Source organism: Pollachius pollachius (assembly GCF_949987615.1).
Source record: "Pollachius pollachius genome assembly, chromosome: 16".
In the NCBI taxonomy this organism is placed as follows: Eukaryota; Metazoa; Chordata; class Actinopteri; order Gadiformes; family Gadidae; genus Pollachius; species Pollachius pollachius.
This window is the reverse complement of record NC_136949.1, coordinates 18,992,076-19,064,164: the sequence shown is the minus strand read 5'-3', so window position 1 is coordinate 19,064,164 and position 72,089 is coordinate 18,992,076. Positions and strand designations below refer to the sequence as shown.

The 72,089-nt window shown below is 39.7% G+C and overlaps 3 protein-coding genes across 3 annotated transcripts in view; 2 read left to right on the top strand and 1 right to left on the bottom strand.

The window, feature by feature from the left end:
* LOC307088097 (uncharacterized protein) overlaps positions 1–1,627 on the top strand; it is a 1,871-nt gene extending 244 nt beyond the window's left edge. Inside the window, exon 2 of the mRNA XM_079753892.1 lies at positions 51–1,627. Coding sequence (XP_079610018.1) covers positions 51–1,514 — 1,464 coding nt within the window. The 3' untranslated portion in view covers positions 1,515–1,627. The remainder of the gene's footprint in view (positions 1–50) is intronic.
* A 13,684-nt stretch (positions 1,628–15,311) lies between these two features.
* ccdc167 (coiled-coil domain containing 167) lies at positions 15,312–17,034 on the bottom strand. Its single transcript, XM_079753807.1, has 4 exons — positions 16,896–17,034; positions 16,452–16,546; positions 16,308–16,360; positions 15,312–16,217 (listed from the first exon to the last, which is right to left on the bottom strand). The coding sequence occupies exons 1-4, from the start codon at positions 17,028–17,030 to the stop codon at positions 16,099–16,101; spliced, it is 402 nt and encodes a 133-aa protein (XP_079609933.1). The 5' UTR covers positions 17,031–17,034; the 3' UTR covers positions 15,312–16,098.
* A 357-nt stretch (positions 17,035–17,391) lies between these two features.
* kif25 (kinesin family member 25) lies at positions 17,392–27,789 on the top strand. The gene is made up of 16 exons (XM_079754142.1): positions 17,392–17,433; positions 17,689–17,919; positions 18,102–18,167; positions 18,596–18,718; positions 18,909–19,050; positions 20,114–20,217; positions 20,687–20,772; positions 20,869–20,908; positions 21,025–21,092; positions 21,180–21,254; positions 21,365–21,532; positions 21,917–22,093; positions 22,475–22,629; positions 22,955–23,206; positions 23,395–23,550; positions 27,238–27,789. Exons 2-16 carry the CDS (start codon positions 17,851–17,853, stop codon positions 27,387–27,389), a joined length of 1,833 nt encoding a protein of 610 aa, XP_079610268.1. The 5' UTR covers positions 17,392–17,433; positions 17,689–17,850; the 3' UTR covers positions 27,390–27,789.
* Positions 27,790–72,089: the final 44,300 nt, after the last annotated feature.

Sequence of the window (72,089 nt, the reverse complement as noted above, 5' to 3'; positions counted from 1 at the left end):
AGCCTACTAATTGCACATGCCATTGATTCTAAACTTTCTATTTGATTCAGGTTGTGACAGAGAAAGGAAAAAAGCAAGTTGGTTCTGTCACATCGGCTGAGAGAGGAGAGTTGGTGACTGTGGTGTGTGCAGTGAATGCTGCTGGGAATGCCACATCTCCCATGTTTGTCTTCCCCAGAGTTAAGTTTAAGGACTGCTTCATGATAGGAGCACCTCCAGGAGCCAAAGGTACCTCCACCAGAACGGGATGGATGAATGAAGACACCTGGCCTGAGTTCTTTGATCACCTGATACAGCACACTAACTGCACCCCTGACCGTCCCATGCTGCTTATCCTGGATAACCTGAAGGCTCACATCTCACTCAAAGCAGTAGAAGTAGCCAAGAGCAACGGTATTGTTCTGCTCACCATCCCTCCCCACACATCCCATCGATTGCAGCCTCTCGACGTGACCGTGTATGGCCCGTTCAAGACCCAATACAGCCAAGCTCTTGATGGGTGGATGAGATCTAACCCTGGCAAAACAGTCTCCATCTACCAGATTGCTGGACTTGTGAATGAGGCCTTCATGTCAGCAGTGACACCACGCAACATCACTTCTGGATTTAGGTCCACTGGGATTTTCCCATATAACCGAGAAATTTTCCCTGATGGAGCGTTTGCACCATCCATGGTGTCCGACCGGCCAAACCCTGAGCTGCAGCCTGCCACTGCAGATGATCCGGATGGTCCACCCACTTCAGATGGTCCACCCGCTGCAGATGGTCCACCCGCTGCAGATGGTCCACCCGCTGCAGATAAATCACTCGATGATGCTAATTCATCCACTGCACATGGTCCACATGGATGTGCCCCGCCAGCTGACTCAGATGTGCCACGTGTTCCCAGCCGACCTGGATATGTGTCTCCTCGTGAAATCGTACCACTTCCCAAATGTTCCCCCAGAACACAAACCAAACGAAAGCGTGTGAAGACAGCCATCATAACTGATACTCCTGAGAAGCAGGCAATTGAAAAGGCTTATAAAGAAAGTCAAAAGAAACTGGCAGGGAAAAAGCAAAATAGCAAAGAAAAGGGAAAACCGAAAAAGAAAGCAACCAAAAAGAAAATCGTAGTTAGCAGCTCTGAGGAGAGTGATGTCCCTGTCCCACTTGATGATGTGTCTGACGAAGAGAGCTCTGAGGATGAGAGAAGTGATCCAGGAAACACAGATCTGTCCGTGGGTGACTTTGTAATAGTAAACTTTGCAACCAAACACAGGAGCGTCCGTTACATTGGCATGGTTGAGAAAGTTGAGGATGACGAAATACTTGCACAATTTCTCAGAAGAATCAAGGGAAACACGAAAGAGTGCGAGAGACCCATGTTTGCTATAAAGGAAAATGATGTGGCACATGTTCATAAAAGTGACGTGGTGAAGAAGCTGCCTCAACCTAAAAGGCCTGGAGGAACCACACGGAGAGAGCAACTCTTCATCTTTCCCTGTAACCTTCAGGGCTGGAATGTAGAGTAGCCTACTTCGAGTTAACACATAAAGCACATCCAAAGAGTAGGCTGATGTTCTTATCCATGTGGATCTAGTCCTGTGTTCTGAGTCCCAGGCTGTTCTAGCTGTTTCGTTTTTGTGTTCTGACTCCCAGACTGTGTTCTAATCTATCTGGTTCTATCTGTCATTTGAATGTTAATTAAAACATTTTGAATTATACTATGTTGTATTTGATTTTGTTCAGAGTTACTTTAAAGTGTTCAGAAAAAAAAGGGCTTAATTGACAATCCCCATGATTCTGTAACTAGTCTGAAATTAGTTGTGGAATGTGTGGTTGTCAAGCAAGCTGTCAGGATTCTAACTACACAACACTACACAACTTACAACATGTTTTGTTATGGTAGTTTCAGAGTGGATAAAGTAAGTGGATCAGTTTACCCCTTGCTGATTCACTTTACCCCATTGATTTCGCTGGTCTGTCTCAGTTTACCCCTGAGATGGGGTAAAGTGAGACACAAGACCACTTTTTAAAAAACAATCATATTTTCACTGCCCTTCGTCCTGAATTCATTCTGATAATTTCCATGGCTAGGAAACATCCTGAATTAATGGTAAATGTGTACATTTTACTGATATGTCATTTTAGCTGGCTTAGAGGGGAGCAAATGTAAAAAATGTCTCACTTTACCCCACTCTCCCCTACCCTGTACGAGAGCTGCTAGTTAGCACATATTCGTCGGTAACAGAACTGTTGATACGTGAACCTCCATTATAGCTTTAGGCATGTTATACCTTTGGTGTAGTTCCCCGCTTGTAAACATGTTTGTAAAAAGATTGCTTTGTATTTTTTTTTTCTTAGTTACAAGCGTTGGCAAACAGCATTGTTATGAGGCTTGAGGCTTGATGACCCAAAACGGCTCGGCCTGCCTGCCCCGGTACAGCCACCACCCACATCCGAACTTGTGCGGGTACAAGTGTCACGAGAAAATCCAGAGAACCCTCAAGATGTTACACAATAGCCGTAAGGCAAAAAACAAACCATGAAGAACTGTCACTTGCATTTCTATCAATATCCAAAATAAATATTTTTCTAACCAAAGTGTGTATTATTGAACAAATGAAAGAAAGGTGGTGCAAACATCTGTTATTTAAAAAAATGGGGACATTTTAAAACCATATACAATGATATTTATTTACAATGATTATTTGCAAGCATTTACACGTAAACATAAATAGGTCACTAATCTTCCAGATGTAACCGGTTAGTTTCTGGCGTTTCAGGGCTTCCTCCTCAGATGGAGCAAAGACGAGTTGGTCATCCAGATAACAGAGGAGACTTGAGAAGTTCAAGTCACCGAAGACACTAATCATCCTCCCCATAAAGGATGCGGGACTGTTGCATAGGCCATGGGGAAGGCTGTTGTATTCGTACAGCCCCAAGGACGTCGTAAAGGCCGTGTACCGCCTGTCAGACTCATGGAGGGGGATGTTGTAAAACCCCGAAGTGAGATCCATGGTGCTGAAAAAGGCGTTTCCACCAAGGGCGGCAAGGCAGTCGGCTTGGTCGGGCAGCGGGTGGGCATCCTTGAGGGTCTTGGCATTAAGCCAGCGAAAGTCAGTGCAGATCCTCATGTCTCCTGACTTCTTCCAGACCAGCGGCGAAGCATATTCACTGACTGACTTACTGATGATACCTTTCAACTCCATCTCAGACAGCACCTCTCTCAGTTTATGATAGTGAGCTGGAGAGACACGCCGATAGGGTAGCCGGCAGGGGTGATCATCAGTAAGGTGAATCCGATGTACAAACTCCTCCGCCTCCCCACAGTCCAGTTTGTCCTTGGAGAAGACATCCTGATAGGTGATCACAAGGTCAGCCAGACATTGTTTCCATTCATCGGACACTTCACAGCCTTCAAGGTTGACATCTGCCAATCCACAGTCCTTAAGCCGCTGAAAGGGGGCAGAGGAGGCATCTGAGTTGGTGACAGGGTCAGCTGCCTGACCAGCCTGTGGCCTACACACACCCTGGGAGATAGGAAGGTCCTCCACAGCGACACAAGGAAAGATATCCGCCACTCTTGCATAGCGGCGCAGTGTCACAGGTCTCTTAGTTGGGTTGAGGATCTTCATTGGGACCCAGCGATCTCCCCACATGGGTGCCACAACCCGTCCGATGATGATGCCTCTAGGTGCAGAACGGGAAGAGGTGGGCTCCACGACGACAGTGCTCCCAGGTGACACAGGAGGACTTCTTGGCAACTTCCCCCACACCAGATACTCCTGCTGTGGTGCAAGGACAACAGCCTGACGTAGTCTAACGGTGCCAACCTTGTCAGGCAGTTCAGGACCAGACCAACGGCTGATGCAACTGAGCAACTGAAGAAACTGCTCATACTCGGGGTCTGAGGTGTCAGAGCAGATGAGCTCCCAATACTTCTCATCAGACTTCATCCTCTCTATCATGGGCCTGATAACTTTGCTTCCAATGATAAGCTCGTCCCTCTGCCCTGGAACAAGGAAAGTTGGCACGATTAATTTGGATCCATAAATCTCAATGCTGAGGTCGTAGATACATCTGGGTTGTGTCATAAGGCCACCACAGCCAACAAGGACCACCTTCTCGGGCACCCGACGACTCGGGAGAACACCAGCGATTTTAAGCTTGGACTCTGCCTCCACACTGAGTTTGCATGACATGCTCCCTGAATCAAGCATCCCTCTCAATGTAGACTGGCCCCCGATGGACATAGGAGCATTAAACAGGTCACTAGCTCCTTCCACTCTCTGTGACCCCACAACAATCACTTTTTCTGTCATCAGGAAGACTACTACAGCAGTTCACATAGGTTGATTGCAAATCCTGTTCTTTACTAAGGGCCTCACTAGCACTGCCCATGTTACCCCTCTTACTACATGGGCGGGCTAGTTTAAATCAGCATTGGAGGGAGAAGGGGGGAGGCATGGCTGGGGAACGAGAGGCCCGTGGGCACTCATGTCTTATATGACCAGGACTGAAGCAGTTGAGGCACAATCTGTAAAGTCTACAGTAAGCATGGGTTGAATGGTCCCTGGAACCATAAACTCTGCACGTAAAGGGCTCAGAACCCTGCTGTTGACGGGGCCGGCCAGCCTGACAGTGGACTGGCTGACGGTTGACTGGCTGGCGGTTCCCTGGACTTTGACTGGTTGCAAGGGAAGCGTTGCACAAGGACAGAACTTTGTCAAACATAGCCATGACCTGTTGAACACCAGGGTCTGTAGCTGGTGAGTCAGCGGCAGCAGGAGCTGGATCAGAGACTGCAGCAGGAGGTACGGACAAGGAAGCAGGCTCATGTGGGCCCACAAACACGTTACCCGACCGAGGGTGACTGCAGTCCAGGGTAGAAGTTTGAGACACACCAGAATCAAAATGCTGAAAGGAATCAGTCACAGGGCTCTGACTGTAAGCTGACAGACCCACTGCGTGTCGGGACTGGGCGGCTGTCTTCCTCACAGTTCTCACGCGACTATCCAGACGCTCCTGAAACTCAGCTGCGGTCCACCGCTCAGGGGCCTTCAGTTGGAATGACATGGCAAGACTGGGGTCGGGACAGTGATTAATGAACATCATGACCACTTCAGCACTGGGGTCCTCTACAGACCTGCCTCGCCTCCGGAGGCACTCGTCAGCAGCATCGATGGACTTGTTCAGGCGAATCCAATAGTCCATAGCACCCTAATCAGCATGGGGAATTGTGCTATAGAAGTCTTTTATGGGCAACTTGGAGAATGACAGCTCACTAAAGTTACCCTTCAATATGTCGAACACAGACGTGGGTAGGTCAGTCGCCCTCAGTTCAGGGCAGCTGCGGAGCGACACCTTCACCACGTCTTCCCTAGCTTTGCCTGTTAGTCTTGACATTATCAGGTCAAACATTTCAGCATGAGTATGACATCTAACCCTATTCAGGTAACATCTCATCACGTCCTCCCATTCATGAACAGAGAATTCATCAGCATGATCACCCCTGAAGAAAGGCGGGGCCTTGGCGTCAGACTGCACAACGACCTTCAACTGTGATAAATCAGCATGACTGTATGACTGACTTGTAGGAGACTGAGGCTGAACGATACTGGGCCCGCGCATAGTGCTAAGGCTGGCTGAGATGTTATCACCAATCTGTTTAGCCAAATCTGTAATCATATCCCCAAAAGCCTCAACAGAGATGACTTGTGTAGGCTTCTGGTCTGACTGGAAAATTGGCGTGGAAGTAGCGGTGGGGGCCAACGGTGGGTCAACAACTGACTGATCAACTGTGTAGTTGAGAACACTGGGGGACACAGACCTACCCCTGCCATAACACAGTGAAGATACCTGCTGGCCCCTCCCCACCCCAAAGGTGACATCCAGCCCACGGCCAGCCATAGTATGCACCTCTAAAGTATCTTCCCCCGGACATTACAAAGGAAGAGTAATACTGGCAGAAACAGGAGAAAAAAGTAATAATAATAATAATAATAAAATAAAAATAACACCAACTGAAAACACACTATAAACAGCTATGTACAATTTAACAATATGAGCCTAGCATGGCATAGTACAAAAACCCCATAAGGCAACTAAAATTATATGTGCATAACCACCTATATGGGATGACAGGGAAATGTTGCAACACTGATGTAAAACAAATAGACCCACAAATACTTGACAAATAAAAATGATTAATTAACCCGTCTTCATTAGGATCATTCTGTCTCCTAAATCCATATACAGCACAGTTTATACCTAATTTTTCCCTTCAAGACCAAAGCGTCTCTTTAACCCTCTGATTGCCCAACGCACACAACTCTCCTGGAGGGACTAGCGACAGCATACCATCTCGATCTATGAATCCATTTCCATGTGATTCCGTACACAAGTGACGTACTTGAGCAGATACATGTACTATTGCTGCGCAAATTGTTCATGCTATCGTTATGTATTATGTTGGCCAACACTCTTACACTGATCGTTCTGTTCAACAACCAAAGATAAAACAATTCTTAACATTTCCCCGTCAACTATAAAAAATGATGGGTTTATTGTAACACATACACCCTTTCAAAATGTATAACCTTGTCTACTTTATATGAACATCTACCTCGGACATGGCTCCAGGCATTCGCCAGCTTCTTTGAAAACAAATGCACATGGCTAGGGTAGAAGTGGATGGGGAAGGGTTGTCAACGAGTTGTTACGATAGTGTTGTAAAATATCTCCTCCGAAGCTGTAGGGGAAGCTCAATGCGAGCGCAAACCAAGAAAACAGCAAAGAAGTGGCCAAAGTTGCATAGTTCCCCTTTAAAAGGCTGCATCCATAGACATTATAGATGGAGCATCAAACGCTAGCGCCTACTGGCGCTGACGAGACATGGGGCCGCCATCTTGGAGGTTTGATCTGTTCCACTCAGTGTAATCCGTTTGGCAGGAGCAACGAACTTTCAGCACATTTAATTGATCATACCTCACTGAATACCACTGATTTTTACGCGTTTTTTTGTCAGACGTGTAGACGAGCTATGATAAAGGACACATGGTTTGGCATGTTTTGTTATTCATAGTTGGCTTAACCAGGGACGTCGTTAGGCCCATTTTGGGGGGGCTAAGCCCCCCCAAGATGTTGTAAAGCACCCACTGCAAAAAAAAACACTTTTTTTTTTGTCAAGGAAATCGTAACATGCCTGCAGTTAGATAATAAGCCAGACTATGAGTTGAAATAAATACTAATACAATTAGAAGTTGTCTCTTGGATTAAAATTGTTTCTGAGAGCGCTGGCGGGAGGGGCTAGGGGTGAGGGGTCATTTAACGTTGCATTTTCTGAAGGGTCAGCGTCGGGCAGAGTAAGAGAAGTAAGAGGAGACAAAAAGAAGACAAAAGAGGATTTGCAGATCACAGAGTGAAATTGTAAGTAGGTTATAATGTGGAATTGCCTTAAGAGGTCTACTTAAGGGAAAGAAAAGGCTATATCTACTGTCATTTTAGAGTAGCCGCCCTAGCCGCCCCAAGTTCAACAACGTAGCTGCTAGCCTATGACAGTTATCAGTCCCTGCAGATTGCTGTTATAATCAGCAATATTGTGAGAGTGACATGTTACAACGAATGGCTTGGTGTCCCTAATGGTATTTCATTCAACTCATTGACCAGATGGATATACAAAGGTATTTGACGAGTGTGAGGGAGAAGAAGCAGAGCATGGTGAGTGGCAGAGGAGCTGATGCTGACGGAGCCTGCAAAGTCAGTCAAGATCAGGTCGAGTTTTTTTTACGTTCTTCCAACAAGTGGTCTTCTTGTGTTCATGAACTAACGACCAGCCAAAACTACTGTTTATTATCTCATCGCGTGTGTGCAAGGGTGTTTGTGTGCCTGTGTGTGTGTGCGTGCGCTCGCGTGTGTGTTTGCATCTCCCCCTTCCTCCTGTGTCCGGGAGGAAATAATGAGGGTTTTTAGAAAGGTCAAAGATTGATAAAGGGTGGGATTACAATAGGGGATTAATAAGGATGTTTAATAAATTGAGTAAGATATGATGATAAATACCTGTGAGTGAGATGTGTTGTAGTTTTGTGAAAGTGAATGCGTGAGAGTGAGAGATTTATTATTAGTGGGTTTGTTATTTGTATAGTGGACACCTCCTGCTGCCCAGTTCCTAGTCCTGTAAAGAGTTCATGCTAAGCATACCATTTTACACAGGAATTCCCCTCTAACTACTGGCTGCAGCCTTATAAATTAAATATAAATAATTTAGATGAATATCATGGATGTTGCCTTTAATATAGGCTAGGCTACATTTAATACAGCATAGGCCTACACACAAACTTATAATGGAGTCATAGGCTACATGTTGTCACAGGCTACATGTTGTATGCATCTGCACATTGCCCCTAGTTTAGTGCATTTATTTGAGTGATAGTATTAACCCCCTCCCCCAACCTGAGGTGACCCATCTTGGAAGTTATTAAAGTTATTTACTTCAAGGTTTCAATAAGTAAATGTATGTTTTTGAATTTCTCAAAGGATGAGGCAGAAGAAGAGGAGGAAATGATTGAGGAGGAAAAGGGTCATCAGGCAAGCAGTTTGAGTCAGAGAGAGCAAGCGAATCCAGAGTCAGAGGAGGTGGAGGGAGACCAAGAAGGAGAGACAGAAGGAGAGCAAACAAGCAGAGAGCAGGAAAACAACCAAGCAGCTGAAGCACCTCCTCTGTGTAGTGTGCATGATTTAGGTCTGAAGACACAGGGCCCAAGCAAGTAAAGCTGAAAAGCTACCCACATGAAAGCTTTGGTACACAGAAGAGGGCATTTCACAGCAGCTGGTTTGTGAAGCATACATGGTTGGAGTACTCTGTCAACCTGAATGCAGCTTTCTGCTTTCCATGTAGATTGTTTGAGAAAAACATCAAACATGATGCTTTGGGCAGTAGTGGTTGCCATAACTGGAAGAACGCGTTTTCCATCTTCAGTAAGCATGCGATGGCACAGTCACATAAAGAAAGTATTATTGCATGGCAAAACTACAAGTTAACCAGCCAAGTAGGAGATGTCACTCAGATGATGCTGACTGGTAATGCCCGGGAGATATCAGATTGGAGAGACTATCAAAAGCGAATTGTGGCAGTCACCTCTATGTTAGGTAGTCAGGGACTCCCCTTTCGTGGCAATGATGAAAGTGAGGAGAGCATTAACAAGGGCAACTTTCTTGCCTGTATGGGCCTGTTGAAGGACTTTGATCCATTTCTCCAGAAACATAACCTTCCTTCCAATGCCACCTATACTTCACCAACATCTCAAAATGAGATTGTAGAGTGCTGTTCTCAGGAAGTGACCAGTGTGATAATAGCTGAGATTAAGAATTCCAAAATCTATGCAATTATGGCAGATGAAGGAAGGGATGTGCGGGAAGAGCAACTGTCTGTTTGTGTTAGGTATGTGTGTGAGGGGGCAGTGAAGGAACGTTTTTTATCACTTTCAGAGACATGAAGTTTGACGCCAAGTCCATCACAAACAAGCTGCAGGAGCAGCTCGAGAAAAATGGTCTTGCTGACCTCAAGTGTGTAGCACAAACAAATGATGGTGCTGCAGTCATGAGTGGGCCCACGGGAGGTGTAGAAGCGCATTTTAGGAGACTCCACCCTGAAGCCATCTATGTCCACTGCTACACTCATGAACTCAATTTAGTGCTGTGCCACACTTGTAGGACTATTTCAGAGGCTGTGGAGTTTTTTGACTTTTTGGAGAGTGTGTATTGTTTATTTTCCCACCTCCCTGGTGAACCACCACATGTTTAAAGACACTCAACCCAAGCTTGGATTGACAGCAGTTGAGCTTGTACAGCTATCACAGACTCGTTGGGCATGCCGGCTGCGTTCGATCAATGCAGTTGTTGCAACATTACCTGCTATTCTTGAGTGTCTGTCTGCCATTAAATCTCCCATAGCTATTGGCATTAAAGCAAAGCTCTCAACAGTCTATGCCCTCCTGATGTTTCAGTCACTTCTGTCTATAACTGAATCATTCCACAAGGCCCTTCAGAAGGAGACTTTAGACCTGGCAGAAGCTTTAATTGGTTAAGATGCTCTCTGTGACACTCTGAAGGATAAACGCACAGATGCATTTGCCATAGAAGTGTATGAAAGAACTAAGGCTCTCTGCCTAACACATAGTGTCACAGAACCACAAGTCAACAAAAGGCATAAGCAGAAAAGAATGGAGGATTTTGTGTTTGAGACAACCTTGGGTTCACACACTGAGTTGGGCAGCACACAGACCTTCAAAACAGGGTCGCTATTCCCTTGTGTGGACAGGATGGTTAGTGAGCTTACACTACGATTTTCTAGTGTAGATGCAGATCTCCTAAAAGGCATTCCGGCATGCAGCCCTAAGTCTGAAAACTTCTTGAATGTATCCCACTTGGATGAGCTTGCCAGGCACTACAGCATAGATCTGAAAACAGAGGAGGTAGCCAAAAACTATCTTGCTCGCAAAAATAGAAGCTGGATGTCCAGCCCAAGATATGTTAGCTGTGCACAACCTCCTACACCCAGACATGTTTCCCTCTCTGAGGGAAATAATCCAAGTTGCCCTAACAGTGCCTGTAAATAGCTGCTCTTGTGAAAGGTCCTTTAGTGTACTGCGTCGGCTGAACTCCTGGCTGCGTCAAACAATGGATCAGAGTAGGCTTCACAACCTTGCAGTCCTGTCAATTGAAAATGACATAGCAGTTAAGCTGAGCCGTGACAGAGTAATTGACCGTTTTGCCACCCTTAAAAACAGGAGGCATACTTTGACGCTTCCACCCACAAAGTAGACATTAAACTGTGAGCCATTGAAATACATACCATAGCATTTTTCTAGTCACAAATCTCTCCGGTCCTTCTCTATGAAAAGCCGGCCCCTACTAAACCCATTAATAAACCACCACAGTCACACTTGTAAATACAGGAAATAAAGTAAACGCCGGCAGTAGTTGATCCAGTTGAATGGATAGTTTTGTATATTGCTGCCTTCATGTCTTTTTCTTTTATTGTTTCTACTTTTTTCACATAGCATCTTATTTGGCAGAATAAATATTTGAGAAACATTCAGACTTCAATTGTTTTGTGTTGTCAAATTTCATTAGTGACTAAACTAATTCAGGGATGCACAACACCATTATGTTACCCTCTGTTCAATGTATAGACTGTTTTCAGACACAATAGAGAAATATCAGTGGCAGGCAGAAATAGGCCTAAACTTTATTTGGAAAGAGTGAGTTTATGAAACTAGCCTATATATCTTTTCATTTGCATTGATGGATATATTTTCTAACCTATTTTCCTTGAACTCACCCCAATATGTAGACTTAAATCATACCAACTCTTACATTTGTTTAGCTTATTTATATTTTTTTAAAAAAGAGGACATCCTGAAGACTCAGGAGAGGGAAGTAGGAGTTCTTAAGGCAAGTAAAGAAAAGAGAGTGAGCCAGAAAACAGGCACTGATAGATGCTCTGAAGTACTCTCTACTGTAATATGAATTAAAGAACCACTTTAAAGATTTGATGAAAATTTTTTGCATGCACTTCGGGCACTGCTAGGGGCTAAGCCCCCCCAGCCTCTAGATCCTAGTGACGTCCCTGGGCTTAACAGTAATATAATATTCTTATATGCTATACGTGACCAGACGTCCGAGATCAAAACTGGGAACATAATCCCAGAGAAGGGGAAAAAAAACATTCAGCTATTTTTAAATTGAAGAAACAACATATGATTAGGCTATATATACATAAACAATGTATGAATACATTAGATATCTATATATCTTACCTTATTGACTGTATCTCTGACTGCATCTCTGACTGTTTATTCTGTCTTGACACTTTATTTTGATATTTTGTATTTATTTTATTAACAACATTCTTTCCTTAAATTATTATAATGTTTACAGTGATTGTTTTATATGTGTTTTTTATGTATGTCACTTTGGAATAAAGCGTCTGCCAAATACTTAAACAACATCTATAAACACCTGAAAGTTTTTATATCAGCTAAAACCACCAATCTGTTTCACTGGATTCAGATAAAACCAAATTCTGTCTTACCAAATGTAGCAGGTCAGCGAGGGCGCGAAGACCAAGTTCGTCATCCCTCACTGGGAGCTTGTTTATTTCAATCAAAAGTAAAACAGAACAGAGGCTTGAAACTATAAATCAACACAGTCCGGGAGAGTCCTCGCGTTCAGTGCTCCGCGATCTGTGATCTCTGCTGGGGATCGCTGGGGATCGCGTTGGATCTCTCCCTCTCCCTCTCTGCTCCCGGTCTCCTGCTACAAACAAAGCAGGCACATAAATACACACTCCCTGATTGGCCTGATTGCGAGCGGGTGCCCACAATCAGGCCCAATCCCCCCAGCCGATCCGGTGCGCTCCCAACCTGCCCATACTCCCCCTGCAGGCCAGACGCCGCACGTCCCCCCACACACCCCCACCGCCCGACACAGGCCGGGGCACATCCGGCCGCCAACTCACTCCCCCCCCCCCCGGAACGGGAGAGGAAGTCCGCCACGGCCATCTGCGCCCCAGGCCTGTGCACGACCCGGAAGTTGAAGGGCTGCAACGTGAGGTACCACCGGGTAATCCTCGCGTTGACATCCTTCATGTGGTGGAGCCACTGGAGGGGGGTGTGGTCGGAATAGAGGGTGAACGTGCGACCCAGCAGGTAGTAACAAAGGGTGCCGACCGCCCATCGGATGGCGAGACACTCCTTCTCCACTGTGCTGTACCTACCCTCCCGGTCTGATAGTTTTCGGCTCAGGTACAGCACCGGCCGGTCGACCCCCTCCACCTGCTGGTGTCAGGACCGCGCCCAACCCCCTATCCGATGCGTCTGTCTGCAGGGAAAAAGGGAGATCGAAGTTAGGAGCACACAGCACCGACTTCCCACAGAGGGCTGTTTTAATAGCCTCAAACGACACCTGGCATGGCTCCGACCACTGGACTTTATCTGGGGCCCTCTTACGGGTGAGGTCGGTCTACCTCGTAATCCACATCCCCGACTCGCCGTGTGACCACAAAGGGCCCTTGCCACTCCGCGAGTAATTTGGTGCTAGAGGTGGGCAACAGTACATGGACCTTATCCCCCGGTGTGAGATCGCGTAACCTAGTCCCTCTCGTACAGGCATCTCTGATGCTCCTGGGCTCGGTGCAAGTGCTCACGTGACAATACCCCTAGTGAGTGAAGCTTTGCACGCAAGTCCATGACGTACTGGATTTCGTTTTTGCTCACTGGACCCCTCCTCCCAGTTTTCTTTAATGAGGTTAATTCAACTAATAACCTAATCATGATAAGGAAAAAGTATTTAAGCCTTTTGTAGTGCCCTGGCACTCGTAGGGCCTGCCCGTAGACCAGCTCCACCGATGAGGACTGCATGTCCTCCTTAGGGGCGTACCTGAGGCCGAGCATTACCCATGGCACCCTATCCACCCAGTCGCCGTCCTTCAAGCTGGCCCGTAGGGCCGCCTTCATGGAACGGTGGAAACGTTTGCACAAGCCGTTTGACTGGGGGTGATAGGCGGTAGTGCAGTGCAGCTTGACCCCCAACCCCTTAGCCACCGCGTTCCAAAGTTCCGAGGTGAACTGCGAGCCCCGGTCCGAGGAGAGGTCTGAAGGAGTCCCAAAGTGCGCGACCCACGTGCCGATGAACGTGCGCGCCACGTCAGAAGCCGACGTCGAGGAGAGGGGAACAGCCTCAGGCCAGCGGGTCGTCCTGTCGACCATGGTGAAGGGGTAGGTAAACCCGTGAGAGGAGGGAAGCGGTCCAACCAGGTCAACGTTGACGTGGTCGAACCTCCTCTCGGGAACAGTAAACTCTCCAAAGGGGGCCTTAATATGGCGGTGCACCTTGGACCGTTGACAGTCAACGCATGAGCTGACCCAAGCACTAACGTCCTTTCTAAGCCCCTGCCACACAAACCTCTGGGAAACAAATTTCACCGACGGCTTCCTGCCGGGGTGGGAAAGGCCATGCAACGCCTCAAAAATGGGCCGTCGCCAGGTCACCGGGACCAGTGGTCGAGGCTGGCCTGTGGAGACGTCGCGCCATGGCCTCACGTCTGAGCTGCCCACCGCAACCTCCTCCAGGCGCAAACCCATATCCGAATTCCTCAGGGTCTGGACCCCATGGTCGGAGGCCTGGCTCATACGGACGTAATCCAGTAATCCAGGCCCAGTTGGACGGCTCAGATGACTGTTGAGAGGCAGTTGGCAACCACGTTGGACTTGCCAGCAATGTGTCGGATGTCCGTGGTGTACTCGGAGGTGTACAAAAGCTGGCGCTGCTGGCGGGCAGACCACGATTCCGCCACCTTGGACATGCAGAATGTTAGTGGCTTGTGGTCCACGAAAGCCGCAAACTCTCGGCCTTCCAGGAGGAACCAGAAGTGGCGGATCGCCAGAGTCCAAGGAGTTCCCTGTCGAACGTGCTGTATTTGCGCTCCCTGGGGGTCAAGCAGAAATCGCCTCCACTTTCGAAGGAAGAGGGGCGGCCCCATCTTTGTTGATGAGATGCCCCAGGAAGTGGATGGAGGACAACCCGAACAGGCACTTCGCCGGGTTGATGATCAGTCCGTGCTGGTCGAGCCTCATGAAGAGGTCGCGTAGGTGACCCTGGTGCTCCTTTTTGGAGGAGTTGGTGACCAGTATGTCGTCCAAATATACGAAAACGAAGGACATCTCCCTGAGCGCCGAGTCCATTAACCGCTGGAAGGTCTGAGTGGCGTTTTTGAGTCCGAACGGCATACGCAGGAACTCGAATAACCCGAAAGGTGTCACTATCACCGTCTTGGCGATGTCCGAGGGATGCACTGGCACCTGGTGGTAACTGCACACCAGGTCCACCTTTGAGAAGACCCGCTTGCCCGCCAGGTGTGCTGAGAAGTCCTGGATGTGCGGGATTGGGTAGCGGTCGGCGTGGTAGCTTCGTTCAGGCAGCGGTAATCCCCACAAGGTCACCACCCACCGTCTGGCTTGGGAACGATGTGGAGGGGTGAGGCCCAGGGGCTGTCTGAGTGGCGGATGATGCCCAGGCGCTCCATGTTGGCGAACTCCGACCTAGCGACCTTCAGCCTGTCGGGGTTAAGTCGTCGGGCCCTAGCATAGACGGGTGGGCCCTTGGTGTCTATATGATGCTCTGTTTTGCCGTGACCACGGAAAAGGTAGGTCGGGTTATACCGGGGAACTCCCTGAGCAGGCGTTGATATCCTGATCCTGAAGCTTTAGCGAGACCTACGTCGGGGTCACCAGTGTAGTGCCGGGAGACGGGAGTCGGAGGCGGAGTATCCAGCACTGAGTTTTAATTAACACAACTTGAAAACAGTACATTCGAAAGGCAAGCAGGACTGAACTGAGACGGTCGTTCCGTCTGCTAAAAGAGTCTGTGCTAAACACGCCCCCCACCCATAGTTCCGTGGGTGAATTATGTTAACCACCACACTTTGTTGTATTGTGTACACACATCGTAAACAAAACATAAATGAATATCCTTTGAGATATATTCATTTGACAAACTCATGAAAATGGAAATAAAGACGTTGGCATGTTTTCATAGCCTAGTCCTAACCCTGCCCCCAACAAGGAAAGCTTTTGGCAATGTATGTCTTCAACCAATCCAACTACTATCCTTAAAATGCATTTGACATTCAAGCATTTAAGACAGCTTCAATTAAGGAATGTAAAAAATAAGTAAAGTTAGGGAAAAAAGTAAAGTAATTAATGAAATAGGGCAGCTCTGTATGAGCCTAACAGGAATGTGCTTTTATATAAATTGAAAATTCAATGTACACATGTGGTGGTCAGGCTCTTGCAGTTTTCCACTGAGCTTTGAATTACAACAGCTAGAAAATAGAAATCCATTACAATATTTCAGTTCGTAAGCACAAGACAAAACTCGGATATCGAAAATATAATTTAAAAAATTTTCAAGATGTGATAAATATAGAAATTAATGTTATCTCTCAGGCAAGCAGAATATTTCAGATTCAGAGGTGTGTCCTCCCAGTCGAAGAAGGCCATTGCTCCATATCTTACAAAACAAGCTGACTTGAAGTCGATTTCTGTTCTGAGATCAGAGATCCTCAACTCCGTAGAAGAAGGCGTAGTAGAAGAAAGCACTGAGAGCCAGAAGAGCCACGGACAGCATCATGTTCCTGCGGTTCTCCCCTCGTAGAGTAATAAGGTCCTTGTCTGGGGAATAGATTAAACAACATTGAGTCTTTAAACAAAGCATTACAGGATGACCACAACGATCACACTTAAAGTTCTTTGAGATCCTACCTAACCTTTGCACCCTCTCGCGCATGATGGTCATTTCATCTACCAAATCTTGTCTGTGGAAAAATAAATAGAAATGGGCTCAAATTAATCATTGATGTGATGGTCAAAGTGAGTGATGATTTATGGTTGTTGTCCTCGTTATACCTTTCTCTGTCCGACAGCACCTCGCGTCTGGTCCTGAACTCGGCCTTCTCAATGTTGTCCTGGAACCGAGTCCGTCGTTCTTCCACACGATCGATCTATTAGACAAGAGAATTGTAAATGGACTGCATTTATACAGCGCTTTTCTCACCAATGACCACTCAAAGCCCTTTACAATATTGCTTAAAATTCATCCATTCATACACAAATTCACCGAATCATACAAACATTCACACACCGACGGCGTTGTCCTTGCAATGCGACAGCCAGATCGTCGGGAGCAGTTAGGGTGAGCTATCTTGCTCAGGGACACCTAGATACTCATTCAAAAGTGTTCACAAACTAAAGAGACAGTAAAGTTGACCCTACTCGGGTCATGGTAACAAGATCCTGTTCTGCACCATAATAACGGACCGTAAGTGGTGCAGAGTACAGGTAATGTCTTACTTCAGTGGCAACACTCATTTTCTCTCGTTTTTTGTCCTTTGATTTGGTCATTTTGTCACGACACTGTGGATCTGGTATTGAGGTATAATTTCTTAAGGTATATGTTGAGGTCTGACGTCCCGCAGTCCTCGTCATCCCGGTGCTGGTCTACACGGAAGTCTCCTCCTCTCCTTCTTCGTGTGTTCCCCATCGGCATATGGATGAACATGTTGTGCATTGCTGCTTCCAAGCGGAGAAAAACTATATTGCAGTATTAACAAACTACTGGGGCGATTCCCCAATCGTGTTTTGTAAATTGAAATTAGAAATAGCTCATGACAAGCCATTTCAAATGTTTAACCATGGAGAAAAGTGTTGTGCAGTGTGTCTCTGTACGAGAGTAGTGGACGTTCTGATAGTGAACTGATCCAGCGGTTCTCCCCTGAAGACCCCGCCCTGGGTGAGGGGAGGCCCATTGATGATCCCGCCCTGGACGGGGTGAGGCCCACCGGAAACCCCGCAATGGGACTAGGCCCACTAAGAGAGATGCTGGAGTTTGGTGGGTATATTTTTATTTATCTTCCTCAACTACACTTTATTTTCTGGTTTCTGCAGAGGTGCCGTGGATGCCGTGATTCGCGGCAGTTTAATAGCGCTGTGGTTCACATTTCTAAATTCGTCACATTGATAATAAAGATAAACGCAAACACCATTTTAATCAGGCTTGAATAACATTATTATTATTGTATCAATAAAGAGCTACTGTATGATATAATAACATTTCACAAATCCTGTTTCCTCAACCTGACCACAGACACCACGTTGTTGTGCCTGTTGCACAAGAAGGTAAACCTTGATGAGCGTCCTAATCCCATAAGCCTCGCTGACAGAGGACAGTGGTGCAGGATCGACACAGGAGAAAACCGTGGGAGGCCTTCAAAGTTGTTTCTCTTGTATTGTTTTATTGTTCGTCAAAATGTCACTCTTTATTAACCAAGACCAAATCTTTGCACATCAAGTTCATCTTCTAGAGCACAAACTAAGGGTAAGTAGGCCTTATTGGATTTGAACGTGTAAATGAATTACTTATTAACAGTATAGACGTTATCTATTCCATTTTCTTTGTAGTTTTCATTGACCAACATTCCATAGCATTTCAACCCTCTTCCTCTATCAGGTGATAACCTAAAGTGGTGAGAAGCTATAATGTCACCTTGTTTTTGTCAGAGTAAAGAGGAGCGTATTCTGGAGCTGGAGACAGAAAAGGCAATTCTTCATTTGAGGCTTGCAGAGGTAAGATCAAAAAGAATTCTATCCTATTGTATGATATACCTTTTCAATTATATGGCCTATTCTATTCTAGCATAGGAATATTCTAATGTAATGTAATTCTATATGGTTGCATTATATTATAAGCCTGGTCTATTCTATCCAATCCTAAAATTGTAATGTGGGAATTGAGTTTTCTGTGAGAAATATATGATATAGGGAAGTACATAGGCTACTTTCAGTACATCTTTAATTTATATTTTTTTGTTGGGTGCAATCATCCCTGAATTATAAGGTAGTGATGTCTTGTAAGAATCAACAGTCTAAAGAGGGAGGGCACTATGGCAACTGAGTAGCAAGACTTTTATTTTATGCAGATCAAATTTCCCATCGAAACCTTACAATTTTGAAAACCATTATCTCTCTCTCTCTCTCTCTCTCTCTCTCTCTAGTGTCTGGGCAGACTGCGGCGGGGCCATGAGGGGGAGGCCAAGGCCAAAACACTTCTTCATCACCAGAGGGAAGCCCAGAGCATCACCCAGTTGGCTCTGGGGAAGCTCCTTGCTGAAGTCCAGGTACACAATTAACTGGAATAAATGCTACTGTTATTCCACCTGTCCACCTAAAATCAGGTTGGGGCAAGACTCATCCTCTGTCAATGTGGGTGTGCGCGTCCATGCTCCCATTCATAAGGCCTCCGTATAAACCAGATGAACACACAGCCACCGTGAGCCTATAGCTTATCTCTGTGTGTACTCCATGCAGAATTTGAAGCAGGTCTTGAGTGAGATCTTTGCAGTGTATGCAAACGGCGTGGCCGAGCTGGAGGGCCAGAGCAAGCAGATCATGGAGAAGCTGGACGGGGCCAGGGCAACACTGAATGGTTGCCATGGAGATGACCTGCAGAGTGAGTAACCCTAACCTCATAGACTCAGTGGACGGAAGTGCTGATGCACTCAGGAGCTCCTGGTCTTCCATCCTGTTGTGTTCTTTCCTGTTTGTGGCAGTTGTTGTTGTCTAGGTATTGTAACTAAAACAGGTGAGGTGTTCTCCTCACAAGGCAGTGGTTCTTGCACTTCATATGTTGTTCATTATTCTGGGGTTGTGTCAAAGTATATGACTGTTACTTTAGCGGGCCAATCATAAACATTTTACAACACTTATCATGATCAACTGTCAACATTATCCACCATTTCCCCCTATCAACCTTTATCTTGCTCTGTTTGACCTCTCCTGTCTCTCCTTCCCTCTATCACTCCCCCTCAGCCTGTCTGTCTCTCTTTGTCCCTCTAATCTAAAGTTACCTACCATATAGGCCATGCACTGCTGCGGCTTAGGCTGCCGTGGTGATAAGCCCCCCAATTACCCTTAGCCGTACCTTACTGGCTTCCTCAAGGTTGACGTTTCGATTGTGTGGAGTTGCATGCTGCTCCCAAAGTAGCTGGTGGTCAGGGTGTGAGGGGGGCTCTGTGGATTCACAATGCTCAGGCACAACCATCTGGAGTTTCCTCTGGGTTATTCATGCTCGGTTCTGATGCTGAGCATAGCTGTAGCTATGAGATCATTCAGATCAGGATAAGACAATGGGTCAATAGGGGGCAGGATAGGGATGTTGGCTTCCAGCTGGAGGGTTCTGGTTTCAGTCCTGACTGTGTCACCTCCAAGCCAGCTTGGATAAAAGGCTGTGGTCAATAATACTAACGTCACCATTTTGTCTAATTAATCCATATCAGAAATGAAGGACAGTTTCAGTCTCCTACTTGGGTCTATGTGCTAAAAGGTTAAACAGGGAAGGACTAGACGCAGTGCTATGGTTTAACTTTGACTGGCAAATGGGGACATTTGCCTTCTTAATGATGCACAGAGTCTGGCAACGTGCTGGTACTCTTCTCTTACCTTGGATTAGAAGCGTTATGTCTAGAATATGTTGGCCTTTTTTAAGAACACCTTCTGCCCGTTTGTCCTGCCAGGTTTGCAGTCGCACATGGCGGCTCTGGAGCGCGACCTGGTGGAGGAGAAGGAGAGGTGCAGGGCCGAGAAGCAGAGGAGGAGAGAGATCCACAACATCCTGGTGGTGAGAGCTGAGACCACTCTTTGGTTCTCCACGATGTGTTTCAACTGTCTTCTAAACATAGGCTGGGGAGGAGCTGTGTTACGTTTACATAAACATTCAGGGCATTCAGTAAACGCTTTTATCCAAAGCGACTTACAATAAATACATTTATCAGAAGATAGATAAGCAACAATATATTGCTTCCTTACGGTGCAGTAAGGATGTTCATAGAACCAAGTGCCAAGCACTAACAATCGCTAGGTTAACCCATTCCCTGTATACAACAAAGATAGGTAGGATAAGATACTATACAACAAAGTACTGTAACCAAGTACGACATACAGTAAGTGTGTACATTAAGTGCCAGGACGTACAACATACAATAAGTGCATAAGAGGGAGGTGGTGGGGTAAGGGGGTTGGCTATGCACAAGTGAGTCTTGAGTCTTTTCCGTGTGTGTGTGTCTAACTGTGTGTTCTTCAACCTCCAGGAGCTGAGGGGGAACATCAGGGTTCACTGTAGGCTGCGTCCTGTGCTTCCATTGGACCAGGTCCAGTCCTCCTCATCCCGATCGGGGTGAGGTCTCCCCTCAAAGCAAAACAAGCATGTTATTGGCCAACTGATGATAACAAAAGCTTTTCTCATCCTTACTTATTTTTTTATTTCTCTCAGGGTGATCTCGTCAGAGGAGGTCATTCATGCAGTCAGCGAGGTGAGTTTCAAAGCAGATGAACGGATTTTCACAGATTGTTTCATTTTTGCAGTTTCATTGTCCAGTCTCATGTAATATTCTTCAGCTAATCATTTTTTCATTTGACATTTATCAAGGACTCCTTGTTGGTGAACTGCATTCAAAATGGAAATCCAATCATCAACAAGGTGTTTGAATATGAGAGGTAAAGCAGAAAATGGAACTGCCTGTTGTCTTTACATTTCTGTATATATATTCATGTTTCTGGATACATCTTGTTCTCTCTGGACAGAGTGCATGGACCGGAGGACTCCCAGAACGTAGTGTTTGAGGAGGTGAAGCCTCTCCTCACATCCCTGCTGGATGGGTGAGGCGTGTTTCCGTATGTGTGTGTCTGTGTGTGCGTCTGTGTGTGCGCCTGCTGGCGTGCGTGTGTGATAGATTCAGGTCCTTATCTAATCCATAGTCGTCCTGCAGGTATAATGTGTGTATAATGGCGTATGGGCAAACGGGCAGTGGAAAAACCCACACCATGATGGGCTCCCAGGGCCCCCCCGGGTCCCCTCAGCCAGGTGTGCCCCGGTGTGTCTCCTCCCCCGGGGACCAGCAGGGCATCATCCCCCAAGCCGCTGTGGAGCTCTTCAGGTGAGACACTCAGGCCTCATGTATTGAGCTCTCTGTCTCCAGCGTGTTTCCTACAACACATTTCCATCATATGTACGCCTCCTTTTTGCATTGCTATTGGACAGACAATACCATATCTTTGGGGTGATCTTATTATTAAAAAATACATTATATTATGCTAGAGAAGCTGCCCCCGTGACCTGACCCCGGATAAACGGGTTTGAAGATGAGCATGAGCACATTTTATTATTTGAAAATATATATTTAATCTAGTTTTTAATATATATTGTTTTTTTTAGAAGATACATGAGTCCGGTCTTTTAACAGGAGTACATTTGGGTTTAACTTTTTTTATATATACCATGGATTAATGATTTATGTGTGTGTGTGTCTCTGTTGCTTCAGGCTGATCTCAGGGAAGCCGTCTGAGAGCCACGTGGTGGAGGTGTCCGTGGTGGAGGTCTACAACAACGAGGTGTTTGACCTCCTGTCTCGCGACGGGGAGGGCGGGGCCCCGGGTCAGCGCCGGGACGTCATCACCACCGCGTCGGGCACAAGCGAGATCCCCTCCCTCACATATGAGTGGGTAGAGCAGAGGAGGGGTAGTTCAGTGTGGAGAGCAACTGGCTGCGGGCTTCTTCAGTTCCTTTAGTTTACGCTACATGGAACTTTGTGAGTTTGCTGCCATCTACGGGCTGAAACATGCAGGGCTTCAGGTCTGATCTTATGCAACTTTTCTTATATCCTACAGTTAAGATTAGACTATAGTGAAGAAATCGTTTTTTATTGATGGTGAAAGGGTAACCAGATTTTTCTTATTTTTACATTTTATTTCCACAAAAGCTAGTTGTTAATGTTATAAACTAAACTGGGTTTGGCTTGCTAGCAAATGCAGAAATTCTAGAAACCTTTGATGCCAAAAGTCTTTTGCATGTGTGTGCGTGTGCGTGCGTGTGTGTGTAGGTGTGTGAAGAGCGCCCCCGAGGTGATGCAGCTGGTCTGGGCGGTGGTGAAGCTGAGGGCGCGCTGCCCCACCCTGGTGCACGCCCACTCCTCCCGCTCCCACCTGGTGGTCACGCTCACTGTCTCCTCCAACAGCCCCCCCGCCCTGGCCCTGGGTGGGTGGGCGCCCCACAGTCACTGACTGTTCATACTCACCGCCTCAGGATCGGGATGCTTGTATAATCATCCAATGATCGTTCCGCGGTCAAGTTAGAAAGATAACAGATATGGGACAGATATTTATAACAAGTGATTGTCTGTTCGTTGAGACGCTAAGACGTGATGTCTAATAAGCTCCTCCCCCTAAGAGGAGTTCAACGGATCATTATTGTTGATGTTGTTGTGGTTTTCTTGTCTCCCCTCCGCAGCCCACCGTCTGAAGAGACGAGCTAAATGGATCCTTATTGTTGTTGTTGTTGTTGTGTTGTCTCCTCTCTGCAGCCCGCCGTCTGAAGAGCGCCAAGCGGGAGCTGCAGCGCTGCCCAAGGACCGACTATTGGAGCCCGCGCTGTCGCCGGGCCAACCCCGCCCCCCGCCAAGCCTCTGCCGACCACTCTGCTGCCACCGCCTCCCCTTCATCCTCCTTCCCCTCCCCTGGCCACTCCCAATGCCCCTCCCCCCGGCCGGGTGGGGCCCAGGGTCCCTTCAGGACCCGCCTCCAGCTGGTGGACCTAGCCGGCAGCGAGTGTGTCGGTGAGGGGATGTCTGTGACGTCGCCCCCTGCTGCTTTCTTTTTTCACAAAATACTTTTCAGAGAGATGTCGCAAACCAAACAGATTTTGGTTGTTGACTACTGTTCTAATTGGTCCACAGAAGTTATCAGTGACATCACCTTTATAATCTTTTTTTGTGTGTGTGTCTGTGTGTTTGTATGTGGTCAGGCATGTCGGGGGTGACGGGCGCGGCGCTGTGGGAGACCTCCTGTATAAACCGCAGCCTGTGCGCTCTGTCGGACGTCCTGGGCGCGCTGGCGGAGCAGAGACCTCACGTCCCGTACCGCAACAGCAAGCTCACACACCTGCTGCAGGACGCTATCGGTGTGTTACTGGCCGTTATGTGGTTGTGCTAGTGATGCCCAGGGGTTAAAATTGGTTTTCATCGGACGGACATAGGACCCTATTTTAACGGTCTGGAACGCAAATCGCAAGTAGCTTTGTGGGCGGATCTCTGGCACTGTTGTTATTATACTGGCGTATAAATTAATCTTGCGCCCGACACAAAATTAAAATGGGTTGGTCTGAAACCTGTAGGTGTGTTTTGGACGTAACATGCAATAAACCAATGAGAGTGCCATCTCCCATCCCCTTTAAGAGCCATGAGCGCATTTGAACTTGACGAGGTGATATTTTGACAGCCGTTTGCAGTCTCCGCTGAGGCAGATGCAGCACCACATGAATTTCAAACTTCAAATGGCTCAGTCTATCGGGAAATCATAGGCCTAATTCACACATGGATTAGTGTTTCTTCTACAACTTCAGAAACAATGAGTCGTCATGTACATTTTGGCTAAGAGAACTTAATACATATGATATGCGGTCCTGTGGCCGCAACTGTTGGAGTATTTAATGATCTGTGGCAATTCATTAACAAACATAGTTTCTTACCAGTATTGTTTACATTATCGTTATCGACTTGTGTTTGTAATATGCATGTGTTTCCCCGTTAATATACATTGTCATGGACTGTATTTTGCGTTAAGTGTTGAGTTTGCGTGTGTTTAAACAGATGGGTGCACACACGCGCCAAGCATCACTGGCGTTCATCTCTTTTAAACATTCGGTAAAACACGGTAAAGCTATATTTTCTCACGATCAAATACTCATCAAACCTAAAAGTTATGGGCTTGTACATGATGTCTGTGTCAAGAAAATATGGGTTTGCTGTATGGTGTTTGCAGATGCATTGTTTTAAAAGTACAACTTCTTACAACTGTATCAGCTGTTCTTTCCCAAATAATTTAACCAACATTATATTTACCCTAAAACAAGATTTTGTTTTGGAAGGCTGGGATATAGCCTACTTTGCTCGAGTTAATTATTGTTATTATATCATTCATGCAGCCCCTATGGATTTTCTTTTCTCCACAATCCACATCATCGTCATAATATTTCAATTAGGCTAATCGTTTGCATGTTTGGGACCTGCCATGGTACTTCAAAATAGCAACACCAACTGCGCTAACAATGCTTTTTCGATCTGCAAAATAGCACCATGTATTAATTGCGCCAGAACAGGCCTCTGCTTTTCACCGACATGCCTCTCAGCAAATGTAGTGGCGCGAGTTTGCTGCGGGGGGGAAATCTGCTTTGTGCCGGATGCAAACTAGCAACGATACATGCGTCAGTGTAGAATATGAAGGTATTATTGTAGCAAAAGTCTTTAGCACCTGTAACTGCAGATGATGTATGCATACACTAAAGTAACAAATGTGCAACAGTAAATTTGAAGTCGTAAAGATTTATTTTGCATGTGTACTCTAAAGTCACAAATGTGTAACAGTACATTTGAAGTCGTAAATGTTTTTTCTACCATTGTAAACACAAAATAGGGTCTACGAGTTCACAAGTCTGTGTTACATGTGCACAAATCCTATCCTGTGCATCACAACTTCAAAGAGTCATGCAATTGATACTTTTGCTACAATCATTGCAGCGCAGTTGGTGCAAAACACATTCGCACACCCGTGTTTCATATTCTGAGAATCTGTGAACAATTTCCTCACAAATAAAATGATATAGAACGCAGTGTTGATTCAGCATTTTAATGAGCGAGCACAAGTCCATCGTTAAAACTGCTCGAACCTGCTCCTGCAAGTCTCAGCTGTGGGGTTTTCTGCAGGTAGTTTTGCAACACGTCTAGGTAGTATATGTGTAGCAAAAGTGATTTGTGTCTGTATGAGGCAGAGCGTCCGTGGGCGGGACAACCAATGAAAGCCGCCGGCTGGGGCTGCATTTTTCAAACTACACTTGGACCATCCAAGCAGACCAATAAAATACATTGAAGGACACTTGCGGCATGTTGATGCATTAATTTGGGGGGAATTCAGTTGAACTAGGTAATTTAATTTGACATAATGTACCCAACTCCATCGTGTAGGATGCCCTCTTTTCTACTTTCAAGACTACAGGAAGTAAGAGTTTGTTTGGATGGTCCCAGTGTAGTTTGAAAAATGCACTCCCTGCTGGCGACTTTCATTGGTTAATGGTGCAATTTTGTCCCGCCCACGGACGATCTGCTTCATACGGATACGAATCACTTTTGCCACACTTGTACCACATAGTAGAGATGGATTTATTGATTCGTTTCCGCAAACCAGTTCGCGTGATTCAGTTCGCCAAGGGTAGTCGTTCGCGAATCGTTCGTTCGTTCAGTCGAGTTTCCGGTAGCGGTGAATCGAATCATACACGGTTCTCTGAGTCAGTCAGACTCAGCCCCTCGTTCGTTAGTTCGTTCGTTCGTTCAGTCGAGTTTCCGGTTCAGTCGAGTGACTAGTGGGTCTGGGAGGAGTCGACTCTGAGAACGAACGAGGCGAACGAGACGAACGAGGCGAACGAGACGAACGAAGCGAACGAGAGAGAGGAATCAGTTCAGTTCGTTCGTCTTAACGATTCGTTCATTCGAACTGAATCGTTCGCGAACGAGTCAACACTACCACATAGGCGTGTTGCAAAAGTATCCGCAAGAAAAACAACAGCTGAGACTCGTAGCAGCAGATTCGAGCAGTTGTATAACCGATGGACTTGTGCTCGCTCATTAAAATGCTCATTGAACATAGCGATCTATATAATTTCATTTGTGAGGAAATATTTCACAGATGTGCAACTTCTGATGCATTAGTTCACATTTGGGTTTACGAAAGCACAAATTTTGTGCATGTTCTCAGATTATGAAACACGGGTGTGTGAATGTGTTTTGCACCAACTGCGCTGCAATGATTGTAGCAAAAGTGGCAAGTGCATGACTCTTTGAAGTTGTGATGCACAGGATAGGATTTGTGCACCTGTAACCCAGACTTCTGAACTCGTAGACCCTATTTAGTGTTTACAATGGTAGAAAAAATATTTACGACATTCAATGTACTGTTACACATTTGTGACTTTAGTGTACGCATACAAAATCTGCAGTTACAGGTGCTAAAGACTTTTGCTACAATAATATCTTCATAGTAGAAAGTAAATTGCGCTGGGTGCAAAATAGGGCACAAAACACAGGAATAGCTTTCCAGCTTCAGCAGGAGGGCTGTGTCATACCAAATTTGTACCGGATTTGTACCTGTAATTTGTAAAGTTAGTGCTATCTGTCTTGTCGCGCTCAATGAACGACTTCGCGAATGTTCTTGAACTCAATGAACGACTTCGCGAATGTTCTTGAACCTTCCTACGTCAATCGACGCGATCGTCCGCGATCATCTGTTGCCAGGCAGGTTTGGAATGGATTACGTATGGATTACGTACCCGGTACAAATTTGGCACCCGGTACAAATTTGGTGTCACAGCTGCCTGGCCATGTGGATTTAGGCAGGGCGCACTCAGAGTGCAGGTAGGTAGGGAGGTAGTCAGACAGGTATGCAATCTAATCACTTCCTTTCGGGTCAAATATAATGATTGAGAAGAAGAGCTCAATACAGGCCTGCGACAGCCACAGATAATAAGTATGACAAAATGCTTCTAAAATAAATTACCTACCTAGGCCTTAACCCTCAAGTTCCTCTTCTCGCCCACTAGGTGGAGATGCTAAGCTGCTTGTGATGCTTTGCATCTCTCCCGCCCAGCGGTTCATCTCGGAGTCGCTCCAGTCCCTGGGTTTTGGCTCGAGGGCTCGGCAGTTTCACAAGCAAGTGTCGCACAGGAAGAATAACAACCTCAAAAAAAAGTGAGAGACTGAGAATGTTATAACGGCGAGATATTGGTAGAAATAAAAATGTATTATTATTAAAATTCATGCCAGCACAGAACATTATCATGTGTTTTTTGTATTCATAGTATTCATATACATAGTAAGAAAGGATCGACCCAATCAGTTTTCTGGTGTTCAAATGCAGAGACAAGCTTATTGTCATAGAATATAGTATCAAATGTTCAAAATAAGTGTTTAATATTAATTATTTTGTGACTTTATAATATTTTATCAAATTCTCTTATCTTTTCTGCAAAAAAGATGCATTTGATCAATAGTAAAGACCATAAGTGAAAGATGCTGCACTAACTAGATACTTGTATCTCTTTAATTATATGGCCTTATGACTTCTTTATCACATTTATTTTCAAGGTATTATCAACACATAAGAGGAGGGATTCCTTACCCTTTATTGTCATGAAAATCATTAAAATACCTTTTGTTCAAATTAATTTGTAGTGTGACTTAGCAATATGTGGCTTTAGTTTAGTGAAGAGGCTTACTATGACAACCTTTATTATGTAGGTAAACACTTGGTTTTGAAGCTGACCTGCTGTGACCAAAAGCATGCTATATGCAACCATTCGTATAGACCAGGGATGGGCAACTTATATGATAGAGGGCAACAATTTTTCGTCATGGACTGGGAGACCCCTCCCAGAACATTTTGAATTTGGTAGATGTGATTTCCTGTATTCTGCTGCATTTTGGGGATGGCCACTACCTAAAAAATCATTCAGATTCATAGCCTATTTATTTATTTAGCCTATTTATGAACCAACATACATTAATTCCATCTTTTCCATCCTAAAATGCATTTTTAACATGTCTATCTATGACAAATACAAGTTTGTTTTAATAGAAACAGTATTGTTTTCAGTGCAAAGGGTTCACGTACATCATCATTCAATGATGGCACAAAACTGAAAAACAATGGCCCAACATTAAGTGCAACAACTAGAATTATATTCAGTGCAGTTGCAGTTGTAGTAGTTGTAGTGGCGACTCAAGTTGAAATCTTTCATGATTGACATAGTTTCTAAGCAAACTAGACACATGGGTTTACCTTTGAATTCTATGATCAGATACTCTGATTCTCATCTTGACTGAAAGGTAGTTATCTTGATCGAGTTTTCAGTTCTTTTGTAAATTACAATTTAAATTATCTGCGTTATGTATAAATCTGCATGTCAAATAAATCTTTGATGTTTTCAAAGGGCAGTGTTGGAGACGAGTAGTCACAAAATCGGAGTTGTGTCGCAGTCCTGAGTGATCTATAAACATGTCCAAGTCACCAGAATCCAGTGCATCATCAACATTGAAATGCATATAAATGTCTACATCAACAAAAGCAACAGTGCTGTCCCACTCTTGAATGGTGTGTATTAAACTATAGGACACTCTGACGAGAGACTGTGGGAAGGCTCGCATGCAGGTGGGGGAGGAAGCATGTTTAAGGTGCGGACTCATTTCACTTCATAGTTCATTGGTATAATGTCCTATGATGTTGGTGCTGAACTTACCTTTTTCATGTAAACCTCAACATTGATATTGTCTGCTTGGTTAAAGGTACGATGCATAAGCTCACCTGGTCTCAAACTCATTCATCGAATACAGTTATCAGCAGAAAGATGAGGATACAAACTAGAAAATGCATTTCCTGCAGAAAATGCAGTGAGTGCTGTAGTGCAAAGTGAGGTTGAAAATCTGTTTTAATAAAGACACAGTTTAAGACATGAAGAAATGTTAAATGGCAAATGAAGGGATCAAGTGAAGGGATTTGAACTGCAATTTGAATTAGAGTCTGAAAGGAGTAATCAATGTAAACTTGCACACCATTTTAAAAAGTTAAAATGGTTGGAAACAAATAAAGTGAAGAGTTAGTGATCAAGTTTGAATACATTTGAGATAGATAACAATCATATTTCCAATAGATTAATCATTTTAGCACCAGTGAAACAAAAAATTGTAATAGGCGTGGGGTTGGACCCAAGAACAGCACAGACTAAGACCAGCGTTGGAACAGTTCAACAGTTTATTGTCCAAACAGGGAATCCAAGCTAACTGGAGACAGACAATGGGCGAGCAGGCAGAGGGGTCAGGGACAGAAGGCTGTTCAGGTTACCAGGGCAGGAACGACGAGGGCGGGTCAGGAACAAGCAGGGTCGAAACCAAGGAAGCAATATGTGAAATAGTACTAGAGAGCTTTGCATGCTGCTGAAGACCTCATTGCTCTCATGGACAGATGCAGGGAAGTGAAGCTGAGGCTGAGCATAAAGAAGCTGCAGTTTCGTTTGAGGGAGGTCCGCTTCCACGGCCACGTACTGTCGGCGGAGGGCCTCAAAGCTGACCCCGAGAAGGTCAGGGCGGTCCTCGACATGCCAAACCCCACGGATGCAAAAGGCGTTCAGCGGTGTGTCGGCTTCGTTAACTATTTATCAAGGTTCATGCCCCGCTTGTCAGAGGTGTGTGAACCGCTGAGAAGGCTGCTGGACAAAGAGGTGCCGTGGCACTGGTTGCCCAAACATGATGCTGCTATGAAGGAGATCAAGACGCTGGTCACGGCGGTGCCAGTACTACGTTATTATGATGTCAGCAAGCCAGTCACCATACAGAGTGACTCCAGTCAGACCGGGTTGGGCTGCTGCCTTCTTCAGGGGGGGCAGCCGGTTGCGTTCGCCTCCCGAGCGCTAAGCCAGACGGAGCAAAACTATGCACAGATCGAGAAGGAGTGCCTGAGCATCGTATTCGTTTGTCAACGCTTCCACTACTACCTATATGGGAGGGGCGATGTGACTGCAGAGACCGACCACCGCCCGCTAGTGTCAATCTTCTCTAAGCCCCTTCTTAGTGCACCAAAGCGCCTGCAGAGCATGCTCCTTACACTGCAGAACTACTGCCTCACAGTGGTCTACAAGCCAGGCCCTGAAATGTACATAAGTGACACGCTCAGCAGGGCCCCCACCCCGCCACAGAGAATGGACATTCAGTACAGACGTGAAATGGTCTGCAGCATGCAGCAGGAGCAGTGTGACGCAGCAGCCATTCAGCAAGCAGACTACCTCAACGTCACTTGCCAACGCCTCGCACAGATACGGAAACGCACAGAGGAGGATGTGTGTCTTCAAACACTTAAGTCGGTCGTGCTGGGCGGATGGCCAGAACACAAAGAGGAGAGCCCCATGGCCATCAGAGATTACTGGGCCATCAGAGATGAAATAAGCGCACAGGACGGTGTGCTTTTTAGGAGCCAGCGAGTCATCATTCCGAAATCTATGCGCCCCGAGATGCTGAGACGGATCCACTACAACCACGTGGGGAGTGAGGCTTGTTTCAGACAGGCCCGCGATACTCTCTACTGGCCAAACATGCAGGGAGAAATCAAAGACTATGTGCCACGGTGTTCAGTGTGTAATGAGTATGCACACGAGCAACAGAGGAGACTATGATGTCACACCCGCTCCCCACACGTCCCTGGCAGCTGGTGAGCATGGACCTGTTAGCTACGCAAGGCAGGATGTCCTGCTCATGGTGGATCATTATTCTGACTTCTGGGAGATTGATCTACTTCCAGACCTGTCAGCTGGTACGGCCATCAGAAGGTGCAAGGCGCAGTTTGCAAGGTACGGCATCCCTGACCGGGTCATTTCAGACTGTGGAGGTCAGTTTGACTGTGGAGAGTTTCGGGCGTTTGCGAGGGAGTGGGGCTTCGAACATGTCAGCCCAGCACAGCGACTGATGTCAAGGAGGCTGAGAACTCTTCTCCCTGTGGCCGACCAGCTGCTAGAGCCTCAGGTCACCACTGGGGTTACAGACAAGCTGAGAGTGAAGCGTCAGGCAGCGAAGCTGACTTACGACAGATCTGCGAGGAGCTGAACGTCGGCCAGCCCATCAGGATGAAACCACTCCCGGGTGACAGGACGGGCCGATGGAGGAGAGGTGTATGCTTGCAGCAGGTGGGACCGCGGTCCTATCTCGTCAACGTGGAGGGAACCACATATCGTCGCAACAGGATCGATCTCCGACCAGCAGAGGTTTCCCCTCCACAGCCAGCAGCTCACGAAGAACGGCCACCTGAGCAGCCTGTGGACGCGGGTGCAGCTGACGGGGGCCATGCAGGCGGGGGCAATGCAGAGGAAGTCGTCAGCAGCCCTGCGACGTCTCCAAGGTTAACAGCCCCGAGGTCACCGCCATCTCCCTCATGGGCTGTGTCCACATCATGCGGTGCGTTACAGGGCCGGGCCTTCTCCCGGAGCGGGAGGCATATTAAGCCTCCGGACAGACTTGACCTTTAGGTCATACACTGAGCTGAGACTGACACGCGCTCGCACACGCACACACGCAGGCACACACACACATGCGGGACAGTGGATTATTGTTGCAAAAAACAAAAATGAAAAGATGGTCACTTCGAATGTTCTTATTCGGTTGTTTTGTGCATGCTTTGATACTGCTATTTTGTGGTTATAGTTCTGCAAGGTTCCTGGTTCCTATTGACTTACTGTCTCGTCTTGATACACTTTCTATTGCACTATGTTGATATGTGGATATGAGCACTAATGTTCTAAAGACTGATACTATCCATGTTATTGTTTGGTATTGTGTTATACAAGGAAGGGAGATGTTGTAGGGTAGCCGACAGCTCCCTCTAGTGGGCTTTGTGTGTGTATGGACTCGGGCAGTCGTCACGCGTCAGTCCTGTTATGCGCTAACTCGTTCAATACATGTTACTATGAGACACAGCCCGACTCCGTGAATTCTTCTATGCACCTTCACTTGCAACAGCTTCCTCTCTCCTGAGCGTTGGGACGTGAGGAGGAATAACACTTTGACTGGGCAGCAGACTGCTGACACTGTGAGCAAGCTTTGTGTCATTCGTAGACAGAGAGCTCGCTCTAGCGGCCGTCTCGCCACATGTCATGCCAGGCATGATGTGGTGAGGGGAAAGTAATGTAGGGCTGACAGAGAGCTCGCTCAAGCAATAATACGAGGTTTATTGACGGCCTGCCTATATGTGGTGGGAGATGCGTGTGAAACAGTTATGGCCGGGCCGATAGGCTCCGGTGTTAACTGGGGTGTGGAGAGAAAACAGCCGTCTTTAGTAAAGAGGTGTTTCTCGCTGTCAGACGCTTCTCCCTCGCCCCGTCATTGCCTTCGCCGGCGCTTGTGGGGCGGCACATTGCCCCATGAGCCCGCTGCCCGGGGCCTTTGCTGGCCGCTCGCCGCAGCCTGCAATGGAGGCGGGCGGGGCTGGTAAGGCGGGCGAGGTTGGTAAGCTGGGGGGGCCAGGAGGAGGATCTGCCAGCAAAAGTAGCTGTCGGAGGCCTATGGCGACGACGGGAGCCTGGAGCGGAGCGCTGCTGCCGGGGTTGAGGCGGAGGGCAGTAGACGTGTCTCCGGAATTTCTCTGCCTCCTCGGAAGCAGCCTGCATTTCATCCACCATAGATGACAGACGGGGCCCGAACAGCTCGTCTGGGCTGATGGGGCACTCCAGTAACTGTTGCCTCAAAGGCTCAGGGATGCCCGGGGTCTGCTGCAGCCACAGGCTCCTCTGTATGAGGTGCTGCCATGCCGCCGTCCAGGCCGCTGCCACCGCACCGGTGGAGCAGAGGCAGAGGATGACACCGGCAGTTTTCGCCACGTCGACTGCCCGTTCGGCCAGATGATGAGGGTCAGCCGCCATGGTGGAGATGTCAACAGCAGGGCGATGTTTTTCATAACAGCCTCTTGCTGCATCATACACTGATGCGCTCTGTCTGTAAGCTTGGCCGTCAGCTGGTCTTTGGGAGTGGGGCAGCGGCCGCTGAGCCCCGGCTTCACTCCAAAGACAGCACACAGAGCGGGATCCAACGGCGGAACTGCCCTGTAACCCTGGTCTGTCAGACCCTCCGTCTTCGTGACCTGGATAAATGTTTTCACCGGGGCTCCGAGCTTCCCGGGCTCCGCCTCAGCCCCACTGAAGTACGGTCTGATGGCGGGAAACATCGGCCAGATCGGGTCGAGACGGGCGGGGCGTGTCGCGGCCTCGAGCCCCCAGATACCATAGAGCTGGTCCGGGCGTTGGGGGGCCTGAGGCATGGGCACCGCAAGGACAAGGTTTGCGGCTGCCCTGGCAATAATGCCCGGTCGCTCTGCCACCAAAGCTCCAACCACTGGAAGTGAGGTGAAGTCCATTAGTTTTAAGCAACCACCCTTTGGTAGTGAAGTACATTAGTTTTGAGCACAATCAACATTTTAAGGTCAGAAACACATTGTTGGTCAATAAGTGATTCTCTCGCTCTGAAAAGCATTTTGCACACATAAAAACTTGACATGTGAATATTTCTGTTACTTTCAATGGAAACGTGTTATTATGCTTATGAAAATTATTTATTAATTATTTATTTATTATTTATTTATTTACTTATTATGAAATGCATTTTGAACACGTAAAAATTAGAAACGTTGATATTTCTGTTCCTTTCAATGCAAACAGGCTTGCAAAGGGTTGTATAAGCCGTATACCGCCCATTTGGAAGTGAAGTCCAATAATTTTACAACATTTTAAGGTCAGAAACACATTGTTGGTCAAAAAGGGATTCTCTCACTCTGAAAAGCATTTTGCACACATAAAAATTAGAAACGTTGATATTTCTGTTCCTTTCAATGCAAACATGTAATAAGGCTTGCAAAGGGTTGTATAAGCCGTATACCACCCATTTGGAAGTGAAGTCCATTAGTTTTACAAGATTTTAAGGTCAGAAACACATTGTTGGTCAAAAAGCGATTCTGTCACTCTGAAAAGCATTTTGCGCACATAAAAATTAGAAACGTTGATATTTCTGTTCCTTTCAATATAAACATGTAATTAGGCTTGCAAAGGGTTGCATAAGCCATATACCACCAATTTGGAAGTGAAGTCCATTAGTTTTGAAAAACCAGCCTTTGGTAGTGAAGTACATTAGTATTGCGCACAATCAACATTTTAAGGTCAGAAACACATTGTTGGTAAAAAAGTGATTCTCTCACTCTGAAATGCATTTTGAACACGTACAAATTAGAAACGTTGATATTTCTGTTCCTTTCAATGCAAACAGGCTTGCAAAGGGTTGTATAAGCCGTATACCGCCCATTTGGAAGTGAAGTCCAATAGTTTTACAACATTTTAAGGTCAGAAACACATTGATGGTCAAAAAGGGATTCTCTCACTCTGAAAAGCATTTTGCACACATAAAAATTAGAAACGTTGATATTTCTGTTCCTTTCAATGCAAACATGTAATAAGGCTTGCAAAGGGTTGTATAAGCCGCATACCACCCATTTGGAAGTGAAGTCCATTCGTTTTGAGCAACCACCCTTTGTTAGTGAAGTACATTAGTTTTGAGCCAAATCAACATTTAAAGGTCAGAAACACATTGTTGGTCAAAAAGGGATTCTATCGCTCTGAAAAGCATTTTGCACACATAAAAATTAGAAACATTGATATTTCTGTTCCTTTTAATGCAAACATGTAATTTGGCTTGCAAAGGGTTGTATAAGCCGTATACCGCCCATTTGGAAGTGAAGTCCACTAGTTTCACAACATTTTAAGGTCAGAAACACATTGTTGGTCAAAAAGTGATTCTCTCGCTCTGAAATGCATTTTGCACACATAAAAACTAGAAAAGTGAATATTTCTGTTCCTTTCAATGCAAACGTGTTATTATGCTTACAAAAGGGTTATTTAAGCATAAACCACCAATTGGGAGTGAATTCCATTAGTTTTGAGCAATATCAACATTGTAAGGTCAGAATCACATTGTTGGTCAAAAAGTGCTTCTCTCGCTCTGAAAAGCATTTTGCACACATAAAAACTAGAAAAGTTGATGTTTTTGTTTCTTTCAATGCAAACGTGTTATTATGCTTACAAATGGGTTATTTAAGCATAAACCACCATTTTGAAGTGAATTCCATCAGTTTTGAGCAATATCAACATTGTAAGGTCAGAATCGCATTGTTGGTCAAAAAGTGCTTCTCTCGCTCTGAAAAGCATTTTGCACACATAAAAACTAGAACAGTGAATATTTCTGTTCCTTTCAATTCAAACATGTTATTATGCTTACAAAATGGTTATTTAACCATAAACCACCATTTGGAAGTGAATTCCATCAGTTTTGAGCAATATCAACATTGTAAGGTCAGAATTGCATTGTTGGTCAAAAAGTGCTTCTCTCGCTCTGAAAAGCATCTTGCACACATAAAAACTAGAAAAGTTGATAATTCTGTTTCTTTCAATTCAAAAGTGTTATTATGCTTACAAATGGGTTATTTAAGCATAAACCACCATTTGGAAGTGAATTCCATTAGTTTTGAGCAATATCAACATTGTAAGGTCAGAATCGCATTGTTGGTCAAAAAGTGCTTCCCTCGCTCTGAAATGCATTTTGCACACATTAAAACTAGAAAAGTTGATATTTCTTTTTCTTTCAATGCAAACGTGTTATTATGCTTACAAATGGGTTATTTAAGCATAAACCACCATTTGGAAGTGAATTCCATCAGTTTTGAGCAATATCAACATTGTAAGGTCAGAATCGCATTGTTGGTCAAAAAGTGCTTCTCTCGCTCTGAAAAGCATTTTGCACACATAACAACTTGACAAGTGAATATTTCTGTTCCATTCAATGCAAACGTGTTATTATGCTTACAAATGGGTTATTTAAGCATAAACCACCATTTGGGAGTGAATTCCATTAGTTTTGAGCAATATCAACATTGTAAGGTCAGAATCACATTGTTGGTCAAAATGTGCTTCTCTCGCTCTGAAAAGCATTTTGCACACATAAAAACTTGATAAGTGAATATTTCTGTTCCTGTCAATGCAAACGTGTTATTATGCTTACAAATGGGTTATTTAAGCATAAACCACCATTTGGAAGTGAATTCCATCAGTTTTGAGCACTGTCAACATTGTAAGGTTAGAATTGCATTGTTGGTCAAAAAGTGCTTCTCTCGCTCTGAAAAGTATTTTGCACACATAAAAACTAGAAAAGTTGATATTTCTGTTTCTTTCAATGCAAATGTGTAATTATGCTTACAAATGGGTTATTTAAGCATAAACCACCATTTGGAAGTGAATTCCATCAGTTTTGAGCAATATCAAGATTGTAAGGTCAGAATCGCATTGTTGGTCAAAAAGTGCTTCTCTCGCTCTGAAAAGCATTTTGCACACATAAAAACTTGACAATTGAATATTTCTGTTCCTTTCAATTCAAACGTGTTATTATGCTTACACAAGGGTTATATAAGCATAAACCACCATTTGGAAGTGAATTCCATCAGTTTTGATCAATATCAACATTGTAAGGTTAGAATCACATTGTTGGTCAAAAAGTGCTTCTCTCGCTCTGAAAAGCATGTTGCACACATAAAAACTAGAAAGTTGATATTTCTGTTTCATTCAATGCAAACGTGTTACTATGCTTACAAATGGGTTATTTAAGCATAAACCACCATTTGGGAGTGAATTCAATCAGTTTTGAGTAATATCAACATTGTAAGGTCAGAATCGCATTGTTGGTCAAAATGTGCTTCTCTCGCTCTGAAAAGCATTTTGCACACATAAAAACTTGACAAGTGAATATTTCTGTTCCTTTCAATTCAAACGTGTTATTATGCTTACAAATGGGTTATTTAAGCATAAACCACCATTTGGAAGTGAATTCCATCAGTTTTAAGCAATATCAACATTGTAAGGTCAGAATCGCATTGTTGGTCAAAAGGTGCTTCTCTCACTCTGAAAAGCATTTTGCACACATAAAAACTTGACAAGTGAATATTTCTGTTACATTCAATACAAACGTTTTATTATGCTTACAAAAGGGTTAATTAAGCATAAACCACCATTTGGGAGTGAATTCCATTAGTTTTGAGAATTATCAACATTGTAAGGTCAGAATCGCATTGTTGGTCAAAATGTGCTTCTCTCGCTCTGAAAAGCATTTTGCACACATAAAAACTAGAAAAGTTGATATTTCTGTTTCTTTCAATGCAAACGTGTTATTATGCTTGCAAATGGGTTATTTAAGCATAAACCACCATTTGGAAGTGAATTCCATCAGTTTTGAGCACTATCAACATTGTAAGGTTAGAATCGCATTGTTGGTCAAAAAGTGCTTCTCTCGCTCTGAAAAGCATTTTGCACACATAAAAACTAGAAAAGTTGATATTTCTGTTTCTTTCAATGCAAACGTGTTATTATGCTTACAAATGGGTTAATTAAGCATAAACCACAATTTGGAAGTGAATTCTATCAGTTTTGAGCAATGTCAACATTGTAAGGTTAGAATCGTATTGTTGGTCAAAAAGTGCTTCTCTCGCTCTGAAAAGCATTTTGCACACATAAAAACTACAAAAAATAATATTTCTGTTTCTTTCAATGCAAACGTGTTATTATGCTTACAAATGGGTTATTTAAGCATAAACCACCATTTGGAAGTGAATTCCATCAGTTTTGAGCACTATCAACATTGTAAGGTTAGAATCGCATTGTTGGTCAAAAAGTGCTTCTCTCGCTCTGAAAAGCATTTTGCACACATAAAAACTAGAAAAGTTGATATTTCTGTTTCTTTCAATGCAAACGTGTTATTATGCTTACAAATGGGTTAATTAAGCATAAACCACCATTTGGAAGTGAATTCTATCAGTTTTGAGCAATGTCAACATTGTAAGGTTAGAATCGTATTGTTGGTCAAAAAGTGCTTCTCTCGCTCTGAAAAGCATTTTGCACACATAAAAACTACAAAAAATAATATTTCTGTTTCTTTAAATTTAAACGTGTTATTATGCTTACAAATGGGTTATTTTAGCATAAACCACCATTTGGAAGTGAATTCCATCAGTTTTGAGCAATATCAACATTGTAAGGTCAGAATCGCATTGTTGGTCAAAAAGTGCTTCTCTCGCTCTGAAAAGCATTTTGCACACATAAAAACTAGAAAAGTTGACATTTCTGTTTCTTTCAATGCAAACGTGTTATTATGCTTACAAATGGGTTATTTAAGCATGAACCACTATTTGGAAGTGAATTCGATCAGTTTTAAGTAATGTCAACATTGTAAGGTCAGAATCGCATTGTTGGTCAAAAAGTGCTTCCCTCGCTCTGAAAAGCATTTTGCACACATAAAAACTTGACACGTGAATATTTCTGTTCCTCTCAATTCAAACGTGTTATTATGCTTACAAATGGGCTATTAAGCATAAACCACCATTTGAAAGTGTATTCCATCACTTTTGAGCAATAAAAACATTGTAAGGTCAGAATCGCATTGTTGGTCAAAAAGTGCTTCTTGGTCTGAAAAGCATTTTGCACACATAAAAACTTGACAACTGAATATTTCTGTTCCTTTCAATGCAAACGTGTTATTATGCTTACAAATGGGTTATTTAAGCATAAACCACCATTTGGAAGTGAATTCCATCAGTTTTGAGCCATATCAACATTGTAAGGTTAGAATTGCATTGTTGGTCAAAAAGTGCTTCTCTCGCTCTGAAAAGCATTTTGCACACATAAAAACTTGACAAGTGAATATTTTTGTTCCTTTCAATTCAAACGTGTTATTATGCTTACAAAAGAGTTATATAAGCATAAACCACCATTTGGAAGTGAATTCCATCAGTTTTGAGCAATATCAACATTGTAAGGTTAGAATACCATTGTTGGTCAAAAAGTGCTTCTCTCGCTCTGAAAAGCAATTTGCACACATAAAAACTAGAAAAGTTTATATTTCTGTTTCTTTCAATGCAAACTTGTTATTATGCTTACAAATGGGTTATTTAAGCATAAACCACCTTTTGGAAGTGAATTCCATCAGTTTTGAGCAATATCAACAATGTAAGGTCAGAATCACATTGTTGGTCAAAAAGTGCTTCTCTCGCTCTGAAAAGCATTTTGCACACATAAAAACTAGAAAAGTGAATAGTTCTGTTCCTTTCAATGCAAACGTGTTATTATGCTTAAAAAAGGGTTATTTAAGCATAAACCACCATTTGGGAGTGAATTCCCTTAGTTTTGAGCAATATCAACATTGTAAGGTCAGAATCACATTGTTGGTCAAAAAGTGCTTCTCTCGCTCTGAAAAGCATTTTGCACAAATAAAAAGAAGAAAAGTTGATATTTCTGTTTCTTTCAATGCAAACGTGTTATTATGCTTACAAATGGGTTATTTAATCATAAACCACCATTTGAAAGTGAATTCCATCACTTTTGAGCAATAGCAACATTGTAAGGTCAGAATCACATTGTTGGTCAAAAAGTGCTTCTCTCGCTCTGAAAAGCATTTTGCACACATGAAAACTTGACAAGTGAATATTTCTGTTCCTTTCAATGCAAACGTGTTATTATGCTTACAAAATGGTTATTTAAGCATAAACCACCATTTGGGAGTGAATTCCATTAGTTTTGAGCAATATCAACATTGTAAGGTTAGAATCGTATTGTTGGTCAAAAAGTGCTTCTCTCGCTCTGAAAAGCATTTTGCACTCATAAAAACTTGACAAGTGAATATTTTTGTTCCTTTCAATGCAAACGTGTTATTATGCTTACAAATGGGTTATTTATGCATAAACCACCATTTGGAAGTGAATTCCATCAGTTTTGAGCAATATCAAGATTGTAAGGTTAGAATCGCATTGTTGGTCAAAAAGTGCTTCTCTCGCTCTGAAAAGCATTTTGCACACATAAAAACTTGACAAGTGAATATTTTTGTTCCTTTCAATGCAAACGTGTTATTATGCTAACAAATGGGTTATTTAAGCATAAACCACCATTTGGGAGTGAATTCAATCAGTTTTGAGTAATATCAACATTGTAAGGTCAGAATCGCATTGTTGGTCAAAATGTGCTTCTCTCGCTCTGAAAAGCATTTTGCACACATAAAAACTTGACAAGTGAATATTTTTGTTCCTTTCAATTCAAACGTGTTATTATGCTTACAAAAGAGTTATATAAGCATAAACCACCATTTGGAAGTGAATTCCATCAGTTTTGAGCAATATCAACATTGTAAGGTTAGAATACCATTGTTGGTCAAAAAGTGCTTCTCTCGCTCTGAAAAGCAATTTGCACACATAAAAACTAGAAAAGTTTATATTTCTGTTTCTTTCAATGCAAACTTGTTATCATGCTTACAAATGGGTTATTTAAGCATAAACCACCATTTGGAAGTGAATTCCATCAGTTTTGAGCAATATCAACAATGTAAGGTCAGAATCACATTGTTGGTCAAAAAGTGCTTCTCTCGCTCTGAAAAGCATTTTGCACACATAAAAACTAGAAAAGTGAATAGTTCTGTTCCTTTCAATGCAAACGTGTTATTATGCTTAAAAAAGGGTTATTTAAGCATAAACCACCATTTGGGAGTGAATTCCCTTAGTTTTGAGCAATATCAACATTGTAAGGTCAGAATCACATTGTTGGTCAAAAAGTGCTTCTCTCGCTCTGAAAAGCATTTTGCACAAATAAAAAGAAGAAAAGTTGATATTTCTGTTTCTTTCAATGCAAACGTGTTATTATGCTTACAAATGGGTTATTTAATCATAAACCACCATTTGAAAGTGAATTCCATCACTTTTGAGCAATAGCAACATTGTAAGGTCAGAATCACATTGTTGGTCAAAAAGTGCTTCTCTCGCTCTGAAAAGCATTTTGCACACATGAAAACTTGACAAGTGAATATTTCTGTTCCTTTCAATGCAAACGTGTTATTATGCTTACAAAATGGTTATTTAAGCATAAACCACCATTTGGGAGTGAATTCCATTAGTTTTGAGCAATATCAACATTGTAAGGTTAGAATCGTATTGTTGGTCAAAAAGTGCTTCTCTCGCTCTGAAAAGCATTTTGCACACATAAAAACTTGACAAGTGAATATTTTTGTTCCTTTCAATGCAAACGTGTTATTATGCTTACAAATGGGTTATTTATGCATAAACCACCATTTGGAAGTGAATTCCATCAGTTTTGAGCAATATCAAGATTGTAAGGTTAGAATCGCATTGTTGGTCAAAAAGTGCTTCTCTCGCTCTGAAAAGCATTTTGCACACATAAAAACATGACAAGTGAATATTTTTGTTCCTTTCAATGCAAACTTGTTATTATGCTTACAAATGGGTTATTTATGCATAAACCACCATTTGGAAGTGAATTCCATCAGTTTTGAGCAATATCAAGTTTGTAAGGTTAGAATCGCATTGTTGGTCAAAAAGTGCTTCTCTCGCTCTGAAAAGCATTTTGCACACATAAAAACTTGACAATTGAATATTTCTGTTCCTTTCAATTCAAACGTGTTATTATGCTAACACAAGGGTTATATAAGCATAAACCACCATTTGGAAGTGAATTCCATCAGTTTTGATCAATATCAACATTGTAAGGTTAGAATCACATTGTTGGTCAAAAAGTGCTTCTATCGCTCTGAAAAGCATGTTGCACACATAAAAACTAGAAAGTTGATATTTCTGTTTCATTCAATGCAAACGTGTTACTATGCTTACAAATGGGTTATTTAAGCATAAACCACCATTTGGGAGTGAATTCAATCAGTTTTGAGTAATATCAACATTGTAAGGTCAGAATCGCATTGTTGGTCAAAATGTGCTTCTCTCGCTCTGAAAAGCATTTTGCACACATAAAAACTAGAAAAGTTGATATTTCTGTTACTTTCAATGCAAACGTGTTATTATGCTTACAAATGGGTTATTTAAGCATAAACCACCATTTGGGAGTGAATTCCATCAGTTTTGAGCAATATCAAGATTGTAAGGCTTGAATCGCATTGTTGGTCAAAAAGAGCTTCTCTCGCTCTGAAAAGCATTTAGCACACATAAAAACTTGACAAGTGAATATTTCTGTTCCTTTCAATTCAAACGTGTTATTATGCTTACAAATGGGTTATTTAAGCATAAACCACCATTTGGAAGTGAATTCCATCAGTTTTGAGCACTATCAACATTGTAAGGTCAGAATCGCATTGTTGGTCAAAAAGTGCTTCTCTCGCTCTGAAAAGCATTTTGCACACATAAAAACTAGAAAAGTTGATATTTCTGTTTCTTTCAATGCAAACGTGTTATTATGCTTACAAATGGGTTATTTAAGCATAAACCACCATTTGGAAGTGAATTCCATCAGTTTTAAGCAATATCAACATTGTAAGGTCAGAATTGCATTGTTGGTCAAAAAGTGCTTCTCTCGCTCTGAAAAGCATTTAGCACACATACAAACTTGACGAGTGAATATTTCTGTTCATTTCAATTCAAACGTGTTATTATGCTTACAAATGGGTTATTTAAGCATAAACCACCATTTGGAAGTGAATTCCATCAGTTTTAAGCAATATCAACATTGTAAGGTCAGAATCGCATTGTTGGTCAATAAGTGCATCTCTCGCTCTGAAAAGCATTTTGCACACATAACAACTTGACAAGTGAATATTTCTGTTACATTCAATACAAACGTTTTATTATGCTTACAAAAGGGTTATTTAAGCATAAACCACCATTTGGGAGTGAATTCCATTAGTTTTGAGCAATATCAACATTGTAAGGTCAGAATCGCATTGTTTGTCAAAATGTGCTTCTCTCGCTCTGAAAAGCATTTTGCACACATAAAAACTAGAAAAGTTGATATTTCTGTTTCTTTCAATGCAAACGTGTTAGTATGCTTACAAATGGGTTATTTAAGCATAAACCACCATTTGGAAGTGAATTCTATCAGTTTTGAGCAATATCAACATTGTAAGGTTAGAGTCGCATTGTTGGTCAAAAAGTGCTTCTCTCGCTCTGAAAAGCATTTTGCACACATAAAAACTAGAAAAGTTGATATTTCTGTTTCTTTCAATGCAAACGTGTTATTATGCTTACAAATGGGTTATTTATGCATAAACATCGATTTTGAAGTGAATTCCATCAGTTTTGAGCAATATCAAGATTGTAAGGTTAGAATCGCATTGTTGGTCAAAAAGTGCTTCTCTCGCTCTGAAAAATATTTTGCACACATAAAAACTAGAAAAGCTGATATTTCTGTTTCTTTCAATGCAAACGTGTAATTATGCTTACAAATGGGTTATTTAAGCATAATCCACCATTTGGGAGTGAATTCCATTAGTTTTGGGCAATATCAACATTGTAAGGTTAGAATCACATTGTTGGTCAAAAAGTGCTTCTCTCGCTCTGAAAAGCATGTTGCACACATAAAAACTAGAAAGTTGATATTTCTGTTTCATTCAATGCAAACGTGTTACTATGCTTACAAATGGGTTATTTAAGCATAAACCACCATTTGGGAGTGAATTCAATCAGTTTTGAGTAATATCAACATTGTAAGGTCAGAATCGCATTGTTGGTCAAAATGTGCTTCTCTCGCTCTGAAAAGCATTTTGCACACATAAAAACTTGACAAGTGAATATTTCTGTTCCTTTCAATTCAAACGTGTTATTATGCTTACAAATGGGTTATTTAAGCATAAACCACCATTTGGAAGTGAATTCCATCAGTTTTAAGCAATATCAACATTGTAAGGTCAGAATCGCATTGTTGGTCAAAAGGTGCTTCTCTCACTCTGAAAAGCATTTTGCACACATAAAAACTTGACAAGTGAATATTTCTGTTACATTCAATACAAACGTTTTATTATGCTTACAAAAGGGTTAATTAAGCATAAACCACCATTTGGGAGTGAATTCCATTAGTTTTGAGAATTATCAACATTGTAAGGTCAGAATCGCATTGTTGGTCAAAATGTGCTTCTCTCGCTCTGAAAAGCATTTTGCACACATAAAAACTAGAAAAGTTGATATTTCTGTTTCTTTCAATGCAAACGTGTTATTATGCTTGCAAATGGGTTATTTAAGCATAAACCACCATTTGGAAGTGAATTCCATCAGTTTTGAGCACTATCAACATTGTAAGGTTAGAATCGCATTGTTGGTCAAAAAGTGCTTCTCTCGCTCTGAAAAGCATTTTGCACACATAAAAACTACAAAAAATAATATTTCTGTTTCTTTCAATGCAAACGTGTTATTATGCTTACAAATGGGTTATTTAAGCATAAACCACCATTTGGAAGTGAATTCCATCAGTTTTGAGCACTATCAACATTGTAAGGTTAGAATCGCATTGTTGGTCAAAATGTGCTTCTCTCGCTCTGAAAAGCATTTTGCACACATAAAAACTAGAAAAGTTGATATTTCTGTTTCTTTCAATGCAAACGTGTTATTATGCTTACAAATGGGTTAATTAAGCATAAACCACCATTTGGAAGTGAATTCTATCAGTTTTGAGCAATGTCAACATTGTAAGGTTAGAATCGTATTGTTGGTCAAAAAGTGCTTCTCTCGCTCTGAAAAGCATTTTGCACACATAAAAACTACAAAAAATAATATTTCTGTTTCTTTAAATTTAAACGTGTTATTATGCTTACAAATGGGTTATTTTAGCATAAACCACCATTTGGAAGTGAATTCCATCAGTTTTGAGCAATATCAACATTGTAAGGTCAGAATCGCATTGTTGGTCAAAAAGTGCTTCTCTCGCTCTGAAAAGCATTTTGCACACATAAAAACTAGAAAAGTTGACATTTCTGTTTCTTTCAATGCAAACGTGTTATTATGCTTACAAATGGGTTATTTAAGCATAAACCACTATTTGGAAGTGAATTCGATCAGTTTTAAGTAATGTCAACATTGTAAGGTCAGAATCGCATTGTTGGTCAAAAAGTGCTTCCCTCGCTCTGAAAAGCATTTTGCACACATAAAAACTTGACACGTGAATATTTCTGTTCCTCTCAATTCAAACGTGTTATTATGCTTACAAATGGGCTATTAAGCATAAACCACCATTTGAAAGTGTATTCCATCACTTTTGAGCAATAAAAACATTGTAAGGTCAGAATCGCATTGTTGGTCAAAAAGTGCTTCTTGGTCTGAAAAGCATTTTGCACACATAAAAACTTGACAACTGAATATTTCTGTTCCTTTCAATGCAAACGTGTTATTATGCTTACAAATGGGTTATTTAAGCATAAACCACCATTTGGAAGTGAATTCCATCAGTTTTGAGCCATATCAACATTGTAAGGTTAGAATTGCATTGTTGGTCAAAAAGTGCTTCTCTCGCTCTGAAAAGCATTTTGCACACATAAAAACTTGACAAGTGAATATTTTTGTTCCTTTCAATTCAAACGTGTTATTATGCTTACAAAAGAGTTATATAAGCATAAACCACCATTTGGAAGTGAATTCCATCAGTTTTGAGCAATATCAACATTGTAAGGTTAGAATACCATTGTTGGTCAAAAAGTGCTTCTCTCGCTCTGAAAAGCAATTTGCACACATAAAAACTAGAAAAGTTTATATTTCTGTTTCTTTCAATGCAAACTTGTTATTATGCTTACAAATGGGTTATTTAAGCATAAACCACCTTTTGGAAGTGAATTCCATCAGTTTTGAGCAATATCAACAATGTAAGGTCAGAATCACATTGTTGGTCAAAAAGTGCTTCTCTCGCTCTGAAAAGCATTTTGCACACATAAAAACTAGAAAAGTGAATAGTTCTGTTCCTTTCAATGCAAACGTGTTATTATGCTTAAAAAAGGGTTATTTAAGCATAAACCACCATTTGGGAGTGAATTCCCTTAGTTTTGAGCAATATCAACATTGTAAGGTCAGAATCACATTGTTGGTCAAAAAGTGCTTCTCTCGCTCTGAAAAGCATTTTGCACAAATAAAAAGAAGAAAAGTTGATATTTCTGTTTCTTTCAATGCAAACGTGTTATTATGCTTACAAATGGGTTATTTAATCATAAACCACCATTTGAAAGTGAATTCCATCACTTTTGAGCAATAGCAACATTGTAAGGTCAGAATCACATTGTTGGTCAAAAAGTGCTTCTCTCGCTCTGAAAAGCATTTTGCACACATGAAAACTTGACAAGTGAATATTTCTGTTCCTTTCAATGCAAACGTGTTATTATGCTTACAAAATGGTTATTTAAGCATAAACCACCATTTGGGAGTGAATTCCATTAGTTTTGAGCAATATCAACATTGTAAGGTTAGAATTGCATTGTTGGTCAAAAAGTGCTTCTCTCGCTCTGAAAAGCATTTTGCACACATAAAAACTTGACAAGTGAATATTTTTGTTCCTTTCAATTCAAACGTGTTATTATGCTTACAAAAGAGTTATATAAGCATAAACCACCATTTGGAAGTGAATTCCATCAGTTTTGAGCAATATCAACATTGTAAGGTTAGAATACCATTGTTGGTCAAAAAGTGCTTCTCTCGCTCTGAAAAGCAATTTGCACACATAAAAACTAGAAAAGTTTATATTTCTGTTTCTTTCAATGCAAACTTGTTATTATGCTTACAAATGGGTTATTTAAGCATAAACCACCTTTTGGAAGTGAATTCCATCAGTTTTGAGCAATATCAACAATGTAAGGTCAGAATCACATTGTTGGTCAAAAAGTGCTTCTCTCGCTCTGAAAAGCATTTTGCACACATAAAAACTAGAAAAGTGAATAGTTCTGTTCCTTTCAATGCAAACGTGTTATTATGCTTAAAAAAGGGTTATTTAAGCATAAACCACCATTTGGGAGTGAATTCCCTTAGTTTTGAGCAATATCAACATTGTAAGGTCAGAATCACATTGTTGGTCAAAAAGTGCTTCTCTCGCTCTGAAAAGCATTTTGCACAAATAAAAAGAAGAAAAGTTGATATTTCTGTTTCTTTCAATGCAAACGTGTTATTATGCTTACAAATGGGTTATTTAATCATAAACCACCATTTGAAAGTGAATTCCATCACTTTTGAGCAATAGCAACATTGTAAGGTCAGAATCACATTGTTGGTCAAAAAGTGCTTCTCTCGCTCTGAAAAGCATTTTGCACACATGAAAACTTGACAAGTGAATATTTCTGTTCCTTTCAATGCAAACGTGTTATTATGCTTACAAAATGGTTATTTAAGCATAAACCACCATTTGGGAGTGAATTCCATTAGTTTTGAGCAATATCAACATTGTAAGGTTAGAATCGTATTGTTGGTCAAAAAGTGCTTCTCTCGCTCTGAAAAGCATTTTGCACACATAAAAACTTGACAAGTGAATATTTTTGTTCCTTTCAATGCAAACGTGTTATTATGCTTACAAATGGGTTATTTATGCATAAACCACCATTTGGAAGTGAATTCCATCAGTTTTGAGCAATATCAAGATTGTAAGGTTAGAATCGCATTGTTGGTCAAAAAGTGCTTCTCTCGCTCTGAAAAGCATTTTGCACACATAAAAACTTGACAAGTGAATATTTTTGTTCCTTTCAATGCAAACTTGTTATTATGCTTACAAATGGGTTATTTAAGCATAAACCACCATTTGGGAGTGAATTCAATCAGTTTTGAGTAATATCAACATTGTAAGGTCAGAATCGCATTGTTGGTCAAAATGTGCTTCTCTCGCTCTGAAAAGCATTTTGCACACATAAAAACTTGACAAGTGAATATTTTTGTTCCTTTCAATTCAAACGTGTTATTATGCTTACAAAAGAGTTATATAAGCATAAACCACCATTTGGAAGTGAATTCCATCAGTTTTGAGCAATATCAACATTGTAAGGTTAGAATACCATTGTTGGTCAAAAAGTGCTTCTCTCGCTCTGAAAAGCAATTTGCACACATAAAAACTAGAAAAGTTTATATTTCTGTTTCTTTCAATGCAAACTTGTTATTATGCTTACAAATGGGTTATTTAAGCATAAACCACCATTTGGAAGTGAATTCCATCAGTTTTGAGCAATATCAACAATGTAAGGTCAGAATCACATTGTTGGTCAAAAAGTGCTTCTCTCGCTCTGAAAAGCATTTTGCACACATAAAAACTAGAAAAGTGAATAGTTCTGTTCCTTTCAATGCAAACGTGTTATTATGCTTAAAAAAGGGTTATTTAAGCATAAACCACCATTTGGGAGTGAATTCCCTTAGTTTTGAGCAATATCAACATTGTAAGGTCAGAATCACATTGTTGGTCAAAAAGTGCTTCTCTCGCTCTGAAAAGCATTTTGCACAAATAAAAAGAAGAAAAGTTGATATTTCTGTTTCTTTCAATGCAAACGTGTTATTATGCTTACAAATGGGTTATTTAATCATAAACCACCATTTGAAAGTGAATTCCATCACTTTTGAGCAATAGCAACATTGTAAGGTCAGAATCACATTGTTGGTCAAAAAGTGCTTCTCTCGCTCTGAAAAGCATTTTGCACACATGAAAACTTGACAAGTGAATATTTCTGTTCCTTTCAATGCAAACGTGTTATTATGCTTACAAAATGGTTATTTAAGCATAAACCACCATTTGGGAGTGAATTCCATTAGTTTTGAGCAATATCAACATTGTAAGGTTAGAATCGTATTGTTGGTCAAAAAGTGCTTCTCTCGCTCTGAAAAGCATTTTGCACACATAAAAACATGACAAGTGAATATTTTTGTTCCTTTCAATGCAAACTTGTTATTATGCTTACAAATGGGTTATTTATGCATAAACCACCATTTGGAAGTGAATTCCATCAGTTTTGAGCAATATCAAGTTTGTAAGGTTAGAATCGCATTGTTGGTCAAAAAGTGCTTCTCTCGCTCTGAAAAGCATTTTGCACACATAAAAACTTGACAATTGAATATTTCTGTTCCTTTCAATTCAAACGTGTTATTATGCTAACATAAGGGTTATATAAGCATAAACCACCATTTGGAAGTGAATTCCATCAGTTTTGATCAATATCAACATTGTAAGGTTAGAATCACATTGTTGGTCAAAAAGTGCTTCTATCGCTCTGAAAAGCATGTTGCACACATAAAAACTAGAAAGTTGATATTTCTGTTTCATTCAATGCAAACGTGTTACTATGCTTACGAATGGGTTATTTAAGCATAAACCACCATTTGGGAGTGAATTCAATCAGTTTTGAGTAATATCAACATTGTAAGGTCAGAATCGCATTGTTGGTCAAAATGTGCTTCTCTCGCTCTGAAAAGCATTTTGCACACATAAAAACTAGAAAAGTTGATATTTCTGTTACTTTCAATGCAAACGTGTTAGTATGCTTACAAATGGGTTATTTAAGCATAAACCACCATTTGGAAGTGAATTCTATCAGTTTTGAGCAATATCAACATTGTAAGGTTAGAGTCGCATTGTTGGTCAAAAAGTGCTTCTCTCGCTCTGAAAAGCATTTTGCACACATAAAAACTAGAAAAGTTGATATTTCTGTTTCTTTCAATGCAAACGTGTTATTATGCTTACAAATGGGTTATTTATGCATAAACATCGATTTTGAAGTGAATTCCATCAGTTTTGAGCAATATCAAGATTGTAAGGTTAGAATCGCATTGTTGGTCAAAAAGTGCTTCTCTCGCTCTGAAAAATATTTTGCACACATAAAAACTAGAAAAGCTGATATTTCTGTTTCTTTCAATGCAAACGTGTAATTATGCTTACAAATGGGTTATTTAAGCATAATCCACCATTTGGGAGTGAATTCCATTAGTTTTGGGCAATATCAACATTGTAAGGTTAGAATCACATTGTTGGTCAAAAAGTGCTTCTCTCGCTCTGAAAAGCATGTTGCACACATAAAAACTAGAAAGTTGATATTTCTGTTTCATTCAATGCAAACGTGTTACTATGCTTACAAATGGGTTATTTAAGCATAAACCACCATTTGGGAGTGAATTCAATCAGTTTTGAGTAATATCAACATTGTAAGGTCAGAATCGCATTGTTGGTCAAAATGTGCTTCTCTCGCTCTGAAAAGCATTTTGCACACATAAAAACTTGACAAGTGAATATTTCTGTTCCTTTCAATTCAAACGTGTTATTATGCTTACAAATGGGTTATTTAAGCATAAACCACCATTTGGAAGTGAATTCCTTCAGTTTTAAGCAATATCAACATTGTAAGGTCAGAATCGCATTGTTGGTCAAAAGGTGCTTCTCTCACTCTGAAAAGCATTTTGCACACATAAAAACTTGACAAGTGAATATTTCTGTTACATTCAATACAAACGTTTTATTATGCTTACAAAAGGGTTAATTAAGCATAAACCACCATTTGGGAGTGAATTCCATTAGTTTTGAGAATTATCAACATTGTAAGGTCAGAATCGCATTGTTGGTCAAAATGTGCTTCTCTCGCTCTGAAAAGCATTTTGCACACATAAAAACTAGAAAAGTTGATATTTCTGTTTCTTTCAATGCAAACGTGTTATTATGCTTGCAAATGGGTTATTTAAGCATAAACCACCATTTGGAAGTGAATTCCATCAGTTTTGAGCACTATCAACATTGTAAGGTTAGAATCGCATTGTTGGTCAAAAAGTGCTTCTCTCGCTCTGAAAAGCATTTTGCACACATAAAAACTAGAAAAGTTGATATTTCTGTTTCTTTCAATGCAAACGTGTTATTATGCTTACAAATGGGTTAATTAAGCATAAACCACCATTTGGAAGTGAATTCTATCAGTTTTGAGTAATGTCAACATTGTAAGGTTAGAATCGTATTGTTGGTCAAAAAGTGCTTCTCTCGCTCTGAAAAGCATTTTGCACACATAAAAACTACAAAAAATAATATTTCTGTTTCTTTCAATGCAAACGTGTTATTATGCTTACAAATGGGTTATTTAAGCATAAACCACCATTTGGAAGTGAATTCCATCAGTTTTGAGCACTATCAACATTGTAAGGTTAGAATCGCATTGTTGGTCAAAAAGTGCTTCTCTCGCTCTGAAAAGCATTTTGCACACATAAAAACTAGAAAAGTTGATATTTCTGTTTCTTTCAATGCAAACGTGTTATTATGCTTACAAATGGGTTAATTAAGCATAAACCACCATTTGGAAGTGAATTCTATCAGTTTTGAGCAATGTCAACATTGTAAGGTTAGAATCGTATTGTTGGTCAAAAAGTGCTTCTCTCGCTCTGAAAAGCATGTTGCACACATAAAAACTACAAAAAATAATATTTCTGTTTCTTTAAATTTAAACGTGTTATTATGCTTACAAATGGGTTATTTTAGCATAAACCACCATTTGGAAGTGAATTCCATCAGTTTTGAGCAATATCAACATTGTAAGGTCAGAATCGCATTGTTGGTCAAAAAGTGCTTCTCTCGCTCTGAAAAGCATTTTGCACACATAAAAACTAGAAAAGTTGACATTTCTGTTTCTTTCAATGCAAACGTGTTATTATGCTTACAAATGGGTTATTTAAGCATAAACCACTATTTGGAAGTGAATTCGATCAGTTTTAAGTAATGTCAACATTGTAAGGTCAGAATCGCATTGTTGGTCAAAAAGTGCTTCCCTCGCTCTGAAAAGCATTTTGCACACATAAAAACTTGACACGTGAATATTTCTGTTCCTCTCAATTCAAACGTGTTATTATGCTTACAAATGGGCTATTAAGCATAAACCACCATTTGAAAGTGTATTCCATCACTTTTGAGCAATAAAAACATTGTAAGGTCAGAATCGCATTGTTGGTCAAAAAGTGCTTCTTGGTCTGAAAAGCATTTTGCACACATAAAAACTTGACAACTGAATATTTCTGTTCCTTTCAATGCAAACGTGTTATTATGCTTACAAATGGGTTATTTAAGCATAAACCACCATTTGGAAGTGAATTCCATCAGTTTTGAGCCATATCAACATTGTAAGGTTAGAATTGCATTGTTGGTCAAAAAGTGCTTCTCTCGCTCTGAAAAGCATTTTGCACACATAAAAACTTGACAAGTGAATATTTTTGTTCCTTTCAATTCAAACGTGTTATTATGCTTACAAAAGAGTTATATAAGCATAAACCACCATTTGGAAGTGAATTCCATCAGTTTTGAGCAATATCAACATTGTAAGGTTAGAATACCATTGTTGGTCAAAAAGTGCTTCTCTCGCTCTGAAAAGCAATTTGCACACATAAAAACTAGAAAAGTTTATATTTCTGTTTCTTTCAATGCAAACTTGTTATTATGCTTACAAATGGGTTATTTAAGCATAAACCACCTTTTGGAAGTGAATTCCATCAGTTTTGAGCAATATCAACAATGTAAGGTCAGAATCACATTGTTGGTCAAAAAGTGCTTCTCTCGCTCTGAAAAGCATTTTGCACACATAAAAACTAGAAAAGTGAATAGTTCTGTTCCTTTCAATGCAAACGTGTTATTATGCTTAAAAAAGGGTTATTTAAGCATAAACCACCATTTGGGAGTGAATTCCCTTAGTTTTGAGCAATATCAACATTGTAAGGTCAGAATCACATTGTTGGTCAAAAAGTGCTTCTCTCGCTCTGAAAAGCATTTTGCACACATGAAAACTTGACAAGTGAATATTTCTGTTCCTTTCAATGCAAACGTGTTATTATGCTTACAAATGGGTTATTTAATCATAAACCACCATTTGAAAGTGAATTCCATCACTTTTGAGCAATAGCAACATTGTAAGGTCAGAATCACATTGTTGGTCAAAAAGTGCTTCTCTCGCTCTGAAAAGCATTTTGCACACATGAAAACTTGACAAGTGAATATTTCTGTTCCTTTCAATGCAAACGTGTTATTATGCTTACAAAATGGTTATTTAAGCATAAACCACCATTTGGGAGTGAATTCCATTAGTTTTGAGCAATATCAACATTGTAAGGTTAGAATCGTATTGTTGGTCAAAAAGTGCTTCTCTCGCTCTGAAAAGCATTTTGCACACATAAAAACTTGACAAGTGAATATTTTTGTTCCTTTCAATGCAAACGTGTTATTATGCTTACAAATGGGTTATTTATGCATAAACCACCATTTGGAAGTGAATTCCATCAGTTTTGAGCAATATCAAGATTGTAAGGTTAGAATCGCATTGTTGGTCAAAAAGTGCTTCTCTCGCTCTGAAAAGCATTTTGCACACATAAAAACTTGACAAGTGAATATTTTTGTTCCTTTCAATGCAAACTTGTTATTATGCTTACAAATGGGTTATTTAAGCATAAACCACCATTTGGGAGTGAATTCAATCAGTTTTGAGTAATATCAACATTGTAAGGTCAGAATCGCATTGTTGGTCAAAATGTGCTTCTCTCGCTCTGAAAAGCATTTTGCACACATAAAAACTTGACAAGTGAATATTTTTGTTCCTTTCAATTCAAACGTGTTATTATGCTTACAAAAGAGTTATATAAGCATAAACCACCATTTGGAAGTGAATTCCATCAGTTTTGAGCAATATCAACATTGTAAGGTTAGAATACCATTGTTGGTCAAAAAGTGCTTCTCTCGCTCTGAAAAGCAATTTGCACACATAAAAACTAGAAAAGTTTATATTTCTGTTTCTTTCAATGCAAACTTGTTATTATGCTTACAAATGGGTTATTTAAGCATAAACCACCATTTGGAAGTGAATTCCATCAGTTTTGAGCAATATCAACAATGTAAGGTCAGAATCACATTGTTGGTCAAAAAGTGCTTCTCTCGCTCTGAAAAGCATTTTGCACACATAAAAACTAGAAAAGTGAATAGTTCTGTTCCTTTCAATGCAAACGTGTTATTATGCTTAAAAAAGGGTTATTTAAGCATAAACCACCATTTGGGAGTGAATTCCCTTAGTTTTGAGCAATATCAACATTGTAAGGTCAGAATCACATTGTTGGTCAAAAAGTGCTTCTCTCGCTCTGAAAAGCATTTTGCACAAATAAAAAGAAGAAAAGTTGATATTTCTGTTTCTTTCAATGCAAACGTGTTATTATGCTTACAAATGGGTTATTTAATGATAAACCACCATTTGAAAGTGAATTCCATCACTTTTGAGCAATAGCAACATTGTAAGGTCAGAATCACATTGTTGGTCAAAAAGTGCTTCTCTCGCTCTGAAAAGCATTTTGCACACATGAAAACTTGACAAGTGAATATTTCTGTTCCTTTCAATGCAAACGTGTTATTATGCTTACAAAATGGTTATTTAAGCATAAACCACCATTTGGGAGTGAATTCCATTAGTTTTGAGCAATATCAACATTGTAAGGTTAGAATCGTATTGTTGGTCAAAAAGTGCTTCTCTCGCTCTGAAAAGCATTTTGCACACATAAAAACTTGACAAGTGAATATTTTTGTTCCTTTCAATGCAAACGTGTTATTATGCTTACAAATGGGTTATTTATGCATAAACCACCATTTGGAAGTGAATTCCATCAGTTTTGAGCAATATCAAGATTGTAAGGTTAGAATCGCATTGTTGGTCAAAAAGTGCTTCTCTCGCTCTGAAAAGCATTTTGCACACATAAAAACTAGAAAAGTTGATATTTCTGTTTCTTTCAATGCAAACGTGTTATTATGCTTACAAATGGGTTATTTAAGCATAAACCACCATTTGGAAGTGAATTCCATCAGTTTTAAGCAATATCAACATTGTAAGGTCAGAATTGCATTGTTGGTCAAAAAGTGCTTCTCTCGCTCTGAAAAGCATTTAGCACACATACAAACTTGACGAGTGAATATTTCTGTTCATTTCAATTCAAACGTGTTATTATGCTTACAAATGGGTTATTTAAGCATAAACCACCATTTGGAAGTGAATTCCATCAGTTTTGAGCAATATCAACATTGTAAGGTTAGAATCGCATTGTTGGTCAAAAACTGCTTCTCTCGCTCTGAAAAGCATTTTGCACACATAAAAACTAGAAAAGTTGATATTTCTGTTTCTTTCAATTTAAACGTGTTATTATGCTTACAAATGGGTTATTTAAGCATAAACCACCATTTGGAAGTGAATTCCATCAGTTTTGAGCAATATCAACATTGTAAGGTCAGAATCGCATTGTTGGTCAAAAAGTGCTTCTCTCGCTCTGAAAAGCATTTTGCACACATAAAAACTTGATAAGTGAATATTTTTGTTCCTTTCAATGCAAACGTGTTATTATGCTAACAAATGGGTTATTTATGCATAAACCACCATTTGGAAGTGAATTCCATCAGTTTTGAGCAATATCAACATTGTAAGGTTAGATTCGCATTGTTGGTCAAAAAGTGCTTCTCTCGCTCTGAAAAGCATTTTGCACACATACAAACTAGAAAAGCTGATATTTCTGTTTCTTTCAATGCAAACGTGTTATTATGCTGACAAATGGCTTATTCAAGCATAAACCACCATTTGGAAGTGAATTCCATTAGTTTTGAGCAATATCAACATTGTAAGGTCAGAATCACATTGTTGGTCAAAAAGTGCTTCTCTCGCTCTGAAAAGTATTTTGCACACATAAAAAATAGAAAAGCTGATATTTCTGTTTCTTTCAATGCAAACGTGTTATTATGCTTACAAATGGGTTATTTAAGCATAAACCACCATTTGGAAGTGAATTCCATCAGTTTTGAGCACTATCAACATTGTAAGGTTAGAATCGCATTGTTGGTCAAAAAGTGCTTCTCTCGCTCTGAAAAGCATTTTGCACACATAAAAACTAGAAAAGTTGATATTTCTGTTTCTTTCAATGCAAACGTGTTATTATGCTTACAAATGGGTTATTTAAGCATAAACCACCATTTGGAAGTGAATTCCATCAGTTTTGAGCAATATCAACATTGTAAGGTCAGAATCGCATTGTTGGTCAAAAAGTGCTTCTCTCGCTCTGAAAAGCATTTCGCACACATAAAAACTAGAAAAGTTGATATTTCTGTTTCTTTCAATGCAAACGTGTTATTATGCTTACAAATGGGTTATTTAAGCATAAACCACCATTTGGAAGTGAATTCCATCAGTTTTAAGCAATATCAACATTGTAAGGTCAGAATTGCATTGTTGGCCAAAAAGTGCTTCTCTCGCTCTGAAAAGCATTTAGCACACATACAAACTTGACGAGTGAATATTTCTGTTCATCAATTCAAACGTGTTATTATGCTTACAAATGGGTTATTTATGCATAAACATCCATTTGGAAGTGAATTCCATCAGTTTTGAGCAATATCAAGATTGTAAGGTTAGAATCGCATTGTTGGTCAAAAAGTGCTTCTCTCGCTCTGAAAAATATTTTGCACACATAAAAACTAGAAAAGTTGATATTTCTGTTTCTTTCAATGCAAACGTGTAATTATGCTTACAAATGGGTTATTTAAGCATAATCCACCATTTGGGAGTGAATTCCATCAGTTTTGAGCAATATCAACATTGTAAGGTTAGAATCGCATTGTTGGTCAAAAAGTGCTTCTCTCGCTCTGAAAAGCATTTTGCACACATAAAATCTTGATAAGTGAATATTTCTGTTCCTTTCAATGCAAACGTGTTATTATGCTAACAAATGGGTTATTTATGCATAAACCACCATTTGGAAGTGAATTCCATCAGTTTTGAGCAATATCAACATTGTAAGGTTAGAATCGCATTGTTGGATAAAAAGTGCTTCTCTCGCTCTGAAAAGTATTTTGCACACATAAAAAATAGAAAAGCTGATATTTCTGTTTCTTCAATGCAAACGTGTTATTATGCTTACAAATGGGTTATTTAAGCATAAACCACCATTTGGGAGTGAATTCCATCAGTTTTGAGCAATATCAAGATTGTAAGGCTAGAATCGCATTGTTGGTCAAAAAGAGCTTCTCTCGCTCTGAAAAGCATTTAGCACACATAAAAACTTGACAAGTGAATATTTCTGTTCCTTTCAATTCAAACGTGTTATTATGCTTACAAATGGGTTATTTAAGCATAAACCACCATTTGGAAGTGAATTCCATCAGTTTTGAGCCATATCAACATTGTAAGGTTAGAATTGCATTGTTGGTCAAAAAGTGCTTCTCTCGCTCTGAAAAGCATTTTGCACACATAAAAACTTGACAAGTGAATATTTTTGTTCCTTTCAATTCAAACGTGTTATTATGCTTACAAAAGAGTTATATAAGCATAAACCACCATTTGGAAGTGAATTCCATCAGTTTTGAGCAATATCAACATTGTAAGGTTAGAATACCATTGTTGGTCAAAAAGTGCTTCTCTCGCTCTGAAAAGCAATTTGCACACATACAAACTTGACGAGTGAATATTTCTGTTCATTTCAATTCAAACGTGTTATTATGCTTACAAATGGGTTATTTAAGCATAAACCACCATTTGGAAGTGAATTCCATCAGTTTTAAGCAATATCAACATTGTAAGGTCAGAATCGCATTGTTGGTCAATAAGTGCATCTCTCGCTCTGAAAAGCATTTTGCACACATAACAACTTGACAAGTGAATATTTCTGTTACATTCAATACAAACGTTTTATTATGCTTACAAAAGGGTTATTTAAGCATAAACCACCATTTGGGAGTGAATTCCATTAGTTTTGAGCAATATCAAGATTGTAAGGTTAGAATCGCATTGTTGGTCAAAAAGTGCTTCTCTCGCTCTGAAAAGCATTTTGCACACATAAAAACTTGACAATTGAATATTTCTGTTCCTTTCAATTCAAACGTGTTATTATGCTTACACAAGGGTTATATAAGCATAAACCACCATTTGGAAGTGAATTCCATCAGTTTTGATCAATATCAACATTGTAAGGTTAGAATCACATTGTTGGTCAAAAAGTGCTTCTATCGCTCTGAAAAGCATGTTGCACACATAAAAACTAGAAAGTTGATATTTCTGTTTCATTCAATGCAAACGTGTTACTATGCTTACAAATGGGTTATTTAAGCATAAACCACCATTTGGGAGTGAATTCAATCAGTTTTGAGTAATATCAACATTGTAAGGTCAGAATCGCATTGTTGGTCAAAATGTGCTTCTCTCGCTCTGAAAAGCATTTTGCACACATAAAAACTAGAAAAGTTGATATTTCTGTTACTTTCAATGCAAACGTGTTATTATGCTTACAAATGGGTTATTTAAGCATAAACCACCATTTGGGAGTGAATTCCATCACTTTTGAGCAATATCAAGATTGTAAGGCTAGAATCGCATTGTTGGTCAAAAAGAGCTTCTCTCGCTCTGAAAAGCATTTAGCACACATAAAAACTTGACAAGTGAATATTTCTGTTCCTTTCAATTCAAACGTGTTATTATGCTTACAAATGGGTTATTTAAGCATTAACCACCATTTGGAAGTGAATTCCATCAGTTTTGAGCACTATCAACATTGTAAGGTCAGAATCGCATTGTTGGTCAAAAAGTGCTTCTCTCGCTCTGAAAAGCATTTTGCACACATAAAAACTAGAAAAGTTGATATTTCTGTTTCTTTCAATGCAAACGTGTTATTATGCTTACAAATGGGTTATTTAAGCATAAACCACCATTTGGAAGTGAATTCCATCAGTTTTAAGCAATATCAACATTGTAAGGTCAGAATTGCATTGTTGGTCAAAAAGTGCTTCTCTCGCTCTGAAAAGCATTTAGCACACATACAAACTTGACGAGTGAATATTTCTGTTCATTTCAATTCAAACTTGTTATTATGCTTACAAATGGGTTATTTAAGCATAAACCACCATTTGGAAGTGAATTCCATCAGTTTTAAGCAATATCAACATTGTAAGGTCAGAATCGCATTGTTGGTCAATAAGTGCATCTCTCGCTCTGAAAAGCATTTTGCACACATAACAACTTGACAAGTGAATATTTCTGTTACATTCAATACAAACGTTTTATTATGCTTACAAAAGGGTTATTTAAGCATAAACCACCATTTGGGAGTGAATTCCATTAGTTTTGAGCAATATCAACATTGTAAGGTCAGAATCGCATTGTTTGTCAAAATGTGCTTCTCTCGCTCTGAAAAGCATTTTGCACACATAAAAACTAGAAAAGTTGATATTTCTGTTTCTTTCAATGCAAACGTGTTAGTATGCTTACAAATGGGTTATTTAAGCATAAACCACCATTTGGAAGTGAATTCTATCAGTTTTGAGCAATATCAACATTGTAAGGTTAGAGTCGCATTGTTGGTCAAAAAGTGCTTCTCTCGCTCTGAAAAGCATTTTGCACACATAAAAACTAGAAAAGTTAATATTTCAGTTTCTTTCAATTTAAACGTGTTATTATGCTTACAAATGGGTTATTTAAGCATAAACCACCATTTGGAAGTGAATTCCATCAGTTTTGAGCAATATCAACATTGTAAGGTCAGAATCGCATTGTTGGTCAAAAAGTGCTTCTCTCGCTCTGAAAAGCATTTTGCACACATAAAAACTAGAAAAGTTGATATTTCTGTTTCTTTCAATGCAAACGTGTTATTATGCTTACAAATGGGTTATTTAGGCATAAACATCGATTTGGAAGTGAATTCCATCAGTTTTGAGCAATATCAAGATTGTAAGGTTAGAATCGCATTGTTGGTCAAAAAGTGCTTCTCTCGCTCTGAAAAATATTTTGCACACATAAAAACTAGAAAAGCTGATATTTCTGTTTCTTTCAATGCAAACGTGTAATTATGCTTACAAATGGGTTATTTAAGCATAATCCACCATTTGGGAGTGAATTCCATTAGTTTTGGGCAATATCAACATTGTAAGGTTAGAATCGCATTGTTGGTCAAAAAGTGCTTCTCTCGCTCTGAAAAGCATTTTGCACACATAAAAACTTGATAAGTGAATATTTTTGTTCCTTTCAATGCAAACGTGTTATTATGCTAACAAATGGGTTATTTATGCATAAACCACCATTTGGAAGTGAATTCCATCAGTTTTGAGCAATATCAACATTGTAAGGTTAGAATCGCATTGTTGGTCAAAAAGTGCTTCTCTCGCTCTGAAAAGCATTTTGCACACATAAAAACTAGAAAAGTTGATATTTCTGTTTCTTTCAATGCAAACGTGTTATTATGCTTACAAATGGGTTATTTAAGCATAAACAACCATTTGGAAGTGAATTCCATCAGTTTTGAGCACTATCAACATTGTAAGGTTAGAATCGCATTGTTGGTCAAAAAGTGCTTCTCTCGCTCTGAAAAGCATTTTGCACACATAAAAACTAGAAAAGTTGATATTTCTGTTTCTTTCAATGCAAACTTGTTATTATGCTTACAAATGGGTTAATTAAGCATAAACCACCATTTGGAAGTGAATTCTATCAGTTTTGAGCAATGTCAACATTGTAAGGTTAGAATCGTATTGTTGGTCAAAAAGTGCTTCTCTCGCTCTGAAAAGCATTTTGCACACATAAAAACTACAAAAGTTAATATTTCTGTTTCTTTAAATTTAAACGTGTTATTATGCTTACAAATGGGTTATTTTAGCATAAACCACCATTTGGAAGTGAATTCCATCAGTTTTGAGCAATATCAACATTGTAAGGTCAGAATCGCATTGTTGGTCAAAAAGTGCTTCTCTCGCTCTGAAAAGCATTTTGCACACATAAAAACTAGAAAAGTTGACATTTCTGTTTTTTTCAATGCAAACGTGTTATTATGCTTACAAATGGGTTATTTAAGCATAAACCACTATTTGGAAGTGAATTCGATCAGTTTTAAGTAATGTCAACATTGTAAGGTCAGAATCGCATTGTTGGTCAAAAAGTGCTTCCCTCGCTCTGAAAAGCATTTTGCACACATAAAAACTTGACACGTGAATATTTCTGTTCCTCTCAATTCAAACGTGTTATTATGCTTACAAATGGGCTATTAAGCATAAACCACCATTTGAAAGTGTATTCCATCACTTTTGAGCAATAAAAAACATTGTAAGGTCAGAAACGCATTGTTGGTCAAAAAGTGCTTCTTGGTCTGAAAAGCATTTTGCACACATAAAAACTTGACAACTGAATATTTCTGTTCCTTTCAATGCAAACGTGTTATTATGCTTACAAAAGAGTTATATAAGCATAAACCACCATTTGGAAGTGAATTCCATCAGTTTTGAGCAATATCAACATTGTAAGGTTAGAATACCATTGTTGGTCAAAAAGTGCTTCTCTCGCTCTGAAAAGCAATTTGCACACATAAAAACTAGAAAAGTTTATATTTCTGTTTCTTTCAATGCAAACTTGTTATTATGCTTACAAATGGGTTATTTAAGCATAAACCACCATTTGGAAGTGAATTCCATCAGTTTTGAGCAATATCAACATTGTAAGGTTAGAATACCATTGTTGGTCAAAAAGTGCTTCTCTCGCTCTGAAAAGCAATTTGCACACATAAAAACTAGAAAAGTTTATATTTCTGTTTCTTTCAATGCAAACTTGTTATTATGCTTACAAATGGGTTATTTAAGCATAAACCACCATTTGGAAGTGAATTCCATCAGTTTTGAGCAATATCAACAATGTAAGGTCAGAATCACATTGTTGGTCAAAAAGTGCTTCTCTCGCTCTGAAAAGCATTTTGCACACATAAAAACTAGAAAAGTGAATAGTTCTGTTCCTTTCAATGCAAACGTGTTATTATGCTTAAAAAAGGGTTATTTAAGCATAAACCACCATTTGGGAGTGAATTCCCTTAGTTTTGAGCAATATCAACATTGTAAGGTCAGAATCACATTGTTGGTCAAAAAGTGCTTCTCTCGCTCTGAAAAGCATTTTGCACAAATAAAAAGAAGAAAAGTTGATATTTCTGTTTCTTTCAATGCAAACGTGTTATTATGCTTACAAATGGGTTATTTAATCATAAACCACCATTTGAAAGTGAATTCCATCACTTTTGAGCAATAGCAACATTGTAAGGTCAGAATCACATTGTTGGTCAAAAAGTGCTTCTCTCGCTCTGAAAAGCATTTTGCACACATGAAAACTTGACAAGTGAATATTTCTGTTCCTTTCAATGCAAACGTGTTATTATGCTTACAAAATGGTTATTTAAGCATAAACCACCATTTGGGAGTGAATTCCATTAGTTTTGAGCAATATCAACATTGTAAGGTTAGAATCGTATTGTTGGTCAAAAAGTGCTTCTCTCGCTCTGAAAAGCATTTTGCACACATAAAAACTTGACAAGTGAATATTTTTGTTCCTTTCAATGCAAACGTGTTATTATGCTTACAAATGGGTTATTTATGCATAAACCACCATTTGGAAGTGAATTCCATCAATTTTGAGCAATATCAAGATTGTAAGGTTAGAATCGCATTGTTGGTCAAAAAGTGCTTCTCTCGCTCTGAAAAGCATTTTGCACACATAAAAACTTGACAAGTGAATATTTTTGTTCCTTTCAATGCAAACTTGTTATTATGCTTACAAATGGGTTATTTATGCATAAACCACCATTTGGAAGTGAATTCCATCAGTTTTGAGCAATATCAAGTTTGTAAGGTTAGAATCGCATTGTTGGTCAAAAAGTGCTTCTCTCGCTCTGAAAAGCATTTTGCACACATAAAAACTTGACAATTGAATATTTCTGTTCCTTTCAATTCAAACGTGTTATTATGCTTACACAAGGGTTATATAAGCATAAACCACCATTTGGAAGTGAATTCCATCAGTTTTGATCAATATCAACATTGTAAGGTTAGAATCACATTGTTGGTCAAAAAGTGCTTCTATCGCTCTGAAAAGCATGTTGCACACATAAAAACTAGAAAGTTGATATTTCTGTTTCATTCAATGCAAACGTGTTACTATGCTTACAAATGGGTTATTTAAGCATAAACCACCATTTGGGAGTGAATTCAATCAGTTTTGAGTAATATCAACATTGTAAGGTCAGAATCGCATTGTTGGTCAAAATGTGCTTCTCTCGCTCTGAAAAGCATTTTGCACACATAAAAACTAGAAAAGTTGATATTTCTGTTACTTTCAATGCAAACGTGTTATTATGCTTACAAATGGGTTATTTAAGCATAAACCACCATTTGGGAGTGAATTCCATCAGTTTTGAGCAATATCAAGATTGTAAGGCTAGAATCGCATTGTTGGTCAAAAAGAGCTTCTCTCGCTCTGAAAAGCATTTAGCACACATAAAAACTTGACAAGTGAATATTTCTGTTCCTTTCAATTCAAACGTGTTATTATGCTTACAAATGGGTTATTTAAGCATTAACCACCATTTGGAAGTGAATTCCATCAGTTTTGAGCACTATCAACATTGTAAGGTCAGAATCGCATTGTTGGTCAAAAAGTGCTTCTCTCGCTCTGAAAAGCATTTTGCACACATAAAAACTAGAAAAGTTGATATTTCTGTTTCTTTCAATGCAAACGTGTTATTATGCTTACAAATGGGTTATTTAAGCATAAACCACCATTTGGAAGTGAATTCCATCAGTTTTAAGCAATATCAACATTGTAAGGTCAGAATTGCATTGTTGGTCAAAAAGTGCTTCTCTCGCTCTGAAAAGCATTTAGCACACATACAAACTTGACGAGTGAATATTTCTGTTCATTTCAATTCAAACGTGTTATTATGCTTACAAATGGGTTATTTAAGCATAAACCACCATTTGGAAGTGAATTCCATCAGTTTTAAGCAATATCAACATTGTAATGTCAGAATCGCATTGTTGGTCAATAAGTGCATCTCTCGCTCTGAAAAGCATTTTGCACACATAACAACTTGACAAGTGAATATTTCTGTTACATTCAATACAAACGTTTTATTATGCTTACAAAAGGGTTATTTAAGCATAAACCACCATTTGGGAGTGAATTCCATTAGTTTTGAGCAATATCAACATTGTAAGGTCAGAATCGCATTGTTTGTCAAAATGTGCTTCTCTCGCTCTGAAAAGCATTTTGCACACATAAAAACTAGAAAAGTTGATATTTCTGTTTCTTTCAATGCAAACGTGTTAGTATGCTTACAAATGGGTTATTTAAGCATAAACCACCATTTGGAAGTGAATTCTATCAGTTTTGAGCAATATCAACATTGTAAGGTTAGAGTCGCATTGTTGGTCAAAAAGTGCTTCTCTCGCTCTGAAAAGCATTTAGCACACATACAAACTTGACGAGTGAATATTTCTGTTCATTTCAATTCAAACGTGTTATTATGCTTACAAATGGGTTATTTAAGCATAAACCACCATTTGGAAGTGAATTCCATCAGTTTTGAGCAATATCAACATTGTAAGGTCAGAATCGCATTGTTGGTCAAAAAGTGCTTCTCTCGCTCTGAAAAGCATTTTGCACACATAAAAACTAGAAAAGTTGATATTTCTGTTTCTTTCAATGCAAACGTGTTATTATGCTTACAAATGGGTTATTTATGCATAAACATCGATTTGGAAGTGAATTCCATCAGTTTTGAGCAATATCAAGATTGTAAGGTTAGAATCGCATTGTTGGTCAAAAAGTGCTTCTCTCGCTCTGAAAAATATTTTGCACACATAAAAACTAGAAAAGCTGATATTTCTGTTTCTTTCAATGCAAACGTGTAATTATGCTTACAAATGGGTTATTTAAGCATAATCCACCATTTGGGAGTGAATTCCATTAGTTTTGGGCAATATCAACATTGTAAGGTTAGAATCGCATTGTTGGTCAAAAAGTGCTTCTCTCGCTCTGAAAAGCATTTTGCACACATGAAAACTTGATAAGTGAATATTTTTGTTCCTTTCAATGCAAACGTGTTATTATGCTAACAAATGGGTTATTTATGCATAAACCACCATTTGGAAGTGAATTCCATCAGTTTTGAGCAATATCAACATTGTAAGGTTAGAATCGCATTGTTGGTCAAAAAGTGCTTCTCTCGCTCTGAAAAGCATTTTGCACACATACAAACTAGAAAAGTTGATATTTCTGTTTCTTTCAATGCAAACGTGTTATTATGCTGACAAATGGGTTATTCAAGCATAAACCACCATTTGGAAGTGAATTCCATCAGTTTTAAGCAATATCAACATTGTAAGGTCAGAATTGCATTGTTGTTCAAAAAGTGCTTCTCTCGCTCTGAAAATGCATTTAGCACACATACAAACTTGACGAGTGAATATTTCTGTTCATTTCAATTCAAACGTGTTATTATGCTTACAAATGGGTTATTTAAGCATAAACCACCATTTGGAAGTGAATTCCATCAGTTTTAAGCAATATCAACATTGTAAGGTCAGAATCGCATTGTTGGTCAAAAAGTGCTTCTCTCGCTCTGAAAAGCATTTTGCACACATAAAAACTAGAAAAGTTAATATTTCAGTTTCTTTCAATTTAAACGTGTTATTATGCTTACAAATGGGTTATTTAAGCATAAACCACCATTTGGAAGTGAATTCCATCAGTTTTGAGCAATATCAACATTGTAAGGTCAGAATCGCATTGTTGGTCAAAAAGTGCTTCTCTCGCTCTGAAAAGCATTTTGCACGCATAAAAACTTGACAAGTGAATATTTCTGTTTCTTTCAATTCAAACGTGTTATTATGCTGACAAATGGCTTATTCAAGCATAAACCACCATTTGGAAGTGAATTCCATTAGTTTTGAGCAATATCAACATTGTAAGGTCAGAATCACATTGTTGGTCAAAAAGTGCTTCTCTCGCTCTGAAAAGTATTTTGCACACATAAAAAATAGAAAAGCTGATATTTCTGTTTCTTTCAATGCAAACGTGTTATTATGCTTACAAATGGGTTATTTAAGCATAAACCACCATTTGGAAGTGAATTCCATCAGTTTTAAGCAATATCAACATTGTAAGGTCAGAATTGCATTGTTGGCCAAAAAGTGCTTCTCTCGCTCTGAAAAGCATTTAGCACACATACAAACTTGACGAGTGAATATTTCTGTTCATCAATTCAAACGTGTTATAATGCTTACAAATGGGTTATTTATGCATAAACATCCATTTGGAAGTGAATTCCATCAGTTTTGAGCAATATCAAGATTGTAAGGTTAGAATCGCATTGTTGGTCAAAAAGTGCTTCTCTCGCTCTGAAAAATATTTTGCACACATAAAAACTAGAAAAGTTGATATTTCTGTTTCTTTCAATGCAAACGTGTAATTATGCTTACAAATGGGTTATTTAAGCATAATCCACCATTTGGGAGTGAATTCCATTAGTTTTGAGCAATATCAACATTGTAAGGTTAGAATCGCATTGTTGGTCAAAAAGTGCTTCTCTCGCTCTGAAAAGCATTTTGCACACATAAAATCTTGATAAGTGAATATTTCTGTTCCTTTCAATGCAAACGTGTTATTATGCTAACAAATGGGTTATTTATGCATAAACCACCATTTGGAAGTGAATTCCATCAGTTTTGAGCAATATCAAGATTGTAAGGTTAGAATCGCATTGTTGGATAAAAAGTGCTTCTCTCGCTCTGAAAAGTATTTTGCACACATAAAAAATAGAAAAGCTGATATTTCTGTTTCTTTCAATGCAAACGTGTTATTATGCTTACAAATGGGTTATTTAAGCATAAACCACCATTTGGGAGTGAATTCCATCAGTTTTGAGCAATATCAAGATTGTAAGGCTAGAATCGCATTGTTGGTCAAAAAGAGCTTCTCTCGCTCTGAAAAGCATTTAGCACACATAAAAACTTGACAAGTGAATATTTCTGTTCCTTTCAATTCAAACGTGTTATTATGCTTACAAATGGGTTATTTATGCATAAACATCGATTTGGAAGTGAATTCCATCAGTTTTGAGCAATATCAAGATTGTAAGGTTAGAATCGCATTGTTGGTCAAAAAGTGCTTCTCTCGCTCTGAAAAATATTTTGCACACATAAAAACTAGAAAAGCTGATATTTCTGTTTCTTTCAATGCAAACGTGTAATTATGCTTACAAATGGGTTATTTAAGCATAATCCACCATTTGGGAGTGAATTCCATTAGTTTTGGGTAATATCAACATTGTAAGGTTAGAATCGCATTGTTGGTCAAAAAGTGCTTCTCTCGCTCTGAAAAGCATTTTGCACACATGAAAACTTGATAAGTGAATATTTTTGTTCCTTTCAATGCAAACGTGTTATTATGCTAACAAATGGGTTATTTATGCATAAACCACCATTTGGAAGTGAATTCCATCAGTTTTGAGCAATATCAACATTGTAAGGTTAGAATCGCATTGTTGGTCAAAAAGTGCTTCTCTCGCTCTGAAAAGCATTTTGCACACATACAAACTAGAAAAGTTGATATTTCTGTTTCTTTCAATGCAAACGTGTTATTATGCTGACAAATGGGTTATTCAAGCATAAACCACCATTTGGAAGTGAATTCCATCAGTTTTAAGCAATATCAACATTGTAAGGTCAGAATTGCATTGTTGTTCAAAAAGTGCTTCTCTCGCTCTGAAAATGCATTTAGCACACATACAAACTTGACGAGTGAATATTTCTGTTCATTTCAATTCAAACGTGTTATTATGCTTACAAATGGGTTATTTAAGCATAAACCACCATTTGGAAGTGAATTCCATCAGTTTTAAGCAATATCAACATTGTAAGGTCAGAATCGCATTGTTGGTCAAAAAGTGCTTCTCTCGCTCTGAAAAGCATTTTGCACACATAAAAACTAGAAAAGTTAATATTTCAGTTTCTTTCAATTTAAACGTGTTATTATGCTTACAAATGGGTTATTTAAGCATAAACCACCATTTGGAAGTGAATTCCATCAGTTTTGAGCAATATCAACATTGTAAGGTCAGAATCGCATTGTTGGTCAAAAAGTGCTTCTCTCGCTCTGAAAAGCATTTTGCACGCATAAAAACTTGACAAGTGAATATTTCTGTTTCTTTCAATTCAAACGTGTTATTATGCTGACAAATGGCTTATTCAAGCATAAACCACCATTTGGAAGTGAATTCCATTAGTTTTGAGCAATATCAACATTGTAAGGTCAGAATCACATTGTTGGTCAAAAAGTGCTTCTCTCGCTCTGAAAAGTATTTTGCACACATAAAAAATAGAAAAGCTGATATTTCTGTTTCTTTCAATGCAAACGTGTTATTATGCTTACAAATGGGTTATTTAAGCATAAACCACCATTTGGAAGTGAATTCCATCAGTTTTAAGCAATATCAACATTGTAAGGTCAGAATTGCATTGTTGGCCAAAAAGTGCTTCTCTCGCTCTGAAAAGCATTTAGCACACATACAAACTTGACGAGTGAATATTTCTGTTCATCAATTCAAACGTGTTATAATGCTTACAAATGGGTTATTTATGCATAAACATCCATTTGGAAGTGAATTCCATCAGTTTTGAGCAATATCAAGATTGTAAGGTTAGAATCGCATTGTTGGTCAAAAAGTGCTTCTCTCGCTCTGAAAAATATTTTGCACACATAAAAACTAGAAAAGTTGATATTTCTGTTTCTTTCAATGCAAACGTGTAATTATGCTTACAAATGGGTTATTTAAGCATAATCCACCATTTGGGAGTGAATTCCATTAGTTTTGAGCAATATCAACATTGTAAGGTTAGAATCGCATTGTTGGTCAAAAAGTGCTTCTCTCGCTCTGAAAAGCATTTTGCACACATAAAAAATAGAAAAGCTGATATTTCTGTTTCTTTCAATGCAAACGTGTTATTATGCTTACAAATGGGTTATTTAAGCATAAACCACCATTTGGGAGTGAATTCCATCAGTTTTGAGCAATATCAAGATTGTAAGGCTAGAATCGCATTGTTGGTCAAAAAGAGCTTCTCTCGCTCTGAAAAGCATTTAGCACACATAAAAACTTGACAAGTGAATATTTCTGTTCCTTTCAATTCAAACGTGTTATTATGCTTACAAATGGGTTATTTAAGCATAAACCGCCATTTGGAAGTGAATTCCATCAGTTTTGAGCACTATCAACATTGTAAGGTCAGAATCGCATTGTTGGTCAAAAAGTGCTTCTCTCGCTCTGAAAAGCATTTTGCACACATAAAAACTAGAAAAGTTGATATTTCTGTTTCTTTCAATGCAAACGTGTTATTATGCTTACAAATGGGTTATTTAAGCATAAACCACCATTTGGAAGTGAATTCCATCAGTTTTAAGCAATATCAACATTGTAAGGTCAGAATTGCATTGTTGGTCAAAAAGTGCTTCTCTCGCTCTGAAAAGCATTTAGCACACATACAAACTTGACGAGTGAATATTTCTGTTCATTTCAATTCAAACGTGTTATTATGCTTACAAATGGGTTATTTAAGCATAAACCACCATTTGGAAGTGAATTCCATCAGTTTTAAGCAATATCAACTTTGTAAGGTCAGAATCGCATTGTTGGTCAATAAGTGCATCTCTCGCTCTGAAAAGCATTTTGCACACATAACAACTTGACAAGTGAATATTTCTGTTACATTCAATACAAACGTTTTATTATGCTTACAAAAGGGTTATTTAAGCATAAACCACCATTTGGGAGTGAATTCCATTAGTTTTGAGCAATATCAAGATTGTAAGGTTAGAATCGCATTGTGGGTCAAAAAGTGCTTCTCTCGCTCTGAAAAATATTTTGCACACATAAAAACTAGAAAAGCTGATATTTCTGTTTCTTTCAATGCAAACGTGTAATTATGCTTACAAATGGGTTATTTAAGCATAATCCACCATTTGGGAGTGAATTCCATTAGTTTTGGGCAATATCAACATTGTAAGGTCAGAGTCGCATTGTTGGTCAAAAAGTGCTTCTCTCGCTCTGAAAAGCATTTAGCACACATACAAACTTGACGAGTGAATATTTCTGTTCATTTCAATTCAAACGTGTTATTATGCTTACAAATGGGTTATTTAAGCATAAACCACCATTTGGAAGTGAATTCCATCAGTTTTGAGCAATATCAACATTGTAAGGTCAGAATCGCATTGTTGGTCAAAAAGTGCTTCTCTCGCTCTGAAAAGCATTTTGCACACATAAAAACTAGAAAAGTTGATATTTCTGTTTCTTTAAATGCAAACGTGTTATTATGCTTACAAATGGGTTATTTATGCATAAACATCGATTTGGAAGTGAATTCCATCAGTTTTGAGCAATATCAAGATTGTAAGGTTAGAATCGCATTGTTGGTCAAAAAGTGCTTCTCTCGCTCTGAAAAATATTTTGCACACATAAAAACTAGAAAAGCTGATATTTCTGTTTCTTTCAATGCAAACGTGTAATTATGCTTACAAATGGGTTATTTAAGCATAATCCACCATTTGGGAGTGAATTCCATTAGTTTTGGGCAATATCAACATTGTAAGGTTAGAATCGCATTGTTGGTCAAAAAGTGCTTCTCTCGCTCTGAAAAGCATTTTGCACACATGAAAACTTGATAAGTGAATATTTTTGTTCCTTTCAATGCAAACGTGTTATTATGCTAACAAATGGGTTATTTATGCATAAACCACCATTTGGAAGTGAATTCCATCAGTTTTGAGCAATATCAACATTGTAAGGTTAGAATCGCATTGTTGGTCAAAAAGTGCTTCTCTCGCTCTGAAAAGCATTTTGCACACATACAAACTAGAAAAGTTGATATTTCTGTTTCTTTCAATGCAAACGTGTTATTATGCTGACAAATGGGTTATTCAAGCATAAACCACCATTTGGAAGTGAATTCCATCAGTTTTAAGCAATATCAACATTGTAAGGTCAGAATTGCATTGTTGTTCAAAAAGTGCTTCTCTCGCTCTGAAAAGCATTTAGCACACATACAAACTTGACGAGTGAATATTTCTGTTCATTTCAATTCAAACGTGTTATTATGCTTACAAATGGGTTATTTAAGCATAAACCACCATTTGGAAGTGAATTCCATCAGTTTTAAGCAATATCAACATTGTAAGGTCAGAATCGCATTGTTGGTCAAAAAGTGCTTCTCTCGCTCTGAAAAGCATTTTGCACACATAAAAACTAGAAAAGTTAATATTTCAGTTTCTTTCAATTTAAACGTGTTATTATGCTTACAAATGGGTTATTTTAGCATAAACCACCATTTGGAAGTGAATTCCATCAGTTTTGAGCAATATCAACATTGTAAGGTCAGAATCGCATTGTTGGTCAAAAAGTGCTTCTCTCGCTCTGAAAAGCATTTTGCACGCATAAAAACTTGACAAGTGAATATTTCTGTTTCTTTCAATTCAAACGTGTTATTATGCTGACAAATGGCTTATTCAAGCATAAACCACCATTTGGAAGTGAATTCCATTAGTTTTGAGCAATATCAACATTGTAAGGTCAGAATCACATTGTTGGTCAAAAAGTGCTTCTCTCGCTCTGAAAAGTATTTTGCACACATAAAAAATAGAAAAGCTGATATTTCTGTTTCTTTCAATGCAAACGTGTTATTATGCTTACAAATGGGTTATTTAAGCATAAACCACCATTTGGAAGTGAATTCCATCAGTTTTGAGCACTATCAACATTGTAAGGTTAGAATCGCATTGTTGGTCAAAAAGTGCTTCTCTCGCTCTGAAAAGCATTTTGCACACATAAAAACTAGAAAAGTTGATATTTCTGTTTCTTTCAATGCAAACGTGTTATTATGCTTACAAATGGGTTATTTAAGCATAAACCACCATTTGGAAGTGAATTCCATCAGTTTTAAGCAATATCAACATTGTAAGGTCAGAATTGCATTGTTGGCCAAAAAGTGCTTCTCTCGCTCTGAAAAGCATTTAGCACAAATACAAACTTGACGAGTGAATATTTCTGTTCATCAATTCAAACGTGTTATTATGCTTACAAATGGGTTATTTATGCATAAACATCCATTTGGAAGTGAATTCCATCAGTTTTGAGCAATATCAAGATTGTAAGGTTAGAATCGCATTGTTGGTCAAAAAGTGCTTCTCTCGCTCTGAAAAATATTTTGCACACATAAAAACTAGAAAAGTTGATATT

What these genes read in the sequence shown, in the direction of transcription:
- kif25 (XM_079754142.1), top strand. Translation starts at nt 17,851, where the DNA reads ATGTCACTCTTTATTAACCAAGACCAAATCTTTGCACATCAAGTTCAT. An exon ending in CCCCCCCGCCCTGGCCCTGG is followed by an intron (nt 22,630 to 22,954) that starts GTGGGTGGGCGC and finishes TCCTCTCTGCAG; the next exon opens with CCCGCCGTCTGAAGAGCGCC. An exon ending in CCTGCTGCAGGACGCTATCG is followed by an intron (nt 23,551 to 27,237) that starts GTGTGTTACTGG and finishes CTCGCCCACTAG; the next exon opens with GTGGAGATGCTAAGCTGCTT.
- ccdc167 (XM_079753807.1), bottom strand. Translation starts at nt 17,030, where the DNA reads ATGACGAGGACTGCGGGACGTCAGACCTCAACATATACCTTAAGAAAT. An exon ending in GTGCTGTCGGACAGAGAAAG is followed by an intron (nt 16,361 to 16,451) that starts GTATAACGAGGA and finishes ATTTTTCCACAG; the next exon opens with ACAAGATTTGGTAGATGAAA. An exon ending in CGAGAGGGTGCAAAGGTTAG is followed by an intron (nt 16,218 to 16,307) that starts GTAGGATCTCAA and finishes TCTATTCCCCAG; the next exon opens with ACAAGGACCTTATTACTCTA.